This window comes from Hemibagrus wyckioides, linkage group LG24 (assembly GCF_019097595.1).
Source record: "Hemibagrus wyckioides isolate EC202008001 linkage group LG24, SWU_Hwy_1.0, whole genome shotgun sequence".
Taxonomy (NCBI): domain Eukaryota; kingdom Metazoa; phylum Chordata; class Actinopteri; order Siluriformes; family Bagridae; genus Hemibagrus; species Hemibagrus wyckioides.
Window position 1 is genome coordinate 14,337,317 of NC_080733.1, and position 71,493 is coordinate 14,408,809.

General features: G+C 39.9%; 3 protein-coding genes across 4 annotated transcripts; 2 read left to right on the plus strand and 1 right to left on the minus strand.

The window, feature by feature from the left end:
• Window positions 1–3,958: 3,958 nt before the first annotated feature.
• LOC131345323 (olfactory receptor class A-like protein 4) lies at window positions 3,959–6,651 on the plus strand. Its single transcript, XM_058378154.1, has 4 exons — window positions 3,959–4,225; window positions 5,728–5,991; window positions 6,073–6,327; window positions 6,442–6,651. Exons 1-4 carry the CDS (start codon window positions 3,959–3,961, stop codon window positions 6,649–6,651), a joined length of 996 nt encoding a protein of 331 aa, XP_058234137.1.
• A 1,752-nt stretch (window positions 6,652–8,403) lies between these two features.
• Window positions 8,404–31,952, plus strand: recql4 (RecQ helicase-like 4). Of its 2 annotated transcripts, none has more exons than XM_058377239.1 (25): window positions 8,404–8,528; window positions 8,623–8,736; window positions 9,522–9,555; window positions 9,927–10,030; window positions 10,121–10,264; window positions 10,405–11,390; window positions 11,643–11,742; window positions 11,841–11,991; window positions 12,285–12,410; window positions 13,293–13,448; window positions 13,560–13,652; window positions 14,745–14,881; window positions 15,235–15,318; window positions 15,801–15,989; window positions 16,360–16,542; window positions 16,637–16,835; window positions 17,388–17,665; window positions 17,954–18,088; window positions 19,296–19,692; window positions 19,770–19,899; window positions 20,232–20,389; window positions 21,160–21,337; window positions 21,797–21,962; window positions 31,431–31,539; window positions 31,704–31,952. In XM_058377239.1, exons 1-25 carry the CDS (start codon window positions 8,523–8,525, stop codon window positions 31,823–31,825), a joined length of 4,479 nt encoding a protein of 1,492 aa, XP_058233222.1. In that variant the 5' UTR covers window positions 8,404–8,522; the 3' UTR covers window positions 31,826–31,952. The 2 variants fall into 2 exon arrangements, with proteins under 2 accessions (XP_058233222.1, XP_058233223.1); XM_058377240.1 differs by having other exon boundaries at window positions 13,296–13,448.
• A 10,199-nt stretch (window positions 31,953–42,151) lies between these two features.
• slc39a4 (solute carrier family 39 member 4) lies at window positions 42,152–58,217 on the minus strand. The gene is made up of 12 exons (XM_058378357.1): window positions 57,650–58,217; window positions 54,691–54,954; window positions 53,816–54,038; window positions 52,931–53,097; window positions 51,604–51,772; window positions 50,623–50,795; window positions 49,195–49,359; window positions 48,511–48,606; window positions 47,506–47,560; window positions 47,203–47,355; window positions 44,935–45,122; window positions 42,152–43,792 (listed from the first exon to the last, which is right to left on the minus strand). The coding sequence occupies exons 1-12, from the start codon at window positions 57,845–57,847 to the stop codon at window positions 43,664–43,666; spliced, it is 1,980 nt and encodes a 659-aa protein (XP_058234340.1). The 5' UTR covers window positions 57,848–58,217; the 3' UTR covers window positions 42,152–43,663.
• Window positions 58,218–71,493: the final 13,276 nt, after the last annotated feature.

The window sequence follows — 71,493 nt, forward strand, 5'->3', positions numbered from 1 at the left end:
CAAACACCTTACAAATCTCTGTCACGAAAAATCGTTCAATAAATATGCAGGTGGAAGTCTCATGAAACTCAGTGTCCTCAGACAGATCATGCAAGATTTCTAAATGCATTCTCAGGCTAATGATAAGGAAGGTAAGAGTGAAGCCATGAGTCACTGGAACGAGTTGTACGTAGGATGACCTAAATGCAGAAGGAACAGCAGTTATACAATGAATAATAAGCGATGAACTGCAGCACAATCATTTCCACTATGAAAAAACTTAAGCTAGACTTTGTAATTATCATGTGATTGTAGTCGGTTATTACCATATCATTATCACAGGATTCACATGTAGAATCATAGTCGAAATATTAGCCTTTATATCCACTGTATTTGTAGTTATGTTAAATGCATATATCATGATACATTTTGTGTATAGTAGAAACGTCTCTGAGAATCATGATATGATTATTTTACCATATTGGCAACGGCTAGTTACAAGTAGATCTCTTTTAAGTATACGATCTCATTCCTTAAGTTGCTCATTATATTTCCAGTCTAATTAAATGTAGTTTTTCCTGGTTTCACAACCTCATCTTTATCAAACAAACATGGACAACGTGTAAAGGTACAAATGCTAGCCTTGCTAATATCATTTTCTGTACACCTTAGTAGTATGATTCGATTCTGAATTGCATATACACATCCAAAAGGTCTACCACAGCTTGTCTGACCGACCATGGGATTTCCTAAAAGGCACACATCAGTCATCAGTGATCTTTCAGCAGCTTGTTGATAAGCTGTAGTGTTAAATCCTCAAAACTCTTACCTCAAAGCTATTATTACTCCTCACACTGCATCATACTCAATCTGATCTACTAGCACTGCTCCACCTAGTCCCACCATCTCTCTGGGTACAAGGTAGGTCTGGACTCTTTTCTGTTCTGGCACTGAGGTGGTGGAATGAACTTCCCCTAGACTGACCGTCTTCAAACGACGAATGAAGACCTGCCTTTTCCTGAAACACTTAAATTAGCTCTTATTTTCCCTGTCTGTTTTATGTGCTGTTGTGTGTTGTAAAAACTCATAACTCATATGTTTTTAGGCTGATGGTCCCCTAAGTCTGTGACCTGTTGAACCAGGGTTAATGTATTCATTAATAGAGACTTCAAAGCACTGTTATACATCGTTCTGAATGAGAGCATCTGCCAAATACCAGAAATGTAAATGTAAAGTCAAAATACTTTCTAACAGTGGCCCCTGATTCACCCAAGTTTATTATACAAGAATTAATAATAATTTGCATGCCTATATTTTAGATTTTAAAAATAAAGTATAATAAATGTGTGTACCACAGCACTTGCTTCTTCTTGTCCAGAAGATGGAATGAGTCTCCGTTTACAGTTTGTAAGAGTCAGAAGTTGTTGAAAGGCTGTTCCTGATAGTTGCACAGCACTGTGTACAGTTCTAATGTTAATCTCTTAGCTGGCTCTTATTACTCAGACATCAGCGGAAATAAATTAGTTATATTCAATTATTAGGAAATTAAACTTTTCAGCTTACCCATAATATCACAAGATATTTTTTTTATTAAAGAATTAGGAGTACAAAATAGACAACATACAGTATATTACAGAGTCTATTGTGTATCTTAAAAGATTTCACTATTAAAAATTGAGAATATTTAATAAATAAAAACTATGAGTATTTAAAAAAAATAAATGATACAATTAACCTCTTAAAGTAATAATAATATTAATAAAAATAATAATAACAAGAAGAAGAAAAATATTTTAAAAAGTGAAACAAGACAAAAAATACATAATATTAATTATAATAGTAAATTTGTTCATATTTTTGACTTTATTATTTAAAAAAAAACAAAATGTATATGTTTTATTTTCCTTATTCTCCTCAGTCTATGTTCAATACAAATTGATTTAACTTAAAATCCATAAATAATTATTTTTGCCATATATAGCATGAAATGAACATGATAGAATTTATTATAAAGTCTTACCTTCTGTCTTTTACCTGTTTGGTTTTTTAAAGATAAAGGACATGACCTGTATTCTTGCTCTTCTTTATCATCCCATCTGTATAAAAAAACCCCATCAGTCTTTCACCCACTTTAATAGTATTTGTAGCTGAGGCTGTTAACTATTTAGTCTGCTAACAAGGTTTGGTTAATTAATTCCCAGTTTCTCTGTTAATGCTTGCTCAGCACATGGTTCAAAAAAGGATGACGTCTACTGGAAATCCCCATACATCCACATCACCCTCATCTAGAGCAAGAATGATGTTTATTTCAGCCATCAAGATGACATTTCAGAAGCTAATTAGATGTAAGTGCGTGTGGTGGAACCAGTATGACGTCTGAGGAAAAGGAGAAATGCATAGATTTTAGAAATTCAGATCTGACATATCAATGGATCAGCGCATCATATAGATACTAAGACACTAAGAACCAGTTATGTTTGTGTTTAATGATTGCTCAGTGGTCAGTCTCTGGAAATGGATCTTGTTGGTACAGATTCCTGAGAGCTTGGAGTTAGCAAGTTCTCCCTGTGCTAAAATAAGATGAGATTCAGAGTACACAAGAGAAATAAATGAAATATTAATGAAATATGCTACATATAGAAAATGAACAAAAAAGGTGCTTGAGAATTAAACACAATATTCTACATGGTATGATATTGCACATGATATTATAATAATGTACATATTGTAAATATTGTAAATTAGGATAGTGGGATCGTTTGTTTATATTCTTTATATTCTTGTTTGATTTCTTTATTTTATTTGCATTTATTTATTAGCACTTTTAAAAAAGATATGCTTTCTAGGCCCATTTCTAAATTGTCCATATTGTGTGAAGGGGTGTGTGATTGTGCTCTGTAAAAAGGTCTGAGCACCGTCCAGGGTGACCTCCGCCTTGTGCCCCAAGATTCCAGGCTCCCTGTGGTCCTGTGTAGGATAAGTGGGGCAGAAAGTGGACAGCTAGGTGGGCTGTGTTGCATAAATACACAAAATGTAACTCCCATACATCTACATTGTGTCCATGCAGATCTGTCCATTTCTTTCTTTGGTTTCCTGTTAGATTTCTATTAAGGATTTTGTATGTACTGTATGTAAAATTATTAGATTATTGGGATGGTGCTGTTTAATAGTAAATAAAATATATTTAGTTAACTAATGTACTGATCATTGGTGGTAAACAGGTGTAGCAGGCAGCACTGGCTCCAGGGTCCTGGGTTCAATCCTAAGCTCAGGTTAAAGTTTTGCATGTTGTTTTCAGTTACTGAAGATGAATAATGTCTTCTCATTATTCCTATAAATTGTATTCAAAGCCAAAAACAATTAAGCCATGCTTAGAAATGTAGTTACTTCCTTGGCAGAAAAAGCTATTCCATCCTCATAACATAGTCGAGTCAACAACCAATTAAACAGCTTATTTTATTAAGTTTATTCCATAGGTGACGTAAAATCTCCCAAAATCCTCAAGCCTCAGGTGGCTTTCCGGATATAAAGACTCCCTCACTGACGATACGAGTAACAGAGCGTGTTGATTAATTAGCTGTTAACGACCTGTGTTTCAATTAGCCAAATTAATTAATCCCCTGTTACGAAAGATGTGTGCTCAGCTATTGCGACATAAGGTTTCACTATTTTTGGGGAAATCTCTTTCATAGGCAGTACCTTAATTGAAATAGCCTGAGGGAGCTGATTCTGGATTTATTGAGTTCTTTATCTTCTGTCTAGAGGATGGGAGTGGATACAGATTGGGATTGGACATTTTGGCCCTGGAGAGGAGGGGTCTAATGTAAGGAATGAAACAGGAAACATCTGTTGAGGACCATTTGGTAGAACTTTTGGTTAGTTGTAGAAGTATAGAAAGGGATCGCTTTAGGAATAGAAGAATTATCTGTTTGTTTACCAGGTCAGAGGTTATATTAGTTATTTATTCTAAGATTTATTCATGATGATCGCCAATAAAACTGTCACATTGGTTAAAAAAGCACCAACAGGTCAGTTAACAGGTATTTCAATGGCTTTATACTTGATCCTGGTGCTGCTTGGCATTCTGGGAAATGCCATGGTGATCTTGGTGGTAGGAGACAGTATTTTTCGGGAGCGCGGAGGCGGGCGCAACTCTGACATGATCCTGGTCAACATGGCCTTATCTAACCTGATGGTGTCGGTGATGAGGAACACCCTGCTGGTCACCTCAGACTTTGGACTGGAGGTATGAAGGGATATTTTTGTGTGTGTATTATATGTTGTGTGTGTTGGGGGTTAGAAGGAAGAGGATAGGATGTGGGGGTGAGGTTTCCTCAAAGCAACACAAGGTTAAGATCATCTTAACAGTTAAAGAATGTTCATGCTACATTATCAGACCTTAAATGAAACAACAACAGAAGAACATCTGGAAAGCTGACTAGCATTAAAACCAGACTCGAAAGATTACTAGTTGTTTTTGAGAAGAAAGGATACACACAAGATTCATATCAAACCCTAGCAATTGTGTAAAGGATCTAAATGATTCATTATCCTTTCTGACAGTGCAAATATGTGAGAAAATAAATTTTCACTCATGGATGTTATCATTCAATCATGTTATGTGTTTATCCAGACTTTTGTATGGAAAGAATTTTATGTAACTGGTTTACTACAAACTGTAGTAATGTCCAGCAAAAATGCTGTCTTTAGAGAAAAACTATTTCATAGGTTATGGAGGTTATAGATTAATGACAAAACAGATAGATAGATAGATAGATAGATAGATAGATAGATAGATAGATAGATAGATAGATAGATAGATAGATAGATAGATAGATAGATAGATAGATAGATAGATAGATAGATAGATAGACAAAGACGTTAGATGCTGTTAACTTGATCTCACAGTGGAAGATAAAGTAATAGATGCTTAACCCTAATGTTTTCAACATAGTAGAAAAATGTGTTTTCCATACAGAGTATAGTTAGAGCATTTACTGTGTGCTCACAAAAATTGGACCAGTTGTGAACATATCCAGTATGCTGTGGTTGCTCCAAGACCTGATTTGTGTTCATTAACAACAGACAGAAGCATGGTTTGTTCTGCAACCAACACACACGGTTTGTTCTGCAACCAAAAGCATCCTGGTCCAAAACATTTGTCATTCTATATGTAAACTCAGGAGTTTCTTCCCCTGCCAGGGGGATAAATAACCAAAGCAAAGGTGATATCGCATTGCGTCCAACAGGCTGTGTGTTGATTGCCCCATTCTGGCAGAACAAACCATGTTTCTGTCTGTTGTTAATGAACACAAATCAGGTCTTGGGAGCCAATTTCTGTCCCTGGTGTGATCAAGCAGCAAAGAATTTTACCATGACCTCGATCCTGAGACATCACTCCCTGCTCTGACCACACAGTGTGAGAAAAAGAATAATGAACATTAGACAAATGTGTAAGAAGGCTTTGATGTCATAAATTGATATTTCAATGTCATAAATAATAGTGCCACATCAAGAATGTATAAAAATATATTGAGAAATAAAATACATATTTTCACTATATTCATAAATCATAATAGAACTCCTGTAAATGCCTGTACAGGTCATAGGCACAAAAGACATAAACATCTTTTCATTTGATTCTATCCTGGATGGCTAAGATCATTGGCAAATGTTCGATTTGTAGCTACTGTAGCTGCTGGTCTCCGTCTCTCACCATTTATCTTCTCTTTCCATCTCTTACTGAAGGTGTTACCCGGTAAGGACTGGTGTCAGTTCCTGATGGGTGTGTGGGTCTGGCTGCGTTCAGTGAATGTTTGGTCGACGCTGTTTCTCAGCACTTTCCACTTTTACACTTTGAAAAGGATCGGTCCTCCCATCGCCAGTCTAAACTCATCCCGTGGTCCTCCTAAAGCTCTACTGATGTGCTTCGGCCTCATCTGGGGACTCAATCTCCTCTACTCAGTCCCTGCTTTTGTGTACTCCACAAATGGAGGCAAGAACGCCAGTGAGGTGAGAAAAAGAAAATACTCATATACTTTTATAGTCATGATAAGAGGAAGCAATGAATCCTTTGTCTTTGTTCCTCTACAGACATTGATGTTAGTGAGCAGTACAACTCGTCCATTACTGGGCTGCTTGTGGGATTTCCCCTCCACTTACAGTGGGCTTGCTTTTGCCACCACGTCCATGGTGATCCATGAGGTCATCCCTCTTTTCCTCATGAGCAGCACCAACCTGGGCTCTCTCCTCATACTGTACGCACATGGAAACGCACACAACATCGCCAGTAAGGATCAGGATGCTCCCATTTTACGCAGAGTCCCGGCAGAGAGACGTGCAGCCAAGGTCAGACTTTTACTAGATAACTTGGATAACTGTCTGTTAACAGACATCACAGTCTATTGAATTCATCTGCTTGTATTTATGCCTTTATAATATAATGTCCATCTTCTTTTCTAGGTCATTCTAGCCTTGATCATTTTGTTCATCATGTCCTGGGGTGCCAGTGTCATCTCAGTGAACTATTTCAACTACAACCGTGGAGCTTCATCTGCACACATGCTGATTCTCGCACGTTTCTCCAACAGTGCCTTTATCGCCCTCTCCCCCGTCATACTGGCTGTGGGTCACCGCAAACTCCGAGAGGTCATAAAGTCTCTCTTCAAGTAAAGACGGAAAGATTACAAGTCTTTAGTTTATTATCTGATAGCTTCAAAATAATTTCAACATTTTAATGGATCTAATACACATCCATGTATGGCTACTTGTCTGGAAATATTTGGTATATAAAACAATATTAAATATTGAAAACAATTTTATACTGTAAAGTGTTGACTGTTTGTTATATAATGCAATGTTATTTTATTTATCTGAACAGACATGTTTCAAAGAGATACATTTCTGGTTCTGTCAATTTGTAAGTTAAATTGTAAGTAATGTTATTTATTTTATATATTATTTTTTATTTTAATTGCCATGGAACTTACACGCATTATTGATATATGTGCTCATATGTGCTTGTTGAGCATCCCATTCTAGATTTAGTCCCTCTTTGCTGTTATAATAAGCTCCACTCTCTCTTCTGGGAAGGTTTTCCACTAGATGTTGGAGCATGGCTGTTGGGATTTGTGTTCATTCAGCCACAAGAGCATTAGTGAGATCAGACACTGATGGTGTAAGTGTGAGGAGGTCTGGGGTTCAGTCAGTGTTCCAGTTCATCCTAAAGATGTTTAGTGGGGATGAGTTACGAATCTGCACAGGACACTTGAGATCCTCCACACCAACCCTGGCAAACCATGTCTTCATGGAGCTTCGCTTTGTGCACTGGGACATTGTGATGCTGGAACAGGATAGTCAAGAAGTCAAGAAGCTTTTATTGTCATTTCAACCACATACTGTATATCTGACGCAGTAGACAGTGAAATGAAACAACGTTTCTCCAGGACCCTGGTGGTACATAGACAACATACAACAGAAACAACAACACAGAGCTAGGGACAGATAGTTTGTCCTAGCTACATAAAGTGCAACGTGTGTAACCAGGTGCAAAGAAAAGACGAAAAATACAAAAAACAACACAAGACAGTGCAGGACACAAAGCGCAGAAAAACATGCAACAAAATAAAATGTGCAAACTAGAGAAGTTTGGGTTTCTTCGTTCCAGTAAAAGGAAATTGTAAACACTACAGCATACAAGACATTTGTGTACATTTGTGTGCTTTGAACATTGTGGAATTAATTTGGGGAAGAATATGTTGTCTCATTAGCAAGAATTCACAAAATGACCTTCTTATCTTTAACTGTATAACTGAGTAAACCAGTCAGACTCTTTAATTCCACACGGGGTGGGAAAAGTCAGTACTGACACTACTCTCTCTCTGTCCTGGACTGTATAATAAACCACACACTACACACAATACACTCCGGTTTATACAGACCTCTCAATAATCTGAGATTTGCACAGGACTCATAAACATGCAGTTTTTGCACATAAACAGTATTTGCACATCAACTAGGTCTGTAACCTTAAACACTTGTTTTGCACATTATTTATCGTTTTCATCTAATTCTCCATATTTATTCCTTAAATCTCTGTATTTTTCTGCTATATTTTGTTAAATTGTGTAATATTTTGTTATTTGATATATTTTTTGTTATATTTTTGTACGCTAAATTTGGGTATTTTAGTACTTTTTGTTATATTCCTTCCTATTTTATCTATTACCTGTGTTTTGTGGATACTGCTGGAAACTGTGAATTTCCTTTTGGGATGAATAAAGTGTCTATCTATCTATCTATCTATCTATCTATCTATCTATCTATCTATCTATCTATCTATCTATCTATCTATCTATCTATCTATCTATCTATCTAGATTAAGGCTCTTATCTTGTCATGGAAACTTTTATTTTGACAGGGGATATGGAAACGCCTCTTTCCGTGTTTTTGCGGCGTGTGTCATTTGGCGCGATGTGTTTAAAGTTTAGTTTTGAACTATAGCTCTGTGTGTTTATAGTTTGTTAAATCAGCTAAACTAAGACATGCAGGTTTGTTATTAATAGCTAAAGCGTCTTAGGGGAATGATTGACACTGATTAAAAACAACTTATTGCCACGGTACCGGTTTGTTTTATTTCCACAGCGCGAGCTAAACAGAAGCATTGTTTCTAACATGGACCGATACAACGACTTAAAAATTCTCTTAAAGCAGTGGGAACACACGTTTGTTCAAACACACAACAGAAAACCAAACAAGGTAAATTAAACAAAATACAAGTTTATATTGTTTTTGTTCCTGCTTATCTACAACTGTACTATTTTTTTTTCACGGACATTCGTGATGTGTCGTTCAGTAACGAGTCGATTCATTGAACCGACTCCTTTAAGCGAACATTAAGAACCGACTCGCGCGTTCGAGCCCTTTTTTAGTAACAAACCGATTCTTAGAGTCGATTCGTTAATGTGAACAAAGTGAGCCGACTCGCGAATTTTAGCCCGTTTTGTCCATGCAGGCAACATAGTACAAAATCAAACATTTTCCACGGAAATATCAATTTTACATCCGTGCTTAACAACTGTGTGTATGAGGCAGCGTGTTAAAAAAAGAAGAATATTAATAATCTGCTTGAAAGTCGAAAGAGTCGACTCTTGTGATTCATCACCCATAAAGAATCCCTTGCCTAATAGATATTGTATAGATGCTATTATACACACTTCTGCAATGTTGCTTGCTGAAATTGCTTATTTCATTACTGTTACCAACCTGAAGCTATTTCCTCCCAATAACAGCAGGTCAATGGAGTGCTTTATTTCTTGTATACCACAGGGATCATAATTTTTTTTATCTATTTAAGGATGTGAAGCATCCGAGTTAATTCAAATGATTACTTACCTTTTAACAGCTGTAAACAGTTATTATATAGCAGTGCATATAGCTTTGTCTACTTAAAATCCACTGGTTAGATTAAAAAGCAGGTAAAGGATGTATCGGCGCTTACCTAGGAAGCTTTTACTACTCCTAATAATCATTTTTATTTTCAGGATGATATTGCTGCAGCTCCAGAAGACACGAAAAGTAAGGACATTGTCGTCTATGCAATACTCTACATTTTTTTCCCTCACCTTTTGATCATTTGTGTGTTTTTTTTTTTATTACATTCTGCTCCTGTTACCACCCAAAAGTAGCTGCAATCCAGTAGCAGTTGTTTTTTTATTCCTCTTATACCTCCAGCAATATTGATTCCAGTTTTTTTTTTTTTACCTTATTAAAGAATGACCCATGATGCATCTGCCATCTGCCTGTTGTTATAGTACACCACTACTGTATAGTAGTACAGTATAGTTATAGTTACAAAGTGCTACGAATGGAGACTCCTTCCAAAATCTCCTCAAAGGAACCATGTATTTGCTGTTGTTTCCGGTCTAAATCTGTGTTCTGTGTTGCAGAACTTTATAAAGAGTACCGCATGCTCAAAGAGGTAAAGGAGAAGAGCACACGGGAGGGCGAGGAGGGCGTACGAAAGCAGGAAATTCAGTCTCCAGCCTCTGGTGTAAGCCGTTGATTTATTTTGGTTTGTTTGGTGTTTATATGTGACTGAAAGAACTCACTTTTTGAATTTGTTTCTCAAATCCTTCGAAAGGACTGCTGGGGTTCTCATCTTGATCGTAAAAACCTGCCTGCAGCATCACCCAAACTCACTTCTACAGACAAGGAGACTTTCCAAGCCTCTGTTCAGTACTTTGGAATGAAGTTGAAGTCGAATCTCATCAACTCTTTATCAAAGGTGAATATTAGGTTTATTATAGAGCGAACGCTCCATGTGGGGTCTTTGGAACAAGAGCTTCTGACCAGGGGTGGGGATTTTAATGTATTTAAAATGATAACCAGTCCGTCATTTGTTGCTTATTATCACGTGTATTATAGGATCGATCATTTTCTCTGAAGAAATCAGTCACTCCTCGCCGGACTCAAGGAAAGAGCTGGAAAGATGGTGTAACTGCTAGCGTGGCACCCGAGGATGTGATGACTCCTTCCCCAAAACCTGCTAACACAAGTCCAGCGCAGTTCACTTCTCCAGCTCAGACAGGAAGTAATGAGCATGAGGACGAACCCTCAGATCCCTTTCCTTCCTTCACTCCTATTAAAACGTCCTCACTATGCACAAAGACTCCAAATAAGAACGTGGAGAAAACCCAGTTCCTCAGACAGTCCATGACCCAGAGGCTGTCTTGTGTGGACCGGGGCTGGCTGGAGCGCTGTCAGGTCTTCACTGAGCTGAGAGACGAGCACAAACCGGCCACGGGTAATGTAGACCTGCCGGAAAAACCCAGGATTGCTGAAAATAGTGCAAAAAGTGAAAAAATAACTGGTGAAAACGTTGTGTCCAAAGACTCAACATCACCACAGGACGTGTCTCACGTGAGTGCAGAGAAATTTCCGGTACATGTTGATCACACTTCAGGAAACGCTGATTTAGAAACAAAGCCCAGTGTTCCAGAAGGTCAGGAGGGGATTGAGGAATTCAGTCCTTCTTTAGAAACTAGAAAACAAACCAAAAAACCCAGATCAAGAAAAGCTCCAGAGAGCAAAGACCCAGATTACGAGCAAAAGACTGCAAGAAAAAAGGGACGGAAAAGACAGAGAGAAACTGAAGAAGGAGAAGTACAAGAAGGACAAGCTGAAAATGTCCAAAAGAAACGCAGAACCAAGAAAGAGTCCTCCTCTGCTGAGGATAAGCCTGCTAGAAAAGGACGGAAAAAGAAAGGAACAGGGGATGAGGAGGGAGAAAGCACTCCTGAGATTAAAGGACCTCCGAAATCAAAGATGGCTCAGGAGAACCTTCTAGGGGAAGTGGACGAGGAGGACGTGCGAGCGGCGTCATCCATGAAGAGAAACCCGATCAGAAGCAGGTGAGTCTCAGAAGAACGTCTATACCGATACTCTAGAAGTACAATAAAGTTCTTTTATTCTATTGTATAATGTTTTATAATGATCTATTTTATTCTATTCACACTTTTCCATTGCTCTGAATGTTGTGTATTGTAGAAGTGCTGGATTTTTGAGACAAAGTGTGTTATTTTCAGTTTATAAGTCTGTATTGTGAATATATTTGTGATGTATTCCGTGTTATTCAAGCTACGTATTTTTCTTACTTGCTCAAGGGTGACCAAAAACACAGACGGAAACTTTGTGAAAATCAACCTGAAGAAGAAATCTCATGTTAAAGGGTTTGCCCTGAGGGGTGCTGCTCTGCGCAAGCAGGTGTGTAAAACAAAAATAAAACAAAAACACGTATATATTTGTTGCGTGTGAGAAAGTGAATGTAATTGGATTTGTTTTTGTGTGTGTCTTGTATGCAGATGTACATGCAGAAGTTCCAGCTGAAGGGAGAGAGGTTTGGCGGAGGCAGTGGGCGGGGCAGGGGCAGGTTTGGGGGATTTAACCGGCAGGGAGACGTCTGCTATAAATGTGGAGGAACAGGACACTGGGCACGAGACTGTCGTGGAGCAGGTGACAAGTCAAAAGAGTATTCAGGAAACTGGTGGAATGGCTCTTAGCCTGGTGTTGGTTTCAGTGTTACCATCGAAACCAACACCAGCCTGGTGTTGGTTCTGATTTTAATGAAACCTTTTATCAGAAACATAAACTAATTTGTTCTCAAACTATCAAATAACGTCTAATCATGTTTTACTGAAGAAATAGAAGCATTATGAACATTTAAGTACAAATCTACTTCATGAAGATGAGAAAAGACTACCTGTGTTCACTCACAGCTTTTTGTTTGTCTATTTTGTCTGTCTAAGCTCCTGGTGTGGGAGGGGCATCGCAGAAGGACACGGCCCCAGAGGAGGAGGAAGAGGAGCCATTTGAGCTGCCCACCTTGGAGGAAGTAGCCCGAGCCACAGGAACTCTCCGCTCTGAGCCTATTGGTGAGTACGGTAATAGCAAAAAGGATTTGCTGTTTGTGGGTAATAGCATAACAAGGCAAGGGCAAATATAAAGGATGTAGTGTTTCGGTGTTATAGAAATACACTGATCAGCCATAACATTATGATGGCAAGCGTGAGGATTTGAGCGAGTTTGATGAAGGGCCAAATTGTGATGGCTAGACCACTGGATCAGAGCATCTCCAAAACTGCAGCTCTTGTGGGGTGTTCCCGGTCTGCAGTGGTCAGTATCTATCAAAAGCAGTCCAAGGAAGGAACAGTGGTGAACCGGTGACAGGGTCATGGGCGGTCAAGACTCACTGATGCACGTGGGGAGTGAAGGCTGACCCGTGTGATCCGATCCAACAGACGAGCTACTGTTACTCAAACTGCTGAAGACGTTAATGCTGGTTCTGATAGAAAGGGGTCAGAATACACAGTGCATGATGGATCAGGGCTGTCGGGGCACAATATTAGGCAGGTGGTCATAATGTTATGCCTGGTATGTGTATATAAAATCTCCGTGAATCTACGCATATTCAGCATGCTGAAGTATGAAAGCGGTACAGTGCTGCTCTTGTAATTAATGAGATATAAAAAATAAAACAGACTCAAAGGCCTGTCCACTTCATCAGAAAACTTAATGTTAAACTTTATCACTAACACTCCAGACTCCTAGAAATTTTAAATAAATATTTCATAATATTTGACAACTATTGTCAAAGCTGCTTTTGAGAATTTAACAGCACTGATTGGCACAAGCTAAAATAAATAAAAAAATATTTATGTAAATTGGTATTCTCTATTTGGTGTTTTAAGAGTTTGCTGTAATATGACTTCATTAATTATTTTAATTCATTACTAAAGCAATTGCTTTTTCTCCAGCAGTGTCCTCGAGTGTAAGAGACGAGGCAGATGAGAAAGAAGAAGACAGAGGAGAGGAAATCCTGCTAAATGTAATGAGACCGGATTACGAGCGCCCCGCTCCTCCTCCACCCATGGAGCCTCTGTACAGTCCCCGAGAGGACGGGAAAGTGCAGGGTAACCCGTTTATCTCACCGTGATGACAAACGCATTCATATCATCTGTTGTACAGTATGTCTTAAGATGAATGAAGCAGTTGAGTGAATTATATTGTCTCTTCTCTTACAGAGGTTCCTCCTGAGGTGTACCAGGCTCTCACTGACTTTGGGTACAAGTCCTTTAGGCCTGGTCAAGAGATGGCCATCATGAGAATTCTCTCAGGTGTGTGTGTGAGAGAGAGAGAGAAAGAAAGAGAACAATGGCAGTAATCTAGATGATTCAAGATCAAATAGGAAGTTTTTACATTAGAATCTAGCCATGGGGTCACAGTCCAGTGACGTCTGTGCCGGTCCCAAGCCTGGATAAATAGAGAGGGTTGCATCAGGAAGGGCATCCGGTGTAAAACATTGCCAAATTTAATTATGCGAATCGTCAGTACTCTGAATTTCATACCGGATCGGTCGAGGCCGGGTTAACAACGACCGCCATCGGCACCGTTGACCTATAGGGTGCTGGTGGAAATTGGGCTACTGTTGGTCAAAGAAGTAGAGGAGGGAGGAGAGTGTGCAGACAGAGAGAGAAGAGGAAAGGTAAGAGTGTAGGACTGAGAATAGGAACTCTGAATTTTGTTACTATGACAAGGAAAGGTAGAGAGCTGGCTGATATGATGGAGAGAAGGAAGGTGGATATACAGGAGACCAGGTGGAAGGGTAGCAAGGTGTTGGCCTACTGATGGGAAGGTTGTGAGTTCGAATCCCAGCTCCACCAAGCTGCCACTGCTGGCCCCCTGAGCAAGGCCCTTAACCCTCAATTTGTACATTTTCTTAGTGGGTGTCCTGAATGACTGCTCATCTTTGTCATCTAATAGTAATTTATTTCATATCAGTTTGTAAGCAATTAAATGTAAAAATATATAAACGTTTATATTTATATTGTATACAAAAAAAAAATTTTTTTTTTGGTGTTGTTGCTTATCAGCGATACTGCAGTGGACTTGTTATTCGCAGCTGAAGAAATAACTTCAGTTTAATAAAATTGTACTGTGTAGCATTTCTACAAGTTACAGTCACAAATCAGATTTATAGAAATATATAAATTCATGATAAATATCACCAAAATTAAACCTTGAGAAAAAACAGAATCAAAATCCTTGTTTGGGTGACATTGAATAAAATTATTATAAAAAAAAAAAAAAATCTAATTTCCATTCTATAATTTTATACTATAGTGAATTTTTGCTTTAAATGTTTAAAACACTGTTTCTTCTATGCGTCCTCATTTTTCACTGGTTTTGTTTTGCTTGTTATTATTTAGGTTTATCTACTCTTGTGGTTCTGTCGACCGGTATGGGCAAATCTCTGTGCTACCAGCTCCCTGCTTACCTGTATGCACAAAGGTCAAACTGCATAACCCTGGTTGTCTCACCTTTGGTATCACTAATGGATGACCAGGTAATCCTGCGTTTTCTAATATATAAGCTGTACAGTGCACTATAGAGCTGATGTCAGGGAAATGCAGCATGGATTTAATAATCCTGTGTATAAGGAGCATGTCTACAGTTCTGTGCTTATGGCAATGTTGGATGGAAATCATGTACACCAGGCTAGAGCATGTACATAACTGTCATGGAGAAAATATTCCTGGTAGCAGGAATTGGAAAGCAAGCCAAGCAAAAACAAATGACAATATTGATTAATTACTTCAGTTGTCAGTGAGAGGCTGTGAAACAGCAGGGAGTTTTCGAGTACCCATGGTGTCAGTGGATGATCTGTAAATGCAGCTTGTTGATGTAATCTTTTCTCAGCTCTCTGGGATTCCTTCGAAGCTGAAAGCAGCGTGTATCCACTCCAACATGTCTCAGAAACAGAGAGAGACCGCTATTGAAAAGGTAAACGTTATTAACATGAGCTGTAAAGGCTGTGTCTCGGTCAGTCACGAATTAGTATGTGGTGGATGCACTGGTCATTACTGGGATGTGGTAGCTTAGTGGCTGTGAGTTTGAATTTCAGCTCCACCAAGCTAACACTGCTGGGCCCCTGAGCAAGGCCCTTAACCCTCAATTGCTCAGTTGTATGAAATTGAGATAAATTGTAAGTCGCTCTGGATAAGGACGTCTGACAAAATGTGAGAAATGTAAATGATGACTCAATTTCCAGAATTGTTCTAATTTCCTCATCTATCTCTGTAAAAATCCAAATATTTTAAGTTTTATATGTCATGTCAAACATTTCAGATTGAGAGAGAGAGAAAGAGAATAACCGACTCCTTAATCAATGCCCTGACTAATGTACTAAGCATCTGATTGAAACACACAGTATAAAATTATATGCACATTTTTCTGTTAATCTGTGTGTGTGTGTGTGTGTGTAGGTGAAAGCAGGTCAAGTGCATGTTCTACTGCTGTCTCCAGAGGCTCTGGTTGGTGGAGGTCACTCAGGCTCCGGTTGTCTCCCCCCTGCTGATCAGCTTCCTCCTGTAGCTTTTGCCTGCATTGATGAAGCTCACTGTGTGTCTGAGTGGTCACACAACTTCAGGCCATGCTACCTCAGACTGTGTAAGGTGAGGAGTGTTCACTGGGAATGTACATTATACAGTCTGATATTACTCTCCCAACACCTGTACAGGATTTTTACTGAACATAGTCAATGGCTTGAGGAATCCTTTTTTGTTAATATAGTCATGGAATGATTGGTATTAGTATTAATTTACTGGATGCTTGAGTTTCCTCTGTGATCAATAAAGTATCTATCTGTCTGTGTCTCTCTGTTTGTCTGTCTATCTGTCTGTTTGTCTGTCTATCTATATCTATCTGTCTGTCTCTCTATCTGTCTGTCTGTCTATCTATCTTAGGATATCTGTTCAGTTGAAACATGATGGTGGTAATAGTGCAGTCATGTGATTTGATTTATTTTGATTGCCGTGTGTGTAGGTACTGAGGGATCGTCTAGGTGTGCGATGTTTGCTGGGTCTAACAGCCACTGCCACCCTGTCCACTGCGCTGGACATTGCTCATCATCTGGGCATTAGCGATCGGGAGGGCATCGCCGTCCGCTCAGCTGCCGTGCCACACAACCTCCAGCTCTCTGTGTCCATGGACAGAGACAAAGAGCAGGTACACTCCCCCTTACCATTTCACACTGAGATGAACCTGGTGTAAGTATGATCTTTTCAAATGGAATTTAATATTGTGGTTTTTTTTCCACCAGGCTCTGGTGTCCTTGCTTAAGGGAGAACGTTTTGGTGCACTGGAATCCATTATAGTGTACTGCACCAGACGTGAGGAGACCAGCCGCATCGCTGCACTGCTGCGCACCTGCCTGCAGGGGGTGATGCTGAAAGAGTCCTCACGGCCTGTCAGAGAGGACGAGGAGAACAATCCTGTGGGCAAGAAGAAGAAAGCTTTGGGTAGAATCTCAGGCTAATGTTTTTTATTATATGCAGCACAGACCATGACGTCATGATTGAATAAGTTTATTGCAGGAGTGGGACAAGTGCTTGTGATGTGCTTAGTGATTCTGCTGCTATTTTCTGGTTCATGGTGTATTTTTGTTATGCTGACGTGAGTACTGCAGCTTAATTGGAGAAAAAACAAACATAGTGGATGATAGTCAAGTTTCAGTGTTAGCTCCTCTGAGAGCAAGGACTTCCTTTTTTCACTCACCATTTTCCAGTAATGTTCAGTCTCAGAGTAATGAGAAACCCAAATGTGTGGATACAGCCAAAGTTGAAGTCAAATTCCCAGAATGCAGTGCACCTACATGTCTGTGAGATGAAGACTAAATTACTAAAGTGCCGCTGCATCACTCTCTGTAGGTAGAAATGAAGCAAGGACTAAGCGAGAAGAATTTTACTTTAATATATTTGACTTGATAATTATCTTATTTTGTAGCAGTGGGTTTTTTCACACTGTTGCAGTAAGCCATAACCTTAAACTCGGATGTGTTGCCCAAACCTCAGCCAGGAAGAAGATCCGGAAGCCGCTGAAGTGGATCGCCGAAGCGTACCACGCGGGCATGTCCGCCTCGGAGCGCCGGCGCGTGCAGAATAACTTCATGTGTGGCGAGCTGAGGGTGGTGGTGGCCACTGTGGCGTTTGGGATGGGACTGGACAAGTCAGATGTGCGCGGGATCATACACTACAATATGCCCAAGAGCTTCGAGAGCTACGTGCAGGAGATCGGACGAGCCGGGCGAGACGGAGAACCTGCACACTGCCACCTGTTCTTAGATCCAGAAGTAAGCTTTAATAATGAGAGCATATAAAGAGAAGGAATGGGATTAGTGCGTTATTTACATGCTCAGCTATTCGCACTGCATCTTTTGCCAGTTGTAATTCTCAGCAAACTATTAATGCTGAATTAGAGCTAAATTAAAGCCAGTGACCTTAAGTAAAGACTAGAATTCATTTCTGTTTAACTCCTTCCAAAGCAGAGCATTTCTTCTCTCCCAGTGTTATTAAATGTAATCTTGAAGTATGTATGAAGAGGAAATAGCAGGCTGTATCTGATTATGTGATTTGTACAGGGTGGAGATCTGCATGAGTTGCGCAGACACATCTATGCAGACACCGTGGACTACTTCACCGTCAAGAGGCTGGTGCAGAAAGTTTTCCCTCCCTGCAAGTGCAGACGTATACATCAGCACCAGGAATTAGCCCAGGTAACTGATTTATTTAGCCATCTTTGTAATTGTACATAAAAACATCCCATGTGACAAAGTAGAAAAGTTAGGGACGAGGGTGCAGGTGTCCATGTGTCTATCCATCCATTTATCTATTCATCCAGTCATTTAACCAGCCATCCATTTATCCACTAATCCATCAATTCAGTCGTTGTCTATTTAACCATTTATCCGTCCATATCTCCATCCATGAATTTATCAATCTGTCTATCCATCCATTCTTCCGTCCATCCTACCGTCAATCTAACCATTTGTCAGTTCGTCCTTCCATCTAATCTTCTATCCATTTAATTATGTCTATTCATCCATTCATCTATTCATCCAGTCATTTAACCAGCCATCCATTTACCCACTCATCCATCCATTGAGTTGTTGTCTTTTTAACCATTTATCCATCCATCTCTAAATCCATGAATTTATCCATCTCTCTATCTGTTCATCCTGTTGTCCATCTCATCATTTGTCAACACATCCATCTGTCTGTCCATCTAATCATCTATCCTTTTAACCATCTTTCTATCCATCCATTCAACTATTCATCCAGTCTTTTAACCAGCCATCCATTTACTCACTCATCCATCCATTCAGTTGTTGTCTATTTAAACTTTTTAATTTATCCATCTCTCCATTCATGAATATAGCCATTATTTTGCCCATCTAACAATTTTTGTCCATTTATTTGTCCATCCGTCCTTCCATCTATCCAACCTTCTATCCATTTAACCATCTGTCCATCCGACCATCTACCCATTGATCTATGCATCGAATCATCCATTTATCCATAGTCATACATCCAAGCGTACATTTGTCCAGCCGTCCATCTTTAGTAACTGATTTATCCTCTTTAGGGTGTCTGAGGTTTTGATTACCTTTCATAGAATTGGCAGTCATCGAGGCTCAATGTGGGCGGGTGTTATCGGTCAAAATTCTTTTGGGAACAGATGCTGTTGGTCAGGACTTTCAAAGCACACAGGATTGGTCAGAATTTCTTTGAGAGTGGGTCTTGAACAATCTCTTTCTCAACTCTGGTTCTACACGTGTTATATATGCAGACTGAGAATGTTTGATCATCTGGTGCACAAGTATTATATCATTTAGTGATAATGCAGCTTACTGCGATGCACTGAACAGTAGAACCTTCAGGTTAAATAATAGATGAAGCTGATTGCTTCTGTTCCTTCTCCAGGCCATGGAGGTGGATGATGCCGAGCTGATGGAACTGATGGATCACTGTGAAGCTTCTGGAAACGACCAAGACGAGCAGCAAGACACAGCAACACCTACCCACATCCATCAAACAGAACCAGAGCAGACGGGAACCATGCAGCAGAACCCACCTCAGACAGCATGCTCTCAGGAGTGGAACAAACCAACAATGCATGAAACAGAGGGAGAGTCAGAAGAGGAAGAGAAGTCGTCACAGGAGGGACGAAACGATGAGGGTGAGATGAAGAGAGGAAGAGAAGATGGTTCAGAGATCCAAGAGAGCAAAGACGGTGTATGGGGTCAGCGTGTGTGTCACACCCATGAGAGAGCAGTTCCAATGCAGGACACGGTGGAAGAGCTGGACATCACAGAGGAGGGTAAGGATGTGAAGATGTCATGGAACACGTTTTGTTTTTTTAGTCTTCACCACCTCAGATTGTGTTTTTCTGCTCAGGTTTGGAGACTTTGCTGTGTTACCTGGAGCTCCACCCTCAGCGCTGGGTGGAACTGATGCACTCGACGCTCTCAATGTGTCGCCTGGTGTGTTACGGAGGACCTCGAGAACTCCGCAAGCTTACCAAAGTGTATGTACTCTAAGAGTTTTCCACACACTTCAGGACTTTATGTACCAGGCAACAGTAACATTTGACGGTATTATGTTTGAAGACCAGAGGTGCAGTAGTATAGCAGTAGGACAAATTGATGGTGTTGCAAGTAACATTACTTCCTCACATAGTCCTTCTAATGTCCAGTACGTGTATGAGTGTGTGGGTATGGTGTTGTTTTAGCTGTTCATATAAAAATAACCAATCAGAACCATACACCAATATATATGCCTTGCTTCAAATGAATCTGATTGGATCAAGACCTTGACATTGCACTGACATGAATGCTGGCACTTTTCTCACTCCGTCAGATGCGCCCCTGTGGCGGTGGTGCTGGCGAGGAAGCGTCTGGCTGGCGAGAGGGTGGAGGACTGTGACTCTGTGGAGTTTGACGTGGTGGAGCTGGCAGACACTATGGGATGGCAGCTACCACTGGTCAAGAGGGGACTGAGACAGCTGCAGTGGGGTGGTGTGTATAATACATACAGATTTATTTATTTCAGTTGGACTGAAACTACATGCTTAATGTAATTAACTTACTGTTATTAATTAATTAGTAATTAAATTACTGTGCAAACTACACGTCTAAATCATCACACAAACATCAGACACGGTTTTAGCTCAGTTACACTATCGGTATGTGTGTATTAATATGTTGGGCTACTGATCAGATGGTTGTGAGGTTGAATCCCAGACCACCAAGCTGCCACTGCTGGGCCCTTAAGCAAGGCTCTTAACCCTCAACTGCACAGTTCTAAAAATGAAGTCGCTGCCGAACGCTGCTAATTTAAACGTAGTTCAGTAAATAAACAGCTTTATCAAATGCCAAAATTCTCAGGAAGCAAGCCCAGTTTCTGCTGGCTTTCCCGAGTCTATTTATGAGCCTTTTACTCTGTCTTTTTGTCCTTTTTCTCAATAACAGAATAACAGTCAGAAACCATCTGAGATACTGAACACCTCGCAGTGTTTTAGATGAGTGTGTGATGACTTTCGACCTGGAATTTGCACAATGTTAAACTGATAGCGATTATCTTCCGCTACTTTTTAGCTAGTACAGGATTATCGCATTTCAGTCACCAATTGATGGAGCAAATCCATTTCATTTGGACTGTTTTCTTTTACATTAGTCTGCAAATGAATTGTGGCATGTTTTTGCAGTGTAACCTGCATTTTTAGTGCTTTCCTGCTGCTAGTTTTGCTCTATATAACTCTGAGTGTGTGTTTATGTTCTTTTTAAAGGCTCGGGAAGGAGCGGGATCCACGTGGAGTTCTCCGCGCTCTCCTTCTACTTCCGCTCCTACGGAGACCTGACGCCTGAAGAACTGGACGAGGTGTGTGCGTTTCTGCACGGCAGGGTCCAGACGCAGGAGAGGACGCAGCTCTATCAGCTAAAAGCCTCCTTTAAAGCCTTCCGCAGGTCACACAGATACACACAGACACACGGCTTTTGTGGTTATCTTGTTTAACATACCAGGCCTGGCTTTTCAGTGATAAGATGTTGAACTATAATTTGTGTACCTTATGCTAGTTACTACTGTGTGATGCAATTAACTCAAAACATTTAGACTTTTAAAGGGATGCTTTTCGCATTCGGATATTATCTAAGATAAATATAATGCTTGACGTGTGCTTTTACAGGAAATTAATCAATAATGCTGTGATGCAGAGATACTTCAATAGCAATTTCTCAATGTTTTTGTTTTTATACTTTTTTTTTTTTTTCCGCCAGATTGATTGTTTAGAAACTTTAAAATTCCATGATCTTGATCTGCTTATAATTTTGTTAAGAAAAGTTGGTTTTGTTTCCTTATTTGTTCCTATTTATTATTTTGAAGACGTTTAGCCTTTTAAGTAAAGTGTGTGTGTGTGTGCGCAGTGTTGCTTATCGGAACTGTAGTTTCTGCATGGATGAGCTGGATGAAGCCAGGAGTCTGAGGCTGAAGGAGCTTTTGGCTGATTATTTTGAGAAGAGACGAGATCTGAACATGAGCAAGTACGAGGAGGAACAGGATGATGAGGATGAAATCTTCAGCAAATTTAAGGTGTGTGTAAGTTTGTGTGTGAGTGGGTGTGTGTGTGTAAGAGCGTGTGTGTAAGAGCTTGTGTCAGTAGATAAGTGTGTAGGTGTGAGGGTGTAGGTGTAGGGGTGTGTATAGGTCTGTCGGTGAGTGAGTCTATAGGTGAGCATGTGTGTGTAAGAGCGTGTGTGTCAATAGATAAGTGTGTAGGTGTGTGTATAGGTGAGTCTGTAGGCGAGTGTGTGTTTAGGTGTGTCTATAGGTGTGTGTGTCTATAGGTGAGTGTGTAGGTGTGTCTATAGGTGAGTGTGTAGGTGTGTCTATAGGTGAGTGTGTAGGTGTGTCTATAGGTGAGTGTGTAGGTGTGTCTATAGGTGAGTGTGTAGGTGTGTCTATAGGTGAGTGTGTAGGTGTGTCTATAGGTGAGTGTGTGTATAGGTGAGTGTGTAGGTGTGTCTATAGGTGAGTGTGTAGGTGTGTCTATAGGTGAGTGTGTGTATAGGTGAGTGTGTAGGTGTGTGTATAGGTGAGTGTGTAGGTGTGTCTATAGGTGAGTGTGTGTATAGGTGAGTGTGTAGGTGTGTCTATAGGTGAGTGTGTAGGTGTGTCTATAGGTGAGTGTGTGTATAGGTGAGTGTGTAGGTGTGTCTATAGGTGAGTGTTTAGGTGTGTCTATAGGTGAGTGTGTAGGTGTGTGTATAGGTGAGTGTGTCTATAGGTGAGTGTTTAGGTGTGTCTATAGGTGAGTGTGTAGGTGTGTCTGTAGGTGAGTGTGTGTATAGGTGAGTGTGTAGGTGTGTGTATAGGTGAGGTGCTGTGTAGGTGTGTGTATAGGTGAGTGCTGTGTAGGTGTGTGTATAGGTGAGTGCTGTGTAGGGGTGTGTATAGGTGAGTGCTGTGTAGGTGTGTGTATAGGTGAGTGCTGTGTAGGGGTGTGTATAGGTGAGTGCTGTGTAGGGGTGTGTATAGGTGAGTGCTGTGTAGGGGTGTGTATAGGTGAGTGCTGTGTAGGTGTGTGTATAGGTGAGTGCTGTGTAGGTGTGTGTATAGGTGAGTGCTGTGTAGGTGTGTGTATAGGTGAGTGCTGTGTAGGGGTGTGTATAGGTGAGTGCTGTGTAGGGGTGTGTATAGGTGAGTGCTGTGTAGGGGTGTGTATAGGTGAGTGCTGTGTAGGTGTGTGTATAGGTGAGTGCTGTGTAGGTGTGTGTATAGGTGAGTGCTGTGTAGGTGTGTGTATAGGTGAGTGCTGTGTAGGTGTGTGTATAGGTGAGTGCTGTGTATAGGTGAGTGTGTAGGTGTGTGTATAGGTGAGTGTGTAGGTGTGTGTATAGGTGAGTGTGTAGGTGTGTCTATAGGTGAGTGTGTCTATAGGTGAGTGTGTCTATAGGTGAGTGTGTCTATAGGTGAGTGTTTAGGTGTGTCTATAGGTGAGTGTGTAGGTGAGTCTGTAGGTGAGTGTGTGTATAGGTGAGTGTGTAGGTGTGTGTATAGGTGAGTGCTGTGTAGGTGTGTGTGTAGGTGTGTGTATAGGTGAGTGTGTAGGTGTGTGTATAGGTGAGTGTGTAGGTGTGTCTATAGGTGAGTGTGTCTATAGGTGAGTGTGTCTATAGGTGAGTGTGTAGGTGTGTCTGTAGGTGAGTGTGTGTATAGGTGAGTGTGTAGGTGTGTGTATAGGTGAGTGCTGTGTAGGGGTGTGTATAGGTGAGTGCTGTGTAGGGGTGTGTATAGGTGAGTGCTGTGTAGGTGTGTGTATAGGTGAGTGCTGTGTAGGGGTGTGTATAGGTGAGTGCTGTGTAGGTGTGTGTGTAGGTGTGTGTATAGGTGAGTGCTGTGTAGGTGAGTGTGTAGGTGTGTGTATAGGTGAGTGCTGTGTAGGGGTGTGTGTAGGTGAGTGCTGTGTAGGTGAGTGTGTAGATGAGTGCTGTGTAGGGGTGTGTGTAGGTGTGTGTATAGGTGAGTGCTGTGTAGGTGAGTGTGTAGGTGAGTGCTGTGTAGGTGAGTGTGTAGATGAGTGCTGTGTAGGTGTGTGTATAGGTGAGTGCTGTGTAGGTGAGTGTGTAGGGGTGTGTATAGATGAGTGCTGTGTAGGGGTGTGTATAGGTGAGTGCTGTGTAGGGGTGTGTATAGGTGAGTGCTGTGTAGGGGTGTGTATAGGTGAGTGCTGTGTAGGGGTGTGTGTAGGTGTGTGTATAGGTGAGTGCTGTGTAGGTGAGTGTGTAGGTGTGTGTATAGGTGAGTGCTGTGTAGGGGTGTGTGTAGGTGTGTGTATAGGTGAGTGCTGTGTAGGTGAGTGTGTAGGGGTGTGTATAGGTGAGTGCTGTGTAGGTGTGTGTATAGGTGAGTGCTGTGTAGGTGTGTGTGTAGGTGTGTGTATAGATGAGTGCTGTGTAGGTGTGTGTATAGGTGAGTGCTGTGTAGGTGTGTGTGTAGGTGTGTGTATAGGTGAGTGCTGTGTAGGGGTGTGTATAGGTGAGTGCTGTGTAGGGGTGTGTATAGGTGAGTGCTGTGTAGGGGTGTGTATAGGTGAGTGCTGTGTAGGGGTGTGTATAGGTGAGTGCTGTGTAGGGGTGTGTATAGGTGAGTGCTGTGTAGGGGTGTGTATAGGTGAGTGCTGTGTAGGGGTGTGTATAGGTGAGTGCTGTGTAGGGGTGTGTATAGGTGAGTGCTGTGTAGGTGTGTGTGTAGGTGTGTGTATAGGTGAGTGCTGTGTAGGTGTGTGTGTAGGTGTGTGTATAGGTGAGTGCTGTGTAGGTGTGTGTATAGGTGAGTGCTGTGTAGGTGAGTGTATAGGTGAGTGCTGTGTAGGGGTGTGTGTAGATGAGTGCTGTGTAGGGGTGTGTATAGGTGAGTGCTGTGTAGGTGTGTGTATAGGTGAGTGCTGTGTAGGGGTGTGTGTAGGTGAGTGCTGTGTAGGGGTGTGTGTAGGTGAGTGCTGTGTAGGTGTGTGTATAGGTGAGTGCTGTGTAGGGGTGTGTATAGGTGAGTGCTGTGTAGGGGTGTGTATAGGTGAGTGCTGTGTAGGGGTGTGTATAGGTGAGTGCTGTGTAGGGGTGTGTGTAGGTGTGTGTATAGGTGAGTGCTGTGTAGGGGTGTGTGTAGGTGTGTGTATAGGTGAGTGCTGTGTAGGTGAGTGTGTAGGTGTGTGTATAGATGAGTGCTGTGTAGGGGTGTGTGTAGGTGTGTGTATAGGTGAGTGCTGTGTAGGTGAGTGTGTAGGTGTGTGTATAGATGAGTGCTGTGTAGGGGTGTGTATAGGTGAGTGCTGTGTAGGGGTGTGTGTAGGTGTGTATATAGGTGAGTGCTGTGTAGGTGAGTGTGTAGGTGTGTGTATAGGTGAGTGCTGTGTAGGGGTGTGTGTAGGTGTGTGTATAGATGAGTGCTGTGTAGGGGTGTGTATAGGTGAGTGCTGTGTAGGGGTGTGTGTAGGTGTGTGTATAGATGAGTGCTGTGTAGGGGTGTGTATAGGTGAGTGCTGTGTAGGTGTGTGTGTAGGTGTGTGTATAGGTGAGTGCTGTGTAGGTGAGTGTAGGTGTGTGTATAGATGAGTGCTGTGTAGGTGTGTGTATAGGTGAGTGCTGTGTAGGTGTGTGTATAGGTGAGTGTGTAGGTGTGTGTGTAGATGAGTGCTGTGTAGGTGTGTGTGTAGATGAGTGCTGTGTAGGGGTGTGTATAGGTGAGTGCTGTGTAGGTGTGTGTGTAGGTGTGTCTGTAGGTGAGTGCTGTGTAGGTGTGTGTATAGGTGAGTGCTGTGTAGGGGTGTGTATAGGTGAGTGCTGTGTAGGGGTGTGTATAGGTGAGTGCTATGTAGGTGTGTGTGTAGGTGTGTGTATAGGTGAGTGCTGTGTAGGTGAGTGTGTAGGTGTGTGTATAGATGAGTGCTGTGTAGGTGTGTGTATAGGTGAGTGCTGTGTAGGTGTGTGTGTAGGTGTGTGTATAGGTGAGTGCTGTGTAGGGGTGTGTATAGGTGAGTGCTGTGTAGGGGTGTGTGTAGGGGTGTGTATAGGTGAGTGCTGTGTAGGTGTGTGTATAGGTGAGTGCTGTGTAGGTGTGTGTGTAGGTGTGTGTATAGGTGAGTGCTGTGTAGGGGTGTGTATAGGTGAGTGCTGTGTAGGGGTGTGTATAGGTGAGTGCTGTGTAGGGGTGTGTATAGGTGAGTGCTGTGTAGAGGTGTGTATAGGTGAGTGCTGTGTAGGGGTGTGTATAGGTGAGTGCTGTGTAGGTGTGTGTGTAGGTGTGTGTGTAGGTGTGTGTATAGGTGAGTGCTGTGTAGGTGAGTGTGTAGGTGTGTGTATAGGTGAGTGCTGTGTAGGGGTGTGTGTAGGTGAGTGCTGTGTAGGTGTGTGTATAGGTGAGTGCTGTGTAGGTGAGTGTGTAGATGAGTGCTGTGTAGGTGTGTGTATAGATGAGTGCTGTGTAGGTGTGTGTATAGGTGAGTGCTGTGTAGGGGTGTGTGTAGGTGAGTGCTGTGTAGGGGTGTGTGTAGGTGAGTGCTGTGTAGGTGTGTGTATAGGTGAGTGCTGTGTAGGTGTGTGTGTGGGTGAGTGCTGTGTAGGTGTGTGTATAGGTGAGTGCTGTGTAGGTGTGTGTATAGGTGAGTGCTGTGTAGGTGTGTGTGTAGGTGTGTGTATAGGTGAGTGCTGTGTAGGGGTGTGTGTAGGTGTGTGTATAGGTGAGTGCTGTGTAGGTGTGTGTATAGGTGAGTGCTGTGTAGGTGTGTGTATAGGTGAGTGCTGTGTAGGGGTGTGTGTAGGTGTGTGTATAGGTGAGTGCTGTGTAGGTGTGTGTGTAGGTGTGTGTATAGGTGAGTGCTGTGTAGGGGTGTGTGTAGGGGTGTGTGTAGGTGTGTGTATAGATGAGTGCTGTGTAGGGGTGTGTATAGGTGAGTGCTGTGTAGGGGTGTGTGTAGGTGTGTGTATAGATGAGTGCTGTGTAGGGGTGTGTATAGGTGAGTGCTGTGTAGGGGTGTGTATAGGTGAGTGCTGTGTAGGTGTGTGTGTAGGTGTGTGTATAGGTGAGTGCTGTGTAGGTGTGTGTGTAGGTGTGTGTATAGATGAGTGCTGTGTAGGTGTGTGTATAGGTGAGTGCTGTGTAGGGGTGTGTGTAGGTGAGTGCTGTGTAGGTGTGTGTGTAGGTGTGTGTATAGATGAGTGCTGTGTAGGTGTGTGTATAGGTGAGTGCTGTGTAGGGGTGTGTGTAGGTGAGTGCTGTGTAGGTGTGTGTGTAGGTGTGTGTATAGATGAGTGCTGTGTAGGTGAGTGTGTAGATGAGTGCTGTGTAGGTGTGTGTATAGGTGAGTGCTGTGTAGGGGTGTGTGTAGGTGTGTGTATAGGTGAGTGCTGTGTAGGTGAGTGTGTAGGTGTGTGTATAGATGAGTGCTGTGTAGGTGTGTGTATAGGTGAGTGCTGTGTAGATGTGTGTATAGATGAGTGCTGTGTAGGTGTGTGTATAGGTGAGTGCTGTGTAGGGGTGTGTATAGGTGAGTGCTGTGTAGGTGTGTGTATAGGTGAGTGCTGTGTAGGTGAGTGTGTAGGTGTGTGTATAGGTGAGTGCTGTGTAGGTGAGTGTGTAGATGAGTGCTGTGTAGGTGTGTGTATAGGTGAGTGCTGTGTAGGGGTGTGTGTAGGTGTGTGTATAGGTGAGTGCTGTGTAGGTGTGTGTGTAGGTGTGTGTATAGGTGAGTGCTGTGTAGGTGAGTGTGTAGGTGTGTGTATAGATGAGTGCTGTGTAGGGGTGTGTATAGATGAGTGCTGTGTAGGGGTGTGTATAGATGAGTGCTGTGTAGGGGTGTGTATAGGTGAGTGCTGTGTAGGGGTGTGTGTAGGTGTGTGTATAGATGAGTGCTGTGTAGGTGTGTGTATAGGTGAGTGCTGTGTAGGTGTGTGTGTAGGTGTGTGTATAGGTGAGTGCTGTGTAGGGGTGTGTATAGATGAGTGCTGTGTAGGTGTGTGTATAGATGAGTGCTGTGTAGGTGTGTGTATAGGTGAGTGCTGTGTAGGTGTGTGTGTAGGTGTGTGTATAGGTGAGTGCTGTGTAGGTGTGTGTGTAGGTGTGTGTATAGGTGAGTGCTGTGTAGGGGTGTGTATAGGTGAGTGCTGTGTAGGTGTGTGTATAGGTGAGTGCTGTGTAGGTGTGTGTATAGGTGAGTGCTGTGTAGGGGTGTGTATAGGTGAGTGCTGTGTAGGTGTGTGTATAGGTGAGTGCTGTGTAGGGGTGTGTAGGTGAGTGCTGTGTAGGGGTGTGTATAGGTGAGTGCTGTGTAGGGGTGTGTATAGGTGAGTGCTGTGTAGGGGTGTGTATAGGTGAGTGCTGTGTAGGGGTGTGTATAGGTGAGTGCTGTGTAGGGGTGTGTATAGGTGAGTGCTGTGTAGGTGTGTGTATAGGTGAGTGCTGTGTAGGTGTGTGTATAGGTGAGTGCTGTGTAGGTGTGTGTATAGGTGAGTGCTGTGTAGGGGTGTGTATAGGTGAGTGCTGTGTAGGTGTGTGTATAGGCGAGTGCTGTGTAGGGGTGTGTATAGGCGAGTGCTGTGTAGGTGTGTGTGTAGATGAGTGCTGTGTAGGGGTGTGTATAGGCGAGTGCTGTGTAGGGGTGTGTATAGGTGAGTGCTGTGTAGGTGTGTGTGTAGATGAGTGCTGTGTAGGTGTGTGTATAGGTGAGTGCTGTGTAGGTGTGTGTATAGGTGAGTGCTGTGTAGGTGTGTGTATAGGTGAGTGCTGTGTAGATGTGTGTATAGATGAGTGCTGTGTAGGGGTGTGTATAGGTGAGTGCTGTGTAGGTGTGTGTATAGGTGAGTGCTGTGTAGGTGTGTGTATAGATGAGTGCTGTGTAGGTGTGTGTATAGGTGAGTGCTGTGTAGGGGTGTGTATAGGTGAGTGCTGTGTAGGGGTGTGTATAGGTGAGTGCTGTGTAGGTGTGTGTGTAGGGGTGTGTATAGGTGAGTGCTGTGTAGGTGTGTGTGTAGATGAGTGCTGTGTAGGGGTGTGTATAGGTGAGTGCTGTGTAGGTGTGTGTGTAGATGAGTGCTGTGTAGGGGTGTGTATAGGTGAGTGCTGTGTAGGGGTGTGTAGGTGAGTGCTGTGTAGGTGTGTGTAGATGAGTGCTGTGTAGGGGTGTGTATAGGTGAGTGCTGTGTAGGTGTGTGTGTAGGTGAGTGCTGTGTAGGTGTGTGTGTAGGGGTGTGTATAGGTGAGTGCTGTGTAGGTGTGTGTATAGGTGAGTGCTGTGTAGGGGTGTGTATAGATGAGTGCTGTGTAGGGGTGTGTATAGATGAGTGCTGTGTAGGTGTGTGTGTATAGGTGAGTGCTGTGTAGGTGTGTGTATAGGTGAGTGCTGTGTAGGGGTGTGTATAGGCGAGTGCTGTGTAGGTGTGTGTATAGGCGAGTGCTGTGTAGGGGTGTGTATAGGCGAGTGCTGTGTAGGTGTGTGTATAGGCGAGTGCTGTGTAGGTGTGTGTATAGGCGAGTGCTGTGTAGGTGTGTGTATAGGCGAGTGCTGTGTAGGTGTGTGTATAGGCGAGTGCTGTGTAGGTGTGTGTATAGGCGAGTGCTGTGTAGGTGTGTGTATAGGTGAGTGCTGTGTAGGTGTGTGTATAGGTGAGTGCTGTGTAGGTGTGTGTATAGGCGAGTGCTGTGTAGGGGTGTGTATAGGCGAGTGCTGTGTAGGTGTGTGTATAGGTGAGTGCTGTGTAGGTGTGTGTATAGGTGAGTGTGTAGGTGTGTGTGTAGATGAGTGCTGTGTAGGTGTGTGTGTAGATGAGTGCTGTGTAGGGGTGTGTATAGGTGAGTGCTGTGTAGGTGTGTGTATAGGTGAGTGCTGTGTAGGGGTGTGTATAGGTGAGTGCTGTGTAGGTGTGTGTATAGGTGAGTGCTGTGTAGGTGTGTGTATAGGTGAGTGCTGTGTAGGGGTGTGTATAGATGAGTGCTGTGTAGGGGTGTGTATAGATGAGTGCTGTGTAGGTGTGTGTGTATAGGTGAGTGCTGTGTAGGGGTGTGTATAGGTGAGTGCTGTGTAGGGGTGTGTATAGGTGAGTGCTGTGTAGGTGTGTGTATAGATGAGTGCTGTGTAGGTGTGTGTATAGGTGAGTGCTGTGTAGGGGTGTGTATAGGCGAGTGCTGTGTAGGTGTGTGTATAGGTAGGTGTGTGTATAGGTGAGTGCTGTGTAGGGGTGTGTGTAGGTGAGTGCTGTGTAGGTGTGTGTGTAGGTGTGTGTATAGGTGAGTGCTGTGTAGGTGTGTGTATAGGTGAGTGCTGTGTAGGGGTGTGTATAGGTGAGTGCTGTGTAGGTGTGTGTGTATAGGTGAGTGCTGTGTAGGTGTGTGTGTATAGGTGAGTGCTGTGTAGGTGTGTGTATAGGTGAGTGCTGTGTAGGTGTGTGTATAGGTGAGTGCTGTGTAGGTGTGTGTATAGGTGAGTGCTGTGTAGGTGTGTGTATAGGTGAGTGCTGTGTAGGTGTGTGTATAGGTGAGTGCTGTGTAGGTGTGTGTATAGGTGAGTGCTGTGTAGGTGTGTGTATAGGTGAGTGCTGTGTAGGTGTGTGTGTAGGTGAGTGCTGTGTAGGGGTGTGTATAGGTGAGTGCTGTGTAGGTGTGTGTGTAGGTGAGTGCTGTGTAGGTGTGTGTATAGGTGAGTGCTGTGTAGGTGTGTGTATAGGTGAGTGCTGTGTAGGTGTGTGTATAGGTGAGTGCTGTGTAGGTGTGTGTATAGATGAGTGCTGTGTAGGGGTGTGTATAGATGAGTGCTGTGTAGGTGTGTGTATAGGTGAGTGCTGTGTAGGGGTGTGTATAGATGAGTGCTGTGTAGATGTGTGTAGATGAGTGCTGTGTAGGGGTGTGTATAGGTGAGTGCTGTGTAGGGGTGTGTATAGGTGAGTGCTGTGTAGGTGTGTGTATAGGTGAGTGCTGTGTAGGTGTGTGTAGATGAGTGCTGTGTAGGTGTGTGTGTAGGTGAGTGCTGTGTAGATGTGTGTAGATGAGTGCTGTGTAGGTGTGTGTGTAGGTGAGTGCTGTGTAGGTGTGTGTATAGGTGAGTGCTGTGTAGGGGTGTGTATAGGTGAGTGCTGTGTAGATGTGTGTAGATGAGTGCTGTGTAGGTGTGTGTGTAGGTGAGTGCTGTGTAGGTGTGTGTATAGGTGAGTGCTGTGTAGGTGTGTGTATAGGTGAGTGCTGTGTAGGTGTGTGTATAGGTGAGTGCTGTGTAGGTGTGTGTGTAGGTGAGTGCTGTGTAGGTGTGTGTATAGGTGAGTGCTGTGTAGGTGTGTGTATAGGTGAGTGCTGTGTAGGTGTGTGTGTAGGTGAGTGCTGTGTAGGTGTGTGTATAGGTGAGTGCTGTGTAGGTGTGTGTATAGGTGAGTGCTGTGTAGGGGTGTGTATAGATGAGTGCTGTGTAGATGTGTGTATAGGTGAGTGCTGTGTAGGGGTGTGTGTGTGTCCAAGGTTATAGCCATGTTTTTATGAGACATTTATTAGAATGTGCTGATTGTGCTGTTTGTGTGTTAGCTGAAGGACTGGGAGGAGCAGATCCGTGCTGATGTGAGAGGTTTCCTGACCAGTCGCAGTGATGAAAAGTTCTCAGGCCGCGCCGTAGCGAGGATTTTCCACGGGATTGGTGAGTTTCCTTAATTATCTCAGTCTTCCAGACATCTGCTGCAAGTCATCCTTTGTCTGAAATGACATTTTCTCTCCCTGTGTTTAATCAGATGACAAGTTGATTAAAATGAAAAACAATCAATTCTTTTTTCACACGCTCCTTTTTTTTCCTCTCCCCATCAGGAAGCCCGTGTTATCCGGCGCAGACGTACGGCCGAGACCGGCGTTACTGGAGAAAGTATCTCCAATTCGACTTTAATGAGATCATCCGCTTAGCTACTCAGGAGATTATTAGAACAAGGTAACAGAACAGAGACTCCTGGACTGTTATTCACTACTAAATTCACTTATGTGTAAAATTTGTCGTTTTATCTGTACATTATGTCTCTGTGATTTTATACATGATCTAATTTATTCATATTACTGACTGAAGAATAAAATACATTTTTGTACGTATTGAGTATCATCACTCTGCACCGCTCCTAAAGGTTCTTTACTACTAAACTCTACAAGCTGAAACAGAGCAGAAGTGTGACGATGTTTAAAAACGGGGCAAAAAAGGAGGAAAAAGGGTTCTAGTCAGTAAAACAGAAATATGCTGAATATTGTTAAATATTTCAATGTTTATATTTTTAACTGTGGATTATTAAATATATATAATATTGAAGTAAATAATGTAAAAAGTAAAAAATTTAAAAGTAATTATTTAAAAGTAAAAGTAAAATTTAGTAGTATTTTAGATGTAGAAAATGTTTAACTGTGGATTAATAAAAAAAATATATATTGAAGTAAATGTAAAAAGTAAAAACTTTAAAAGTAATTATTAAAAAAAATAATTTTTATTAAAGCTAAAACTTAAGTAATAGTATTTTAGAAGTAAAGGATAAAAAAAAAAGAATTAAAAAAAGATTTTTAAAAGAAAAAATTTATCATTAAAAAAAAAATACATTTTTAGGTACTCTTTAAAATATTTTTTTTTGTTAAATTAAGCTTTAAAATCTGAATTATTGCAAATTATGCAACAGTACAAAACACCACTACTAAATATTATTATTATTATTATTATTATTGTTGTTGTTGTTGTTGTTGTTGCTGGTGTTGCATATTAAAATCTGATCTCAGTGCAAAAGGAAAAACAAAACAAGGTATGCCGATGAAGACCAGTACTCATTCCAGATCCTTTTATATTATGACCCCTATTTCGGGATGTTGTCCGGCTGCCTAATGAAGTAAACTTTCACTTCTTGAAGTCTCTGTTTGTTTGATTTGCTGCTAATCGGTTCATTTTCGCTTCCCTGATGACCACCGACTCAGTTTTAATGTCTTTTTCCTGATTGTTGATCTCATGTTTATTAGGTGTAATGTTCCAATCCAGAGCCTTCATGTGGCACATGCACTAGAGGGCAGTGTTGCTTAAAGCTGCTCGTTTTCCCCGATCTTGTCTAATAAAGCTCAGTAGTAATCCTGCAGGCCGAGGGCTGTTGCATAAAGCGCCTGAAAAGGAAGTCTTTCAAGCAAGCATGAAATGAAAGGTTTATAAAAAATCAATGAACAGAAACAGTAGAAAATCAAACAATTGAATGTTTTATTAGGACCAAGATTCACGGTGTGTCATTTAATAAACTTAATAGAATTGCAATCATAGGCATGTCACAGTGTTATGAGCTGAATAAACAGGTCAAGATGTGGGGTCATGGGGAAATAATCCACATCATTTCAGTAACAGGAACACCTCTTCACATCAGGCTGCAGGGTTTAAACAAGCTGCCTGAATTACAGAAAGTGTTTTCTTTTTTAATATAAGACACGCCGCTGAAGCCCCTCCCCCTCCTCCTGCTATTCAATCACTCATTTTGAGAAATGTTTAGTGATTAATCCTACATGCCTTTAATAATGCCTTCTTGAAGACAACGTATGTGACTCATGACTTTTGGAAAAGGTCATTATTTTTTATTTAAAAATTAAATATTTATAAGAGAAATTTGAGTGGCAAAAAATCTATCTATCTATCTATCTATCTATCTATCTATCTATCTATCTATCTATCTATTCATCCATTCACCCATCCATCCATTCACTCATCTATTCATCCACTCATCCATCCACTCATTTATCCACTCCTCCATCTATTTATCCATCCACTGATCCACCCATCCGTACATCCATTCACTCATCCGTCCACCCATCCACTAATTTACTTATTCATCCACCCATCCACTCATTCACTCATCCGTCCACCCACCCATCCATCCACTCATTCACTCATCCGTCCACCCACCCACTCATTCATCCACCCATCCACTCATCCGTCCACCCATCCACTAATTTACTTATTCATCCACCCATCCATCCACCCATCCACTCATCCGTCCACTCATCCACTAATTTACTTATTCATCCACCCATCCATCCACTCATTCACTCATCCGTCCACCCATCCACTAATTTACTTATTCATCCACCCATCCATCCACCCATCCACTCATTCACTCATCCGTCCACCCACCCATCCATCCACTCATTCACTCATCCGTCCACCCATCCACTCATTCACTCATCCGTCCACCCATTGTCCACCCATCCACTCATCTGTCCACCCATCCACTCATTCACTCATCCGTCCACCCATTGTCCACCCATCCACTCATCTGTCCACCCATCCACTCATTCACTCATCCGTCCACCCATTGTCCACCCATCCACTCATCTGTCCACCCATCCACTCATTCACTCATCCGTCCACCCATTGTCCACCCATCCACTCATCTGTCCACCCATCCACTCATTCACTCATCCGTCCACCCATTGTCCACCCATCCACTCATCTGTCCACCCATCCACTCATTCACTCATCCGTCCACCCAAGCTCCCACATCAGCCGAACTTCAGCCCTTTACTCATCAGCCTTTACTGTTTATCTTTACTCAGACTTTGGAGTTTCTTTACACTCTCACTTATTTACTGGAACACTCAGCCTTTTTTGAAACTTCAGTAATTTCCACGATCTCTTGGGGTTCCTTCACAGCGTTTTACAATTTTATGCTTATCAGTTTCTGCACATGTCTCACACTGACTTTTTCAGGCTTTATTATGAACCACAACTTTTCCCGGCTCATCATCTTCCTTTGGAGAAAATAAGGGCTCATTTTCACACACACACACACACACACACACACTACACACACTACACACACTACACACACACTCTCACTCTCACACACACACACACACTACACACACTACACACACACTCTCACTCTCTCTCTCTCTCTCTCTCTCACACACACACACACACACACACACACAAAGGTGAGTGAAATCCAAACACATGTATGATAAGGAAACTGACATTTGTATGGATTTCCATTATCGTTGTTCACTTGGTTTGTACTTTATGTAAACAGCTTTGCTATCAGTAAGCAGTTGTTGTGTTTTTTTTTTGGGTTTTTTTTTTAATCGAAACTCCTGGATGATACTTAGACCTGAAAGCTAAAACCAGATTGTAGATTAACTCTAAAGTAAGCAGAGTCTGAAGTGGACACTTGATAAAAAAAAAAAAAAAAATTCCAGGATTTAGTGATTTGACTTCCTGGTGTTTCACTGGGTTTAAATGACCGATGCTCCAGTTATGTAGCATTATAAGAATACAAGACTTCCAGATGTGTGTTGTTCTAAGAATATAATCAGTAATGTGTAATGTAGGGTCAGTGTCACTATCATAAGGTGATCTCTGTCAAACAAGAACACAAACTCTTTTGCTCAGGAAAATCTGTATATAGGAGACTTCTGAAATGTCTCATTAAATTTTTATTGAGTATAAAGGTAAAGGGCCTCATATAGCTGCTGCTGTTGTGTGATTTTATTAGTTTAATACTAAAGGAACTACTTAAATATCTCTCTTTATCTACCATGATCCTGCCATGAAGATAGTCTCAGATGCTGGCATGGCATAAAATGAAGAAGAAGCCTTTATTATCACCACACACACATTACAGCACAGTGGAATTCTTTTCTTCGCATATTCCAGTTGAGGAAGTTGGGGTCAGAACACAGGGGCAGCTATGATGCAGCACAGGAGCAGAGAGGGTTAAGGGCCTTGCTCAATTGCCCAACAGTAGCAGCTTGGCCAATGCTTGGGCTCGAACCTTGATCCTCTGATCAACAACCCAGAGCCTTAACCACTTGAGCTACCACTGCCCCCGAAATGGACAATAAATAAACAAACACTGCCCGTAACATTTAATGCTGTAATGTTACTGTTGTGTTATCACTTATGCTACAGCAGCTACACACATCCATCAGCCTCTCTGTCTTCAGTTTCTCTTTCTTGATGTTAATTGGTAAAGGAAAGTGTGTAGCTGTTCAGATGGAAATGAAAACAGGAACTAAACTCGTTTAGCAGACATTGCAAAACATTAAATGTAGCTATATGTGAATAAACTAGAAGATTTGTGAAGTTACTTCCTGTTATCACTTATGCTACAGTAGCTGCAGTCAGTCATCAGTCTCTCCTTATTTCTTTCTTGATGTTAATTTGTTAAGGCAAAATAAAAAAATATATATATATAAATAAAATAAAATATTTATTTATTTATTTATTAAAGTTAAATGTTGGGTTAGTGAAAGTCCTCCATCCTGAAAAAGAAAGCTTAAAGCTTGACTAACACTGGAGACTCCTTCCAAAAATGCTAACAATAAATAAATAAATAAAAAATTTAAATAAAGGCCCGGCATGTGTTAGCAATTTCAAAAGTTTTGTTGTTTTTGTTCTTTTTTTTTTTTTTTTTAACATAATTTAAAAAAAAATGTGTTTGTCAATCAACTGACTGTTACTATAGAAACAATAACGTGAAAACTTGAGTTAGCGTGAATCTGTGATTTGCCTTTTGCCGTAAGCTACGGAGCTGCTGCTATAAAGTTTATTGAATGAAAGCTTAGTGGTGTAAACGTAACAACGTTTGAGAGTTAAGTCGCTCTGTACGAGGCACGCTAACATGATCGTCCGTCGTAACAACAGCCACTTTTCCCAGTGAGGTTTTATTATTCCCCATCAATAAATTGGACAGTAAATGTGTCTGACACACAGGAATCCATGTCGCGTCTCTGTGCGAGTCTCCTGAGGGCAGTCTGGTTGTTTTTATATGACTCGAGGTTGCTAAGTGATCATCAGCCGCTATTACAGCACAGTAAACCCGAGACTTTTGCGGTAGTCAGGGCTGTTTAGAGAATCATATACTGATTTGATCACATTGGACCCAATCCACTTTTCCAAGGACGCACAATGTGATCTGACCTCATCTTGCTGACACACACACAATCTGGGTCTAAGAGGCATTTGCCAACTGAATGGCTGCTTATCTCGCTTTGTTTTCTTCTTTAAATGGACAAGGTTAAGTTTTTTTTTGTATAGAGCAAACTGACTCAAAACAACTAGTTAGGAAAACAAACAGCTCTGGATTTCTGAATTACTGCTGAAAAAAGTGCTGGAAGAAATATAAAGAAATACAAATGCAGAAATATACAGGAGATTTCCTGAGATCCTGAAACAATAAGCTTACATGAAGTCGACTGCTAAATTTAGAATTCAGATTTTATTGACCCTTTACCACATGCAGTGAAACGCTTTTTACGACCATCATACTTCTATCAAAAAAATGAAATAAAAAATTAGAATAGGTTCAGAAAAAAATGTAAATAAAATACAATATTATATATATTTAAATATAATAAAAATGAGAATAAATTAAATAAGATAATGGGAACAGCTGTGCCAAGTTGAGCAGCAAATGAAATAAAGTGGCATTAGCTGTACAGTGTGAAAATAAATAAATAAAACATATACACAGATCAGCCATAACATGCTGCCTAATATTGTGTTGGTCGCCCTTGTGCTGCCAAAACAGCCCTGACCCACTGAGGCATGGACTCCACTAGATCCCTGAAGGTGTGCTGTGGCACCAAGATGCAGCAGATCCTTTAAATCCTGTAAGTTGCGAGGTGGGGCCTCCATGGATCGGACTTGTTTGTCCAGTACACCCCAAGTTGCTCTGGATAAAGGCACCTGCCCAAACACCAGAAATGTCCCTGCAAGTCCAATCTCTAGGTGCTGTCCTTGAGGGTCCTCTAGATGCTGGAAGAAGCTCCTCCTCACTCTAACCCTTTATTTATAGATTAATAGACATTCAGACATCAATCATATACCTTCAGTGTTACTAGACAAGCAAAATGGTTTCTCTTTGCTTTTTTATGTCTGGATGTCCAAATTTTCAGAACGAGGTGCATTGTGGGTATTATTTCTAATCTAGTCTTTAGATTAAGCCACTACATCTTCATGTTACGGGAAATCATTATGATTCGTTTGATCCATGGTTTTCTCTCAGTTTCAGCTTTAACCAGTTTATCAATCCTGTTTTATATAATATGCTTATGTTCTTTTTTTAATGATTTTTTTAGGAATAATTTCAATAATTTTTTCTTGACATTTTTTGCATCTTTTTTTTTTTTTTTTTGCAATATTTAACACACTTTATTTCTTTGAGCTCATGATTTAATATATGTAAGGTCCAATACACTTCACTTTTTTTTTTATTATATCACAAACCACTTTACAAGACCGGTCAGTCTCCTCTGCGCTTAGATATTATAACAACTTACACAAACCGTGTCAGCATCTCTATATTATAAATATCATATCATGTTATATACAGTATGTTTTATTTGTCTAACATGCTCTAGTGTATAATGCAGGAAGTCACTGGACGGTTTGTCCTGCATTTATCCAGATAGTAAGAAGTGCGGGTCAAACCGAGATCAGGAAATGAATCCTGCTGATTTATTGATTTCGGAGATCTTTTGTTCTTATCTGCGCTCTGTGATGAACAGTGGAGATTGACGGAGAGAGCTGGAGCTTTATAGCAGCTGATAAGATTGTCAGAGGTGAACTTTGCGATCCAACAGGTCCGCACTGCTCGGTGATAATAGTGGAGCTTTATTACTTAATGCTTTCCAACGAGGTAATAACAAGATAATGTTATGTAAAGGATTGTTGCATAAAGAATTTTTAGATGAGGTAAAAGAAGATATGAGCTTTGTTTTCAGTGTTTGGAATCTAGTTGATTTCCCAGATCCAGGTTTCAGTAAGGATTATGATTACAGAGTTTCAGAGTAAAGAAAGGAGTCGGTCAGTTCTCAGACAAAAATGCATGGAAAGTCCTTCCTTGTCTGTTGATCTTGAAGTCTAAAGATTTGAGTTGAGCCACACCAAGCACATAGTAACACTTCCTAGAATCCGGTGCCTTGCCAAATCAGGTCAACCTCGCGGATTGGTGTGCTGCTTAATGAATTTATGGCCCTGTGCGAACAGCTAGACCCGAGCACTTTGCATTATCATCACTTTGACGTATACCGCTGAGCCGAAGGGCGCGTGTGGTCAGGGTGACCTCGCGTGACGTACAGCAGACCAGACAAGCAACTTCAGTACTGTAGAGACTCACTCGAGTCTTACTGAGACGGGCCATGATACTCCTTACTCAGTCTCTAGATCATTTATTATTGTGTGATCACAGAAATGAATGACTCCATGATATTTGGAGGAACTTGCAATATTTTAGAATTACAGCAGATGTGCTGTGTGATGTCATCAAAACACACATTACAATGCACATCGAATATGATTAATGCTCCCATTGAAGTTTAACATCTTAGTAAGGCATTACGGTGTTTGGGCCATAACCAGCTTCACCTGCTGAACAGCTTCTGTCTGGAACTGTACTGGAGCAAGGAACACTGCTTTCCTCCCAAACAATTTAGATGAAGGTGGTGAAGAGCAAAAAGCTCCAAGATCTTCCATGTTCAGGATTTCACAGCATTGTAGGGTAAATTAATACATTCACACACTGACTAGTCGATAGATAGACAAAGTTGACACGAGGCTAAGAGCATGTGATTTGTCTGTCTCTATCTATCTATCTATCTATCTATCTATCTATCTATCTATCTATCTATCTATCTATCTATCTATCTATCTATCTATCTTGACTAGTTGTAGAGACAAAGTGGACACGAGGCTAAGAGCATGTGATTTGTGTCTATCTGTCTGTCTATCTGTCTGTCTGTCTGTCTGTCTGTCTTGACTAGTCGTAGAGACAAAGTGGACACAAGGCTAAGAGCATGTGATTTGTCTATCTATCTATCTATCTATCTATCTATCTATCTATCTATCTATCTATCTATCTATCTATCTATCTATCTATCTATCTATCTATCTATCTATCTATCTATCTATATTAACTTATTTATAATTTAAATGTATGTTTGGATTTGGGCCACCAGGCCTTGAGTTTGAAATGTCATTTTAAACCATTTTCTACCAATTCCTTTATCTAGAAAGCTTATTTCTGTTTATGGCTAAAAGAAATCATTGGGTTGAGGCTTATAGCAAGGTTCTATAGTAAAAAAAAAAAGGGGGGGGGGGCTTGACAATTATCAGGTCCAGGAAAAACTTGGGGTAATTAATATTTCAGTTTTTATCAAGGTTCAGACTTCGGATCATCCAGAGCTGTATGTCACCAGTACACCAGTGTGTGAGTGATGGTGTGGATGTGGTACATGTTAAATTCTGAGCTAAAATGGACCCAAGTTTCATCAACATGACAGTGAAAACTGGGAGTGTGTCAACCATTATGGCCCAGGGGTGGCGTTTAAATAAAGACAAAGCGCAAGCCAAGGACTGATCCCTGAGGAACCCCCCAGAGTAAAAGTAGCAGTGACAGATTGGTGCTGTGGCCAGAGATGACACAGTGATGTTTGTTAGTGAGATAAGATCTGAAACAGGCTCGAGCCGGGTCTGGGAATTCCAGGAGCAGGTTAGAAACCAGCACAGTGATCAAAAAGGAAAAAAAAAATATTCAGAGCTCCAGGCTTTGCACAGAGAAGGAAATTATGTAAGACGTCTAGAAGAGTGGAGTCAGTGCTGTGCAGTGTGCGGATTTAAAAGGTTCAGAAAGGTTATTGTTGTCTTGAAAGGTTGTAACTATAAAGCTGGCACATTTTTCAAGGTTTTCGTTAAAAACGGTAGATTAGAAAATCAATAGTTTCCGTAAAGCAGGGTCAAGACTAGGTTTCTGAAGGAGGAAAAGGAAACAGCAGCAGTTTTAAAGCAAAATTGACCTTTAAACCTTCTGAGGTTGGCTTTGATTAGACTGATCATGGTTTATCTATACAGAATCATATAACAGGCAAAATTCTTCCACAGAAAATTGTTCCACGGAAGTGTAGTGAGTTGATCACACCTTTGAGTTGCTTAAAGTATGTGTTGATTAGCAGAATTATGGGTGGAACCAATAAATATGTAAATAAAATAAAAATAAATAAATAAAATGGAATTGAATTATATTATATTAAATTATTAAATTAAAATTAATTTAATTAAAATAGATGAAATTAAATTAAAATAAAAAAATTAACAAGTAAATAAATAAATTAATGAATTAATTAATGTCACGCTTCATATGCTTTTCCCTCCTTAGTCCTGCATGAGAGTGAGCATACATTTTGGACTCAACATTACTCTTGGACTCAGCATATATATATATATATATATACACACTATATTGCCAAAAGTATTCGCTCACCTGCCTTGACTCGCATATGAACTTAAGTGACATCCCATTCCTAATCCATAGGGTTCAATATGACGTCGGTCCACCCTTTGCAGCTATAACAGCTTCAACTCTTCTGGGAAGGCTGTCCACAAGGTTTAGGAGTGTGTTTATGGGAATTTTTGACCATTCTTCCAGAAGCACATTTGTGAGGTCACACACTGATGTTGGACGAGAAGGCCTGGCTCTCAGTCTCCGCTCTAATTCATCCCAAAGGTGTTCGATCGGGTTGAGGCCAGTCAAGTTCATCCACACCAGACTCTGTCATCCATGTCTTTATGGACCTTGCTTTGTGCACTGGTGCACAGTCATGTTGGAAGAGGTTGGAATTCCATGTTGGAATATATATATATATATATATATATATATATATATATATATATATATATATATATATATATATATATATATATATAATGTTCTCACTCCTGGGACATACTTTTCAAATTCTCTTCCATCTCCTCTCCTCCAGTGGTGGTGTGGGAGGTGAAGACTCCTCTCCAATCTTCTGCAAGCTAACATCTCCATGATATGATATGAGTGTTGTCTTAAAGAGTAAGAGTCAATGCAAACGAAGCAGTCTGAAACAAGTGACCTGTTTAAACTGATGTGATGACAGCTGGCAGCTAGGCCGAGAGACGATCCTTACGGGATCGAGAAGGTAGAAAGATTTTCATTTCAGGATAAAGAGCTCAGGTGAAGAAAAAAAAATCATTTAAAAATGCCCATTTTTAAGGCATTTAGGAAAAGCACTGTCTTCATCTTCAGCAATATTTAAGCAACCTGTTAATTAACTATTCGCCATTTCTGAGATACAAAGTCGCCAGATAGAAATATAAACTTATATCTCAGGTAAAAACTAGACCTAGCTTCACTGAGTTTTTAACTCAAAACACCACCAATGTGAGAAAGAACGGTTCACACAGTACGCAAAAAAAAAACAAGAAACAACAATAAAAAGTTAAAATCCATTTATATTTATTAGCAGTTGTCTCAAAAAGCATGTTTTTTTTTATATATACACGAACAAAATACAAAAACTTGTCACCTTGTTTAATGTTTTGTAATATAGCTGCTAAGATTACTATCAATTATAGTAGTCATATCGTAGGAATGTAGGAATATCATTAGTATACCTATGAAGAAAAATATAAAAATGCAATCTACAAACTTCAGAAACTACAATCCACATCTACCTTTTACTTTAATCTTACTGGCCATTTTATCAGGAAAACCAACAATATACAGTTACTGGAATGAGAGCATCAGCATTGCTGTCACAGTACATGTGCTAATTATTGAGTGGATCTGATTAACTGGCCAGTGATGTTGAAACAAGGTAGGTGCACCTAATAAACAGGCTACCCAGTGCATACGAAAACACTTGATATGGTTGTTACTAAAAGAAAAATTGGGACATGGAATGACTACATTCCAGTAAATGAACCAATTAGTACAGATATAAAAGCCAACCTTTTTGTTTTATTTGGCAAAGAGGTTTTGCATTCTGTCCATTCTCCCTCTCCAAACAAACACACTTATTACGAGTATATACCATTAATGTACACTACTGTATCTGGCCAACACCTGACCATTACACCCACATGTGGTTCTTCCTCAAACGGTGTTCCACAAACTTGTCTAGAATATCTTTGTATGCTGTAGCATTACAGTTTCCCTTCACTGGAACTAAGGAGCGAGCTTCACGAAGACAAGGTCTGAGAAGGTGTCCAGAGTGTCCAGCACAGAGCTCTGAATCTGACACCTTTGGGATGAACTGGAACACCAACTGAACCCTAGACCTCCTCACTCTTACAACATCAGTGTCTGATCTCACTAATGCTCTTGTAACTGAATAATCACAGTTGCGTGGAATCTAGATGAGTGTAGGTTACTACACCAGGAAAGAGATGTTCACCAAGTACATACAGCTGTGATGGTCAGATGTCCACATACTTTTGGCCATATAATGTAGGGATGCACCAAATGGTGGCCAACATAAATATTACATATTTCAGCCAAAAATGGCTGAATGTTTTGGAACAAAAACGGCTCTGTGAAAGAAAAAGGCTTACAGTATATAATAATTTTAAAGGCAAGTGTGTAAAGGCACTGTTTTTAAAAATTTCCTTTAGTCTCCTGAGCTCAGACGTGCTTTACAATAAAAATTGCTGTGGTCATGTAGAACTATTTCACAGTGATTTGTATTAGAACTCTTCCTATATTGAAAAATTCTATTCATTTACTCCTCTTCGGGTTGCCAGGTCTCAATTAAATCCCGAACGGCTTATGTCTGTTACTCTATAATTGTCATTCAAATTCGTATCACCAGTCGAATTCCATTGGCGTGACACAGTTTACGTCTGTTTTCAGACCAGTGCAGTTTTCTCAAAATCTGGACTAAAAGCAAGACATAAATTAACCTGACTATCAGGGGTCAAAAATAATAATAATAATAATTAAAAAAAAAAAAAAAAAGGTTCTCTAGATGTTTATCTTGTCCTCGTAAAAAGAGAGCAGCAGTAGGATGCCCCAGCCAGAAAGCAACCCCAGATTCTGCAGCAGAAATGTCAGCCATGGCTTCTTGCTGTCCGCATGAATCATGGTGGGAAGCTGCAGATGAGAGGAAACGGAGATGCAGCAGTGCTTTAGTGAGTGGTTTACCTTAGTAACCATCTTTCATACGGTTATACATTAATAGAATGACTGGTATTATACTGACAGGATGATGGATTATTGGAAGATTGTACTTACTCCGCTTGCTTATGTAAGATGCTCTATTTTTATCACCGTGAATATGGTGCATTATGTTTGAGGCCCCACATATCATACATCATATCATATATATTTGGGTCAAAGAAAAAAAAAGGGAGTTTTAAAATAGAGAGGAAAATGTCATAGGGTTTTTCTTTTCTTTTCTTTTTTCCTTTGTAAAACATGCCACAGAAATGAGTGCAACATTTGGTGTGGTATAGTAGTATAAAAGTAGTATATTTGCCAATCATGGCTTTTTTTTTTATCATGTCCTATGTAATGTTTAAAACTAATAAGAGTAAATTATATCATTAAATATTTAAGTGTTAGGTTTTTAGAAATTTGAAAGAATACATTCAGTGAAATAAATATATTAGATAAAATATTTATTTTTATATATATATTTACATTTATATTTAAAATAAATCATTAAATATACTGTAACGTATGTCCTATATACATAAAACCTCATATTTTTTTATCCTTTATATTTTCTGGCAGCACCTTTATTTTTTATATAAAGATTTATTTAATAGATATAAAAATATATTACAGTCTACAGCACAAGTTAGCACTGACATGTTTGAGTTAAATCCATCCATCCATCCATCCATTTTATTCCTAATTAGGGTCACGGGGATCTGCTGGAGCCTATCCCAGCACACATTGGGGGAAAGGCAGGGGTACACCCTGGAGAGGTCACCAGTCCACACATAGAGACAGACCACCACATACACTCACTCCTATGGGCAATTCAGAATTACCAATCAACCTAATATACATGTTTTTGGATTGTGGACCGGAGTAAACCCACAGAGGCATGGGGAGAACATGCAAACTCCACACAGAAAGGCTTCTACCTTTTCGAACCCAGGATTCGAACCCAGGACCTTCTTTGCTGTGCTAACCACTAAGTCAATGTGCTGTCCTTGAATAAATAAAGTGCAATCGACTCCCAAATCAAGGGCGTTTAATGTAGATGCACCGTATGCCGTACGTACCATATCCGCGAGCCCTACGTAGAGGAAGAGGCCCGCTGTAACAGCTCCTATCCACTCTTTAGCTGCAGAGTCGGTGGAGATCGAGAGAGCGATGTAGAGACCGATAAAGGAGGTCAGAGCGCTGCCCACGTTTAACAGCAGAGCTTTCTTCACCGACACGCCGCAGTGCAGCAGCACAGCAAAATCACCTGCACACACGCCAGCAAAAACACTTCCACGTTAAGACCAACGGAACATTCCGATTCATTTTTTTTATTTTTAGTTTTATTATTAGCAGGTAAAATAGATTGGTGTTCAGCTCACGCAGAGGAGGTGTATTTTTACTCTTTACAATTTCATTTAGACCTTCCGAGTACTTAAAAAGTAGTTAATGAGATCACAACTATTTTTTTTTTTTTTTGCCCTGCTGTTAATTTAGTACATCCTCAGCATTTTTGCTTCATTTAACATCCAAATGAATCTGTGGCAACATTTTAATGGACAACACCACTTTGTGCTCGTGTGTTAAAGTTACTTTCTATGATTTATATGATATATATAAACAGAAAACCTTGATTAGTTTTCTATAACAGCAGCTCTGCCAGTTTATATATTACAGCACTCGTTCTAATACTCTATTCTGTATTCAGAAAATCGCACAGTAGATTTGAACAAATTAACTGGTGATATGGTGAAACTTTTTGTTCAGGAGTCTCCAGTGTCAGTACTTTGTAAGAGAGGTAATGTTTAATGACTTCAGGACAGAATACACTCTGATTACTTGGTTATTTAACAAGTTTTCTCATCTTAGTAACTCCAAGAGTGAGAAAATATTGTGTCTAGAGAATGAATGAGTGATTACAGCTAAACCTTTTGAGGTGTGATGCTACTGGAAAAGTACTATTGCTCTAGGTTGGTAACAGTAACTATCTTCTTCTTCTTCTTTCGGCTTTTCCTATCAGGTGTCTCCACAGCGAATCATTTCTCTCCACCTATCCCTATCTTCTGCATCCTCAACACCTCATTTATTCCATCCATATACCTCCTCTTTGGCCTTTTCTTTCTTTCCTTCCTGGCAGCTCCATGTCCAACATTCTCCTACCAATATACTCACTCTCCCATGTCCAAACCATCTCAATCTGGCCTCCCTATCTTCGTCCCCCAAACATCCAACATGAGCCGTCCCTCTGATGTACTCATCGCTAATCCTGTCCAACTGTGTCACTCCCAAAGAGAACCTCAACATCTTCACGGTAACAGTAACTACGAACCCGGTTAATTCATTTCCCTTAACAGCTTGCCGCTTATTCTTTACTTAACGGAATCTGAGCTCATAAAAATCCAGTTTTGATCAGTATTATGAATAAAAAGTCAGAAGGAATGGCGCACTAACCCCATCAGCGTCACGGCTAAGTATACTTTTCAATCAAGTTCTATTTGGACGCAAGCGTACACTTCCACTTAACTCGTAACGCTCTGTACTTTCTCTCCACCTGTTTATTCCTCGTGGCAGCTCATCTTCTAAGGTTTGGCTAAATATGAGAAGCAGTAGGACGCGCACTAGCATCATTTTTAAATGAGAGACATCCTGTGATACACAGTGTGCGCTGCGTTTTGAAAAGCAATTTGGAAAAAGAAATGAGGAAAAGATTGAATCACAGTGTATCGGGCACAGCGTGATATATTTAGATTTGCATGGAAAAGAGTAACTGACCTTCTAATTAAACTCTCAGTCATGGCGTGTTGTGGTCACCCGCAGTGTACATTACACAGTCAATAATGTTTGTTTATCGAGCACAGATGTTATGTACTGTATCTGTGCTGATGACATTAATACGGTGCCGTCGTAAAGCAATGAAATTTCGAAGATGTAGGAGCCTTAACTCCTTCACAGGTGCCAATTTTTATATCATATGCCGTGTTACAATTTGGAAAAATCCAATTAAATTCAGTGTAGTTTTGATTTATATAGCGCTTCTTTTAAATAATGGACATTGTCACAAAGCAGGAAACCGCAAGGTCTGGGATACTATAAAGAATCTAAATTAGAATCGAATACATTTACACAGCAGACTGCTGAAGGAATATTTTTACAGTGTAGTAATAATAAGAAATTTCTCCAAACAGCAGTGTAACACTGCATTGCATCATCATGGTCATTATTATCACCCTGACACCATGCCCAACATTTCCTTTCAGCTCATCATGCTGTTCAACATAAGCCCAAATATGGGACTCACTGCTTTAACCCCTGCATATAATTATTTGTACTGGGAGTGCTGCTCTCACCTAGCTCATGCGGGAGTTCATGGCAGAGCACAGCCAGAGACGTAGCCAATCCCGAGCGCCAGGAGACTGAAAAGGCGGCACCGATGGCCAGACCGTCTGCAAAGTTATGAATGCTGTCGCCGATTGTAATCATATACGGAAGCATGCGCTGCTCTGTATGGGAGAAGAAGGAAAAAAAAAGTGAGGCATGTGCTATATCTATACAGCCCCACCCGTTACTACTGTATAACCATTGACATAGAATTATGTGTGAGGTCATCAGAGCCCAGCGTGACTCGGCATGACGCAGCAGTGGAGCTTCACCTCGTGTCCGAGGGGTTTCTTCTGCTTCTGGGAAAGACTTTTTTTCTTCGTCTACCTGCAACAGACAAGAAAAGCCACATGTCTTACTAAGACAAGACTGTTATTCACTCAGCAGGATCACTGCCAGAGGAAAAGGTCCCGAACCTGAGGAGCGTAATTATTGAAGAAAAGGACACTCTGTGAGTGAGTCACGGCACAATGAGCTAAAGCATTCAGTCTCCTTTGGGACAATAATGGATTAACACACACACACACACACATTTATATAGTGAAGCTTTCTGTAAGGTGATCCATGTAACTTTTATGGAAAGAGTCCTCCAGCACTTACCTCCAAAAGTGAAAAAAAAAGAAAATGACATTTACAAACTAAAATGAAGTTAATTAGCATATTAAAATAGAATTGCTTCATTTAATCTGAAAATGCATTCAGCATCTAGAAATAGATGTATATCTTGTCATCTTTGGCTAGAATTCAGCCACAGCATTCAGCCAATAGGTTTTGACTCTCTTTTAACACACTCTCTCTCTCTCTCTCTCTGTATATCTGTCTCTCACCAACACACTGTCTTTTTACTGTACAGTCCGGTTAGGGAAGCTGCAGGTGGTGGTCCATGTGCTATTCCAATACACTGGATCCATCTATTTTATGGTTTCTCAATTATATTGCAGTTTAAAATCGTGTATCTGGAGACAGATCAGTCAGTAAGTCATTAAAAATAACAGCTATGCTGTCAGCTAATAAAATGTAAAATTACTTTTATTTCAGTGCAGGTTATTACTATATTATTATCCCTCTTTCAGTGGGACTACTTTAATTATACATTTATATTTTATTTTATACTTCTGATTAGTGAACATTTTCAGCACTCCCTTTTGCGTCCTCTGTCCTTTGGGATTCCGCGAATTCCACTTCGTCCCCTTCTCTCATTTCCTCTCGTTCCGGGCCAAACCTTTTCCCCGTCTCATATTTCCTCTTAATGAAGCCGTGCGGAGTGAACGCCTTACCAGATCTGCTTGGGATGTGGAGAGTTTGCTCTTTTTCTCTCTCTGGTACATCTGCAGGACTTTGCCATGGTCACAGTGGTGTGGCTCGTCGTCCTCCTTGAAGGAAGAAGGCAGAAACACAGGGAAAGGATTGTGATTTTATTATGACGGCGGCAGGCAGCCAGATCGCTCTGCTTCAACCAGGATATCAGGTCATGCTCCACATCTTAGGATTTAACTGCGTGGATGAATTGCCACTTAATAAACTTCCCGAAAGGACGGCTTTACACGAGCAATATTCACACGTTGCAAAAGTGGCCTAAATCTGATTTATGCCAGGGTTCGAACACACTGAATCAATTTCAATTCCAATTTGGGTGGCTTCCATATGCAGAAGTGAAATCCAATACATAAATAACCTTGCTCTGTACAGTCAGATCAGCTACTTGTTCGTTATAATTTCTCACCACACATCAGGAACTTTTTGAAGCAATAGACAGCTCGGCAGCACGTATTTCACCTCCTCACCCTTGTATGATTTATTCCGTCACCTTCGACTGCACCCTCGACGTCAGCACTTCCTAATGTTGCCTCTGGTTTGTTTTGCTATTTTCTGAACCTGTTCCGCATTTCAAATAATTCCTCTCAGCCATTTTTGTGTAATATATGCAATGCTTTTAATAGATCCCGCAATTAGCAACTTACTGCATGGTGATGAGAGTGCTTGTCTTTGTGAGTGAGGATTGAGAACATGGCTTCCATCAGGTAGAAGTAATAGATCCCTCCCAAAAGCACCAGCAGTTTAAAGATGTATGTAGAGTCATGTCCGGGTTCGCTTGCTCCATCGCTGTGCACATGTATCCCCAAGAACTACACACACATACACACACAGACAAAAACATCACATCAAATCATAACCCTGACGATGCAATTACCTCTAACCAAAACTCTGTATTTTCCCCTGTTTCCCCCAAAAGCCCTGAAAAGCAATTTCAGCCTTCCGTTCAATTAGACGCTGCTCCTTTCTCCTGCCATAATCCTGTTATTTCTCACTCATGCTGTTGACACTGTGTGACAGGTTGCCTGTTATGTTCTTATGACAAGCATCAGGACGGATGAAGTTGCGGAGGCGTTATTGCCGGGAGAGGCAGCCTCGAGGGAAATAAGAGGTAGGAAATCTCATACGGGCCCAGTGAGCGATTCTCCTGCAGTAAAATGGACGAGAGTGATCAGGCTGAGCTCCGAGGTGGGAAGCAGTTCAGCAGCAGTCGTGTGGAGCTGCGATGCTTTTTTGTCTCGCCCACAAGAAAAGCATTAGCGTTAAGATGGAGCAGGTAGTTGAGTGGGACGGAGCTAGCTGGTGCTTTAGAGCTTAAGCTCTAATGAGGCGGTCATTGCAGGCTTATTTAATCGGGGTACAGATTTAAACCCGGCACATCCAACATGTTGTTCCCTCTGTCTTACTCAATTTTCTCCCATTTGCGTGATCATTTCTGCATGCCGCAGGAGAAAATTGTAAAAACGTGCGATCTGTGAGATTTGTATACGATTTCTGGATCCGTTTATTGTTCTTTATAGCCATGCAAACTGTCACAATTATGCATATTAATAATGCAACATGGCTGCAGCAAATCACTACTTAACGTAGTTGCATATAAATTGCATATTCATCGCGACACGCTAATTCGCTGATTTGAGTGACGCACGATCCTGCGAGTGAATCAGGTTGTTATCGAGGATGAACATACATAAATATGCAAAAATATAAATATAACAATACTATAATGCCCTGCAACACAGTAGCACTTTTCAACATTTCAATATCCATAAAGAATTATGATTCGGAAAAGAGGAACAAAATAAAGTATCAATACTTGACTGTAAAAGCTACATTGGTCTCATTCGTTTCATCTAAGCCGGTTATCTACATTTGAACACCGTTCCTCGACGTACTTTATTCACAGTTTTAACCCAGGGAAGATTCTAGAAAAGCGAAACCCAAATGCTAATCTCTAAATGTAATAAAATGTGTCTGGTGTCTCAGCTCCACGTATCCGTACAGTTACTGAATGTCAGATAAATGTCACACACACTAAAACTGCACAAATCAATAATTTCCTCTGGCTCTCTCACCGTGGGAAGGAGGTGGAGCAGCGCGTCACCCGTCAGCGAGCCCACGGCGAGACTGATGCAGAACTGAATGCACAGTTGGAACATGCCGCTGCAGGTCGTACACAGCAGCACCACGATCCCGAACATGGCCGTCAGACAGATCAGCATGTTGGCCAGGGTGGCATACACGAATCCTGCAGAGAGCAAGCGTTTCATCTCTACACATTTCAGATGAAATTACTGACGGAAACACGGTCGACCAAAATAGCCTCTTAAGGTTTGTATTGTTTATAAAAATACATCAACCCATGACTTTATCTCTGCTTCTCTTAAATCTATTTCTAAATAATCAGCAGATTCAGTTACAAAAGTGAAATTCAAGAAGCTCTCCAGTTCCCCTAATATAACACAGATCATCGTTTAATGTCACATGGCTGCTGAACAGGAAACAAACAAGAATAAATCTCTAACAAGAAGGTGTTAAATAACTCGAGGTTCTGATTCTGAATGCTAGCTCAAGTTATGCTAACTGTCAGCTTGGTTATAGACTTTAGCGAAAATTCTAGGCAAATGTCAAGAAATCGGTATCTTTCCCTTTGGAAATTTGCTTGTGATCAACTGTTAAGATTATACTCTGAGAGAACTGCAGCCTCTGGGACATAAAAACCTGAGGAAAAATCAATTCAAATTAAACCACATCGCAAAGCAGATATTTCTAGATGCAAGACTCTGTACAGATGCAACACTAAGGTGTGTCAGGAGGACACTGCAAGGAGCAACACTGAATATATAAAGGGATATTGTGCAATTCTTCAATAAATAAAAACATGTTTCATTGGGAAATGTTTGTAGTATAAGAGGAAGATGGGATGGAAAATAGTTCAAGCACAGTTGATCTGAAATACAACACATTCATCAGCAAATATGAGTCGAATTTATGGATTAGCCTAATAAATTTAATCATGTCTCTCTGCTTTAGTGTTTACAGGAGTAGAGACTTACGCTCCGTGGTGCTGAGGGAGTCGGACACCACCGTGGGTTTGGTCTCAGTACAGGCTTTACTAAGGAGCTGCTGGATCAGAGCCGGGCTCAGCCGAGTGAACTGATCTCTGTTCAGTCCCGAGCTGTTCATCTGGTAGATCTTCAGCAAATCCTCGGCATGGAAACAGCCCTGAAGGCGAAGCAAAAAAATATTCAATTTTTTTAATACATGTAAATTTCCAAAAGCACATATGTTCAAAATAAAGTAAATAAATGAACACATATACTGTAGTTATAATCATAACATAGATTATAAAGTGCTACAGTGAAAGATTAAACCTAGTAATAATCATGAAATCACGTTCATAAAACGACAAATCTGTGAAAATTAAAAATTTTATGAAACACAATAAAAAGGAAGACTGGTAAATTACAAAAGCCCAGATTTAAAAACATCCAAAGAGCTAATGTTCGGAGATACACGGCGTTTAGAAGTGGCGCAAGAGGGAAAAGTGCACCGAACAAGAGTTTCTACATGATTATAAATATTCAGGATTAAATATTAAAAAGTAAATAAGCATATAAATCTGATATTAAAGTAAATGAGAAAAATATTAGTGGAAAACGGATGACCGTGTTCTACATGATGCGATTCCATAAGACGATAATCACACGGCGCGAGATTACTGCTCTGTAAACATGATGCCACTGAGTGCTGTTTACACACGCTGCAAATAACAGATTCCCAAAATTAGATGCGACATTATGCAGATTTTTAAGTACTCATCATAGACTGGTTGGAAGATTGTGTGTGTGTGTGTCTTCGTTTTAACGCGCTTAAACTGTGATTACTGAAGACAGATGAAATTGAGTCCTCAGATGAATCGCTATCATCTCGCAACACGTGTCTCAATATCCGTCCGCGCCGATCAGCCGCCGTCACGCCGTGTCAGAACCTGGAGCGTAATACCGTGCTCTGCCAGATGACTGGCCCCCGCATCACCAATAAATTACGTTCTCTTTGCCCTCAACAAAATGCACTTCATTTATATTTCTGTCATGTACATAAATTTCCCATGTGACCACAAGTAGCCAATGGCACGCGTTCTGAAAGCACTTTATCATCGCCCACTTACACTCGATCTGTACGCAGCTGGACGGCTGCTCTTATAATAGCTACGTTTAGAATTTGGAGCAGCCAAATTAAAGCAGCTTGATCATCATGGCACATTTTGCCAAGGCTTCAGCTGGCCGTGTAATGACCGACGCTGACGTGCCAAGACTAAGAGGCGACGTCGATGGAGCCGAACGACCCTGGACGTAATTACTCCAGTGGCTCAGTAATTACCGTGTCCCAGCTGTTGTTGGAGGCCCGAGGCTCATCGCGACTCTGCCCGAGGCCCTCTTCATCATGTTGGATGAGTCTCATGTCTTCATTATGGGCCTCGTGGCTGTGGTCATGCTCAACGTCATTAGCTTCTCCCAGGTTCAGATCTTTCATCAACCTGTCGAGGTCTGTACAGAAATATTGTTTATAAAAAAAAAAAACCCATGAGCTCATTACACAGTGTATATTACATTTTTGGGGATGGACTGAAAGTTCAGAGAAATTCCAATTTTGGGGACTAACGTTATTTGAGTTCAGCTGAAAAGTTTCCAGATCACCCGAAGGCTTTTGCATTACATGTCTGAAACACCTCTGGAAATCCTGGTCAATGTGCAGACCACAGTATAATCATTTCTCCATAGATTTCTCCATCATATTAAATATGAAATTATATTGTTACATTAATAAATATAAAATATCAATAATATATATTTTTAAAATCCTATTTTTTAAAAACAGAAAAAGCTAAATAAATAAGTGCAATTTATGCATTTATACTGTACATATGAATAATTATTAAATATAAATAATATTAAATAATATATTATATAATTCCATATTAATATTACATTATTTTATTATGTTAAACTATATTATTTATGTGTAATAATAATATTAGGTTTGTTAATAATATTATTTTATTATATGTATTATTACTGTCTGGTTTTATAGTTAAGCATTAATAAATAGAATTTGCAACAGTACAAAAAGGTTTTTTTCCCCGATTTCTTTAATCACAACTAATGAAAGACAGAATGAAGTTACTATGATGACAACAGAGACAGACTATGATCTGCATCATTCATGATAATGACACGCTGCTTTGTTGTTATTCAGCGGTCATACCTTGTAGAGTGATGTGGTCAGGGCCAAAGTGGGTGAATATGTAATCCAGGAAGAAGTCCTGTGGAGGAAGGCTGTGAGAGGTGATGCAGTCTCCCAGTAAGACGTGGTAGAGTATGACACCGAGCATAGTATGGAGGTCAGTGTGAGGGTCAGCGTGATGATGGTCTCCATCAGACAGAGTCACTTCACTCTCTTTCAGGATGTCAGCCAGAGTGAGGCAGTGCTGCAGACGTGAGACACATTTTTTTAGGTGTCAATCATTTATCACAATACATTTGGGGGACATTAAACATCGAGGGGGACAAATCAGACTTTTATTAAGTCCCAGTGGTCTGCTAAGTCTGATGTCTGACTAGCATCTTTATTTTCTGATATGTTTTGATAGTGCTGGACTTTACCTTTGTTAGTCTTTCCACATATCTGTGACAAGATCTCCCGTCATCCTTTCACGCTAATTAATCCGTGTAGTAAAAGCAGCTCTGTGAAGCAGATCACGCTGCAGCTGATGTGTGTAGTGCAGCAGGTTGTGAGATTCAGAAGTGTGTGCTATAAATGGGACACATTACCTGGCAGCACATTAAATTCAGGAGTTGAGTTTATTGTCTTTTTCTGGTTATTGAACCTCTAGCTAGCCTCTCTGAATTTGGCTCTAACACTGCACAGGAAATGACCTCACCACCTAAGGAAGCTCCTCCAAAGAGTGCACAAATAATTAAGGATTTGAGTTCATAGTTAGTATATTTTTCTGACACTGAAACTATTTCTACCCAAGCAGCTTTGTCTGTTTTGTTTATTTATGTTCGAAGTGGGCTCAGTGTTTCAATCCAGGTTATAACAACCGTATTCAGCTTTGTTATTTTACCTCCTTTATTTACCTCATTGTGATGTTCAGGTAGATAATGATGTTCGATGTCATGTAAGAGCTCCTCCAGTCTGTGCTCACTGTGGCCCAACAGCATGTGGATAAAGTGCCCCGTCTCCTGCCCCCAGCGTCCCTCTGTGATGGCTGTGCAGGTGTTTGAGGGGGAGCTGAGCAGCAGAGAGCATCCAGCAGCCAACCTGAAGAAGCCCTCCACCTGCACACCACTGGAGCTGGAGTAGTTACTCACCAGCTGCCCTACACTCTCCTCTGACAAGCACTGCACACACACACACACACACAAAGACAAAATGACTAAATTACCCATGAGTTCAGTGACAGTCTGTATTGTAATGTTGTGTTCCTTTTTAAAAGCCTGGTGAGCAAACAATGACCTGCACAGATGGTGATCTGTTCTGCTGCAATTTCAGTGGTCAGATTTAAATGGGTCAGATTTAAGAAAGCGTATACGCTCAAAAACATAAAGTACTTCACTGTGCTATTTAATGATAACCAGAGAGGAATCCCTCAAGTGTGGGTGTTTGGATAAAAATAAATAAATAAATAAATAAATAAATAAATAAATAAATAAATTAATTAATTAATTAATTAATTAATTAATTAATTAATTAATTAATTAATTAATTAATTAATTAATAAATAAATAAATAAATAAATAAATAAATAAATAAAATAAAATAAAATAACAATTTAAATAAATATATTTTTTAGAGAAAAGTTACACAATGTTATAACAATGTTATAACTTATATGGAATTGTGTATTGAGCAAGAAGTTATGTTTAATTACATTTTAGCAGTATTTCTGACAAATTTTTGTAAATTTAAATTTTCCTCAAGTTTCAACCTTAAACCTCTGGTGTTTTAGATATCCAGGTATATCTTTTAACATAGAACAATAGAACAGAAAGTATAACTTTGAACATTTTATTCATTTTCATTTTAAAGGAGCATTTTTAATAGTCTACAGTTACTTTCCCAAATGAAAGTTCTTAAGCTTTACAAATGTCTGAACACAATGTAGGATTTCTGAAGGGATTAAAGGTAAAAAAAAAAGGCCATCCATGATTTTTGTGGTAATATATAAAAAACTAAAATAAAAATTAAGGATTAGAAAAGAACAGTTAATTATATTATTTATTTATTCTATGATGAGGAAATGTTAGCTGATGAGGCTTTGCTCTAAACGTCTGTTCTCTAAAATATTATTATTATCCATACCATTTTTTTTTTTAATATCCCTGACTTTTCCCTAAAATTATGATTAATGGGACACTTGTAACTGAATTTAACTTCAGTAAATAGACAAAAAATACCAGAACAAAAACTCACACCACAGAAAAAAAGTATATAAAATTAATGTTGAGAAAAACGGTAATAAAAAGGTAAGAATTTAACAAATAAAAGAAAAATAATTTGTGATATTAAAATTGGTTGTAATAAAAATATAGTTCAATTATATCTACCTTTCTGTATCATATTAATGTTAACAAAAACTTTTTATCCACTATAATAATAATAATAATAATAATAATAATAATGCTTAGTGAGGATCACTTTAACCTTTTTTAAGATCTTTTTTCCAGAAAACTTTGATATAAGCTCATAAACCTCAAACAAACTCAAATAATCAGACTAAAGAAAAGAAAAAGACAAATTTACAGAAAAACATTATTTCGAAAAGTTTTACATGGTCCATTATAATAAAGCCACACATCTGATTCACAAACAGATTTGATTGTGCAAACTTTTTAAATATTTTTTTAAAAATAAATTAACATTTAATTTCTCCTCAAAAATACACTTTAATATTCACCACCAGTCTTAAAACTCAGTGAAAAAGCTTTATATAGGACACTTTGTATAGGAAAAAAAATCAATAAAAAAAACAGATTCAATAGTTTTAGTCTCAAAACTAAACTTTTTAAGAAATGTACGGATTTGACAATTGAACGATATTTGATTTTTTAGAAATGCTTGCAATTAAATTTTAACCTTTGATTTCAGACTGAATTGTTAAACCTACTTCAGTTTAACTTTGAAAATAAAAAAATCTACTTCTATTTGACTTTTAGCTTTTACGCAATAAATCTCAAACACTAATAATAATCCCGAACTTTTAGCCAATTTTTAGTCCTAAAAACATTTCTTGTTATTTCAGCATTCAGAGTCTCAATGTGCGGAACTTAACTTTTGATATTTTTGTCAATTTACTTTTAATCTGCTCTAATTTTTTTTTTTCTTTTAATTTGCCTTCAACCTTATTTCTATTGTAGTTTTTAAAAGCATTTGAGTTTGTTAATACATTTTCCTTCTGTTTTAGTCCATTAGCCTATATAATATCTTGTTGCTTTGTCGTTATCGGTATGAATTAGGTAGATTTAGATAGATAGATAGATAGATAGATAGATAGATAGATAGATAGATAGATAGATAGATAGATAGATAGAGATTTCAGCAAAAGCAAAATAAAAATGAATAAATAAATAAACAAATAAACAAATAGATAGATAGATAGATAGATAGATAGATAGATAGATAGATAGATAGATAAATTAATAAATAAATTGTTAAATAAAGAAATAAACAGACAAATAAATAAATAAATAAAATAAATACAGAAGTTACCAGACTTTAGTGTAAAACTTTTAACAAGTTCTGAGTGGACTCTCACCCCGTTCCACTATCTTTATAGGCTACAGGCTTATTTTTATTCACTTTAAAAACACTAAAAGTTATTTTTATGTATTTCTTTTCATTTATTTTAGATACAGAGTGTACCTGTGTGTGTGTGTGTGTGTGTGTGTGTCTGTGTGAATGAAACACTCAGTGTGGTAAATGTGTAAAACCTCCTGGATGAGGTGAAGTGTAGCACACGGTACCTCACCGGGTGTGTGTTTGGACCTCGACCCCTTAAAAGTGCGCTGAAGCATGAAGCGAAAAACGAGCCGTTACCTTTCCACACGACACGCCGGAACACTGCACACGTTTCTCCAGAAGGTTGAAAAAGGAGTGAAGCGCGGTATCACTCAGGTACTCATCCCCGGGAGACAGCAAGCGAACCACCTTCATGTACACGTCCTCCGGAGCGGCTCGAGAAACCCCGAGCAAAGAGAGACACACTAACAACAACCTAACCCCTGCGCTTGGCATGACTGCTCACTTTCTTGTTGTTGTTGTTTTCTTATGTTTTTCTCCAGAGTCAGGTTTTAGAGGAAGGGGGCAGGTGGCTGGAGGTGACTTGAGGCACTATCCGCTGTGTTGAGTTTGGACTCGTGCATTTACAGGTGAAGGCTTCTCAGGTACAGGCTTCCCGTGCGCCTTCAACTCACACCTGATTGGTCCCCTGATGCCTTGCGCTCCACTACGTCTTATACAAGAGGGCACTCATTTTCTCGGTCAAACTGACCTCACAAACCCACATGAACTCTCTACTGTGTCAGAGAATAGATAAAAGTGGATCTACAATAAAGTTTTGATGTTTAAAATATCTATATTTGCAACACTCACACCTAACTCAACATGACCCCCCCCGCCCCTCTTTACCACACACACACACACACACACACACACACGACACCATTAAAGGAATACTTCCGCTTTTTAAGCATAATATCTATTTTCTCTATTTATAATATATTGGTGATTTCACTGGACACGTATATCAGAAACAACCAAAAATAAATAAATAAAAAATGTTGGTCAGAAATGAACATACATTAGAAGTCTAAGGGCACATGTTGGGGCACTTGAAGTAAACATCCATTCAAAATACATGACTATAATCAGGACCTTCCATCCGTATGAACATATGGGTATATATGTGTCCGAATACATAAAGTGGAAAGAAAAATAAGCACAAAATGGACACAAAAACTTTTTGGACAGGCTCCCACGAGGACACCAGCACACTGATGGTATGTCATAAACTGCTATGTCAGACCCCTGGAGACTGAAATCAAAAGCATGCATATTGAAAAAGAAGAAAAATATGCGAAAACAAGCAAAAACGTCAAGCACAAGGAGTCATGTGTGCACCGTGACAATGTGGTGGTGCTACAAAGCGTTCACCGAGATTTATTTTTTATTTTATTTTCTAGATGTAAACATGGTGGAAGTCTTGTCTATAGTAAAGCTACAGATGTCAAAACTACAGATTAAATATTCTGGAGTATTTCTTTAACCGTCCATGACACTTTATGAAGGAAGTCACAGTAGCACTGCTTAGCGCCTCATAGCTTTCGAATGCAACTTTATAAACAGAGACGATTACCTAGAGGGCCTGGAAAAATTTTCCGTCAAATATCTTTTTGACTGAATTTCAGAAGAAAGGAATGAGCCAAAACGAGTGACGAATATCTCTGATCTGCCGGGCTCTGCTGCTGATCCGAGTTCGGCTTCATCCTTTCACAACCACGAGCTTTATTTGATTACAGAAACAACAGCAAAAGTGGCCTCATATCAGCATAAAAGAGCAATCTCCTCTGCTTCCCCTCCCTTCACCCCATAGAGAGAAGGCTGAATCAGCTGTTACAGGGCAATAACAGCAGAGTTTTGCTATAAGTGTAACCGTCAGCTGTTTTTGACAAGTCATAACACCTTCATATTATAGGCTCCTACCAGACACAGGTGATTACATGACCTAAGGCCTGGTGTGCAGGCTCAGTTTGAGTGGCTACTGTATCATTTGCTGCATGTATCTGAAGAGATACAGTTGGAATTTCATTGCATCCTCATGAGTGAAGATGAAATGTATAATTCTACCAACTCCATCAGATGGGGTTTAAATGGTAAATTAATCAGATATTACCCATTTGGTACCCTAAACCTTATAAATAAATTTCTACAACATTTGGTAAGTTAATCCTTCATCATTTTGGCAATCCTATATTAAATAAACAAGTACAAACCAGACTTGGTGTCTATGCTAAGTTAAACCTATTGTGTATAATTTGTTATGAAACTTAGCCTCTAATAACAGATGGAATAAATTTTGCTGTTCACATTGACCTCACAAGCCTATAGGATCTCTCAACTGTCTCAAAGAATGAATAATAGTGTATTTAAAATAAAGTTTTGTTTTAAAAAAATCTGTATGTGAGTCTAACTAGTACACTCATACATAGCTCTTCACCACACACACACACACACACACCATTAAAGAAATACTTACACTTTTTAAGCATAATATCTATTTTCTCAGGGTAATATCTCATTTCTGTACTTGTAGTATATCAATGATTTCACTGGACATGTTTCCCAGTCTAGAGAAACCAGAACAAACCAGAATTGGTGTATATACTAAGTTAAACCTATTGTATATAACCCAATTGGTTACCTTAGCCTTCCATGTTTATATTTAACTATAATGCCAAGAACATGGATCTTAGCCTACAGTGGGTACAGGCTCAATGATTGTACAGGTGAAGACTGGAAAAATCTTGCCTGGTCTGGTTTCCAGTATAACGCTGACCAGTTTAAATGAACCTGCACCTTCTGTCGACTCAGATTCCTGTTCTTGCCTGATGAGTCTTCAGCTTTTGTAGCCTCTCTACCTCAGTGCTGTGTATTTTAAGATGCTTTTCCTCTCAACACTGCTGTATAGAGTGATTATCTCAGTCTATTTAAGTTATTCCAGTCTTCCATCTGGGATGTGATAGCTTAGTGGTTAAAGCATTGGGCTACTGCTTAGAGGGTTGTGAGTTTGACTCTAAGGTCCACCAAGCTGCCACTGCTGGGCCCCTGAGCAAGGCCCTTAACGCTCAGTTGTTTAAAATGTGATAAATTGTAAGTCGTTCTGGATAAAGGTGTCTGAAACACCAGAAATGTAAATGTTCCAGTCAGCTTGAACAAAGCATGACTCTTCTCTGATCTCCTTCATCCAGAACTGCTCCTCAGTGGATGTTTTTTGTTTTTCGCACCATCCTGTGCAAAACCTAAAGACTGGTGCGAGTGAAAAATGTCTGAAATAATCAAACCAGATTATCAGCCATGTCAAGGCACTGAGATGTTTTTCCAATTTGTTTTCCCCATTCTGATTGTGAGGTGAACCCAAATTACCCAAAGCTCTTGTACCCTGTATCTTCAGGATATTAGAAACCCTTCTGCTGATACATGATTGGCTGATTGGAACTGAATTGGAAATGAATGAATGTTGGGGGTATTGCAAAATATTTATATATACTCAAAAATGTGCTTTGTGATCACACTGTGCTTTGAGACACAACTACCTGAAATCTGTTAGAACCAATTTCCCGGCTTTGTTTTAACTTCTGTCATAAATAGGACAAATTTGCTTTCTCTAATCACACTTTTTTTTCTCAATTTTCTCTACTTCCTCTTTCCCTCACGTTTGTCCTTTCTACTCTGGATGAGTTAACATCCTCCAGATATTGATTTTACTCTTCACTAGACACACAGTTTTATCTATTCCTCCATCCGTATCATTGTGAAATGCTTTGTAATCAAATCAACACAAGTTTTTTTTCCTTTCACTCTCGAACACCTTTCCTCAGAGAAAATGTCCTCAAGATAAAAGTCTAGTCTGTATTCACAAGGCTAGGGGTGTGAACAAGGAATAACTGAACTATAAAGACCTGCACCTGCCTTTACTTCCTGGTGCGAGGCGTTCACACCGGCGTGTTATCCACTCTGCTCTGTCCTGCTGAGGAACTCGAGAGTGGTTATTACAGCAGTTATTACTCCACATTAACCGCTTTTTAAACTCTGTGACATAGGGTTATTGCACTAAGCTTTAAAGCCTGTGATATTGTGCCTTTATGATTATTTCAAATTTACATTTAAAGGGACAATAAAAAACGAGTGGAGGTGTGTGTTTGTGATGTGTGCACAAGAGGGAGCTCTCAGCTCTCATAACTCCTGAGCAATCATCAGTCAGCTTTATGAGCTCTGTCTTCTTGCAAAAAAAAAGACATCTTTAAATGAATCTGTATTATTTTTTAATTAAGTCTTGCCTCGTGTCGCATTGTAAAATGTTTTGATATGCAAAATAATCTAATAAAGGATTCATGCAGGTTACTTTAAAATGATTATTATTTGGCCAGGGGCAGAGTTAGTCTGGACTCGTGCCGGTCAACAACGGATGTCAAGCTGTGAATGCTGCTCAGGGTCTTGTAGGCTTTTGTTTATAAAGCGGAAACAGGGCTTTATATTCTTTAATACATAATATATATATATATATATATAATTATGATCCTTGTTTTGCAGAGTAGTAATAAACTCACTCAGGCAAACAAACCAAGTGGGTGATATAAATATAGTAAGAATGACTATGAATATTTATAGTGAGGAGCTGATGTGAAACTGCTATAATTTATACTTTTATAAGTGTATAGTCATTACTGTATTTCCTTTGTCTTACATCTGTTGCACGTGCTTTTTTCTCTCTTATTGTTCCCATTTCAATTAGTTTGTATTCTCCCTCATTGTGGGCTGTTTATGTTTTATGAGACATACAGTAATGAAAATTAAAAAAAAGAGTAAATCCAGCAACATTTACAGCTTATTTGCATTCTCGTATTTTTATACTTGAGTCTCCATGCTAAACGCTGTTTCCTGCTCATTAAAGATTAGTAAAGTGATTATAATAAAACTTGTCTCAATGCAATATATATATATATATATATACGGTTAATACCCCTAAAAATGCTCCTGATTGCCCCTGATTTAGAACATAGTCTAAAAAGATTTTAATCTACTGGTAGTTTTTGTTTAGTAAGAGTCTAGGAAAGTATAATAAAGAAGCATAAATGCTGCAGGAAGACGTCCAGATGCAGTTATGCTCCAGTTATTAGATGTATGTATGTATGTGGTTAGGAATTCTGTCTGGGTGTATTTCTCCTGATAAGTTGAATGTGTTTTGAGTTTTGAGGCCAGACTTTCAGGTCCAGGTTTCAGAAATCTTCTATTCATCAATCAAATTTGCTATTTAATCAATTAGCTTCAAATATTTAGACAGCTGTGGTTATTCAACATAGTTACTCAAGAGGTCTAATATTTACAGTGTATTGGGCAATACTGTGTCTACAGTGTTATTTGTGTTTCTTTTCTTTTGTGTGTGTGTGTGTTATGTAATAGAGCTTCAGGGTTGCAACAGATGATTTCAGAGAAATCTGACAATAAGTGTAACTCTGTAGACTCTACATTTAGAGAAACTGTAGATATGAAGAAAATTTGTAAATTCCCCATTGGGATGAATAAAGTATCTATCTATCTATCTATCTATCTATCTATCTATCTATCTATCTATCTATCTATCTATCTATCTATCTATCTATCTATCTATCTATCTATCTATCTATCTATCTATCTATCTATCTATCTATCTATCTATCTATCGAGGGTTGAGTAATTCAGACCAGGCAGGAGGCAAAGAGGAAGGCCAAAGAGGAGGTATATGGATGGAATAAATGAGGATATGGAGCTAGTGGGTGCAAGTGTTGAGGATGCAAGAGATAGGGATGAGGAGAGAGATGATTCGCTGTGGAGACCCCTGAAAGAAGAAGAAGAAGAAGAAGCAGATAGCAGTTTTCCAATGCAGGAAAGTCTTCAGGATGGAGGATTTTGTTGCTTCTGATTCCTTGCTCAACATGAGTAGCTGTCAGAAAGGGAAGGGAAAGAGTGTTTATAGCTACAGTACTATAATGTATTCTTCAAATATAAGCTTCTTCTTCTTCTACTTTTAAACTTAGCTATAAACAGATGTGGCATTGTTTCTATAGTAACAACTTACACAAGTCATCGATGATACAAGTGAGGTTTTCTATGAGAAGGTGTCTATTTAGGAGTCTCCAGCGGTCTTTATAGCAGTTTTCCAACACAGGAAAGTCTTCAGGATGGAGGATTTTGTTGCTTCTAGTTTCTTGCTAAACATGAGAGGGAAGGGAAAGAGTGTTTATAGCTTCTATAATGTATTCTTCTAATAAAGGCTTCGTTTAAACTTAACTATAAACAGATATATATATATATATATATATATATATATATATATATATATATATATATATATATATATATATATATATATATAAATAAATAAGTAAATAAATAAATAAATAAAGTTAGTGTTAGTGCTGTGGTTGAAGAGGAATAATAGACTTGGAAACATGGAAAATAGTGGAAAACTTTAGTGAGGTAACAATCTTTATCTTCGCTGATTACTTTTCTATCAAGTGTTTTATTCTAGATTTTATGCTAGCTTTCTTTGCTTGGTACTTTTAAGAAGTTTTAAGACGAAACACCACTGCACTTGACTATAGATATTCATGGAAGCTTTATTATGACATATAACTGACCACTATGACCAGCCGAGAGTGGATGAGAGTGCTTTAACGCTAGCTTGTAACGTTTCCCTATTGACAGAGCACTATGTCACTGGTCAATAACATAAACATCGCAGCCGGAGACACAGCAACGATAAGATATAAACAGCCGTTCATCACGTCACTTTATTACAAGGAAAAAAAAATCCCTCATCCATTACACGCTAAACGTGGTCAGTAGTCGGCTCCTTTTTTCTCAAAGCATCTCCACCGTGGACAAAGTGCTCTGCTGGTAGCCAGTGACGTAACGGAGAGGAGAAATTGAGCTGGTACGGCATTGATCTTGGCTTGAGCACTACTTTTGCTGAGGCCAGTGAAAAAAAAAAGAAGGCCTAAAGAGTGTACAGAACGTCTGACTGAGCTGATTAGTTCCTGTAGATGTCTGTGGTCCTTTCATCCAGTAAGAGGACATGGCTGCTATTGTTATGCTAAAGATTATTGTAGACTTACTGTCTTTTCTTTCTTTCTTTCTTTCTTTCTTTCTTTCTTTCTTTCTTTCTTTCTTTCTTTCTTTCTTTCTTTCTTTCTTTCTTTCTTTCTTTCTTTCTCTTTCTTTCTTTCTTTCTTTCTTCTCAGAGATATTCAGAAATGCAGACCGGAATGCAGATTATGAGCAGAAGGCTTTTAGAGTAATATGATATAGTGCTTTTTTGTTGTTGTTGATATGCCAATTTACTCACAAACATATTTGTTATTTTAATCTTATGTAATATTACCTTTTTTTCGTGAGCGTAATATTATTCGAAATAAGTAATCTAGTGTTTTCAACAGATGACAAGGACAAAGCATACTGGTGGATTGTCTACCAGCTGGGCTTTTTTCCCCTAATTTTTTTTTTTTGTGAAGAACAACAGTATTTTGCATTATTAGAAACATAAATCCGTTTGTAGTCCCTGCACCGAAATGTCACTTTTTCATTAAATAAAAATCCTCCGGAACTAGAAAACTCTTATCTAATTTAAAATTCGGAGTCGGAGTTTATTTTTACGTGCTGCTCATTTGATTTCGCTTTGTGTAAATGTAAGATTTATTGTGTGTCTCCCCCTCCAGTTCGTGTGTGTGTGAGGCCGCCGGCAGCCGTGTGTTCATCTCTCGCTCCTCCAGTTAATGATCCTCCCATTAAGAGACCTTTAGGACCCTGCAGTGGATAGGGACACGTCCCACATGGTGACAGCAGCCTTTGTGTCTGGGTAGACAAGAGACTGACTGAAGATATTAACGCCATCCTCAGACGAGACCTACCCTCCTCCCCCACCCACGCACACACACACACACACACACACATACATGGACAGACCCAAATGCATTCATATAAGAAGGGCCTGGAGAATATACACAGACACACACATATATACACACACAGACATGCAATGCAAATATGTCCCTGTGTGCTATTTCACAAAGTGTCCTCACTATCTTACACTCATATACACACACACACACAGACCCCGTTTGACAGCAATCACAAATGAAGCGTTAAATTAAGAAACAGATAGTGCTGTTCCCCAGAGAGAGGGGCGTCCCTACACAAAGGGAGAACCCGGCTGAGACCACACCATCATTAGCCTCAGAGAGACACCCTCCGCCTTGCCACTTCAACAGCCAATTAAACGCCAGTCTCTCTCTCTCTCTCTCTCTCTCTCTCTCTCACTCTCTCTCTGTCTCTGCCTGTCTCTCCGTCTGGCTGCCTGTCTTTCAGAAAGGACTAAAACCCCCCAAAACTCCTCCCAAAACCTCAACAGTGTGTACAGTACCCAGAGATTCTTCATACACTAATACATGCTCTAGAAGTCTCTAACAGTAACAGTTACAGTAACAGTTACAGTATCCGAGATTTATTTTGTAATAAAATTGCAGGTTAATTTTTCTTTACTTTCAACTTCTTCCATCCTTCAATGTTGGTGTCTTTTCAATTCAGTTACCGGTTTCCTATAAAAGAGGTGGAGCTTCCTGAATTCTAATAAAAGAGGTGGAGCTTCCTGAATTCTAATAAAAGAGGTGGAGCTTCCTGAATTCTAATAAAAGAGGTGGAGCTTCCTGAATTCTAGCAAAAGACATGAAGCTTTCTGAATTCTAGCAAAAGACATGAAGCTTTCTGAATTCTAATAAAAAAGGTGGAGCTTCCTGATTTGTAATAAAAGAGGTGGAGGTTCCTGAATTCTAGTAAAAAGCTGGAGCTTCCTGAATTCTAATAAAAGAGGCGGAGCTTCCTGATTTCTAATAAAAGCGCTGGAGCTTCTTGATTTCTAGTAAATGAGGTGGAGCTTCTTGAATTCTAGTAAAAGAGGTGGAGGTTCTTGAATTCTAGTAAAAAGCTGGAGCTTCCTGAATTCTAATAAAATATGTGGAACTTTCTGAATACTAACAAACGAGGTGGAGCTTTCTGAATTCTAACAAACGAGGTGGAGCTTTCTGAATTCTAACAAACGAGGTGGAGCTTCTTGAATTCTAATAAAAGAGGTGGAGCTTTCTGAATTCTAACAAACGAGGTGGAGCTTCTTGAATTCTAATAAAAGAGGTGGAGCTTCTTGAATTCTAATAAAAGAGGTGGAGCTTTCTGAATTCTAACAAACGAGGTGGAGCTTCTTGAATTCTAATAAAAGAGGTGGAGCTTCTTGAATTCTAATAAAAGAGGTGGAGCTTCTTGAATTCTAATAAAAGAGGTGGTACTTCTTGAATTATAACAAAAGATGGGTAGCTTCCTTAATTCTAACAAAAGAGGTGGAGCTCCCTCAATTCTAATAAAAGAGGTGGAGCTTCCTGAATTCTAGCATAAGAGGTGGGGCTTCCTGAATTCTAATAAAAGAGATAGAGATTCCTGAATTGTAGCCAAAGAAGTTAAGCTTTCTGAATTCTAAGAAAAGAGGTGGAGCTTCCTGCATTGATAGACCAGTAGAGAGTTCTCATTGTTCTGATTGGTTGGTTATTGCTGATTCACATTGTTTGCTTGCTTTCTTATTTTTTTACTGCCCAGTGCACCACACAAAACGGGGGAGTTTCTCGTCTGAGACGACATTTTATTGGCGCTGAGTAGAACTACAATGAATATTCCAAAACCACTGAAATTCAGGAATAATAATGAAATGAACTGACTGTAACATAACCATGTTCTGTAGATGTGAATGAGTGCAGTTCTTTATTCCAGATATACAGTTTAATATACAGAGGAAGAGATCGTCTCAGAGAGAGAGAGAGAGAGAGAGAGAGAGAGAGAGAGAGAGACTCTGTCAGGGAGGAGCTGGTGAAGGGAAAGTTCCTGAGGCAGGGCATTAATCTTGCTCTGTTAGCATTAGCATTAGTCTCAGAGTCACCGCAGTACCCACAGTGTCTCCTTCTCCAGCCAGCAGATTCATCATCTCTACAGCTGATTAGGACAACAATACTAGTTGTGCTATAAAATGTATCATCACACACTTAGCCTTCATAAATCTTCCCTTAAGCAGACAGCACATCCTGGAGAATTCGGGCGCTAGCCGGAACGCCTTTCCTCGCAAGCAGAGTACGGCCCGAGAGTCCACCTTACGTTTATTATGTGTTTATTATATAAATGGTTATTTTATAGACGTAAACAGGAATCAGGAATCAGTAGGCTTTATTTTAGTTTCTGCTTTGCTAAGCAAGCATGAAATATTCCAATCCAAATACTGCAGCAAGCTTCACGAAGACTGGCAGCTCTTAGACATGAAAGTGGAACAAATGAAATGGATGTGAGGATGTAATGTGACAGACATGGAGTCTCATGTCTCACACACGCTCACAGCCTGAAATTTTATTATTAGGGTTTCAGTCGAAGTTGCCGTTTACGTCAAAGTGAGAACCGTCTCGGGGATGAAATGGGAGCGATGAAGAAATTGGATTGGCCAGGATGGACATTGAGCTGCTCAACTACAGGCACCCTACTTATTCACCTCTGTCAAACACACACACACACACACACACACACACACACACACACACTTCCCTTTCTCTGCTTAAACAGCTAATAATTGTGGCTGGATTAGGGCCTTCTCTTTATCACAGAGCTGTCAACGTCAGGAGATTATTTCTGCTCCTCATCATTTCCATGCCTTTAAATCAGGGTTATTATAGTTAAAGTCAGGGTCAGTGATTTTTAAGTCAGAATATTCAAATGAAATATCTGCTCCGAGGAGAATTTCCAGTCACTGTGCTGCCCCGGGCTGAGAGAGAGAGAGAGAGAGAGAGAGAGAGAAAGAATAAATAATATAGACCATCAACATCCAGCCAATCAGAACAAAGAGATGTATCTTACCTGTTAATCAAAAATAGCAGCATTATATGATATGACTCATTACAGAGGAACTATGATGTTATAGGAAAATAGATGGGATTGGAGTTGATTATTTTCCCATAACAACATGTTTCTACCAAAACCAGTTGTGCTACTGGTTGAAGATGCAAATTCCTTTGTTATATGCTACATTCAATGGGGTCATGTAACATATACGATACATTTACAGAAAGTTTCCTGTGAAATTCTTTGTTTTAAAGTCAAAACAGTTTGGTAGCTTTAATGTTTGTTAACGACTCCTAAAGGCTGGGATTTGGTTCAGTTCAGTTCAGTTAAATTAAGTTAATTTAAGGAGGTTAAGCAATGAGCACAATTACAGATCAAGGTTTGTCAAATGGTTCGAACCTGATGAATATACTGACACTGTAGCCTGTTTTGTCTCATTTATTTCTGTTAAAACTTCTAAATAAATGAACCGCTAAGCTATGCTAGCATGCTGACTAGCTAAAATCATAGCCCTCACTTACTAAAGCTAGCGTTTGCTAGTATTTGCAAATATTTCTTGTTACTGTTGTGCTAACATAAAGTCATAAAGTCAAGTTTTAAGCACAAATGAAACATTTGCAATAAAGTGAAAATCTCACTGACAAAATGTTAGCATGACTCGGCGTTTAGACTGAATTCATTGCTATAAAACAGCCAGGACGAGCGAATTTATCCAATTTTGTCTTTTATTAAAGGGTCAATCTAATATTGCAGTCGGGCACATCCCTGTGGTGACATTGTGTGTGTGTGTGTGTGTGAGCAAGCAAAAGGAGTTCCCTGCTCTGTAACTGCATGAGTTCCCTTACAGGCATGGGACTCTGGACATCTGTACACTCCTGCCAAGTGTGATTAACCCAGAATTCCTAATCCTCTCCCCTCCATCCTCACGTTCTCCTGTCCAGTGACCTGTTTTCTCTCATTCTTTACTTATCCTCCGTCTTCCATACCTCTCTCTCTCTGCATCCTCACCTGCTTGCGTCACAAAAACTAAACAGTGAGGAAAAATAAATCATTTGGAGTCTACATGATCTGTGTGTATTTTTTAGATCTCCCTCTGAGCGGTCCTGCCCTCGTGTACAGTTTGCTCTCAGCCCTTTCCTTTTTTCCTGAGATAATGTTACTGTTACTAAAATAACGTGTGACGGTTAATCTGTTTAGCTGCTCATAAAGTGTTTTTCTCACAGAAACCCCCCCCCAGAAATGTAGGGGCCTTGTCTCCGAGCAGTGGCTGGGCTGATTGAAGCTGGAACCCCCTGCTGCGCTTTCACACGAAGCCATCGCTGCCTCTAGAAATAAATAAATAAATAAATAAATAAATATAAAAACTGCTAATCTCAATAGGCTGCTTCTCAACCTGCTGCATAACAGTGCACACAGAAAACCGGGAGGGTGGAGAGGAGGAAAAGTTTCTCTGTCTCTGTCTCGCTCTCTCTCTCTGGTGATGTGTTCTACTTCCTTTTGTTTCTGGAGAGCGTTCAACTGAAGCCTGGGAAAGATCGGAGAGGACGATTCATTATTTCATTAACTGCAGCTCCGAATGACGTGACAAAGGAGAAGAAAAACTGAACAGTTGTTTTTTTTACAGTATGGACAATGGGATTAAATGGAAAGAAAGACGTCTGCGTCAGTTTTTTATGTCTAATAGATCTTTTCTTGTCCTTATTTACCTTTACTTGAACTCTCGCTACATCAGGAAGTGAATGAAACATGTGGGAGTATGCTGTAATAGGACAAAAATGAACAACAAGGCGGTATAACATGACTATATTTGGCAGAATCCCTTATCTAGAGTGACTTACATTTATCTCATTTATACAACTGAGCAATTGGGGGTTAAGGGCCCAGCAGGGGCAACGGACCTGGGATTCAAACACACAACCTTCCAATCAGTAGTCCCTTAACCACTGAGCTTCCACATCCCCATGAGAGTATATAGCCATGGTTTATTCCTCTTACAATTTTAATTAGTTTAAGAATGCCATGTTGTGCTTTCTATCCAATTAAAGTCGAACCTACCTACACGGATTTCGCCTCAATAATTAAAATTTTGCATCAGCATACGAAGCATTTTCGGCATACGAACAAACCTGAACCGAACTGAATGCCGGCTAAGTAGCGCTACGTCTGGGAGCCGTTTAAAACTTGTTAGCGTCAGTGGAAAGTCAACTGAAGCGAGTTTACAAATTTTGCGAATTTTATTTTCAGTCACTGAAAGCTGTTTTAAAAAACTCAACCCATGATACCAATGTTGCCTTCAGCATGCGTTCAAAAGCTAGTTGATTTTTGGGGCGTTTTTTTGTTCACAGGTTGGTGGCATGGGCGGTCTGGTCTATTTTAAGCCCAAGCTTGGTGGCATGACTTCCTGTGAGGAGCCTTGACATGGAATGCTTGGCTTGGGTCAGTTCTTTGTAAACAGCCATACAGTTTACATATGCTTCATATTGGTCATACTTTTGGAGTGGCTGGAACGAATTATCTGCATGCACATTATTTCTTATGGGAAAATTTATATCGAAATTTTCGCCTTCAGAACGAATTCAATTCCTATGCCGGGGTTCCAGTCTACAGTAAAAGTGCTTTTCATGCTACTGAGAAATCACACAGTGAAAAATCCTGAAGAACACTGACTGTAACAAAGTGCTGACACTGGATACTCCTTCCATAAATGTTGAATAAACTCTCATGTAAGGTATGATTGAAAAGATAACATTAAGCATAAAAGATAACATTCAAGCTGTCGTTTAGAATTGGTCAGAAGCTCGAACTCAACAAAATTCAAATCAGAGGTTTTAATGAATGCACTGCCCACACCTGACTGTCCCATATGTACGGTATACAGTATGTATTATAGTGTAGTTGTTTCTTTTTCTTTTGACCAATCTCCAGAGGATTAATTCAAACAAGTTTTCTGTCAAACGGTTCAAATGAAATCAGCACAGATTTCCTGAACCATCAGCAGTTTCACCAAACTTCACTAGTTTACTACTTCAATATATTGCAAATTATATTATAACTGTTATATCATAGCTGTTAGCAATATAATCCATAAATGCGTTTTTTTTTCCAATAAAAAATTCAGTGTCTGATGAAAAGTAAAGTCTGACAAAAACATTTAAAAAAATTTCTACTGATATTCTAGAATGAACGAATAGAGATGAAATGGA

Coding starts and splice junctions, on each gene's coding strand:
- LOC131345323 (XM_058378154.1), top strand. CDS start 3,959: ATGATGATCGCCAATAAAACTGTCACATTGGTTAAAAAAGCACCAACA. Junction 4,226..5,727: donor CCTCAGACTTTGGACTGGAG/GTATGAAGGGAT, acceptor CTCTTACTGAAG/GTGTTACCCGGTAAGGACTG. Junction 5,992..6,072: donor GAGGCAAGAACGCCAGTGAG/GTGAGAAAAAGA, acceptor GTTCCTCTACAG/ACATTGATGTTAGTGAGCAG.
- recql4 (XM_058377239.1), top strand. Junction 14,882..15,234: donor TATCACTAATGGATGACCAG/GTAATCCTGCGT, acceptor ATCTTTTCTCAG/CTCTCTGGGATTCCTTCGAA. Junction 19,693..19,769: donor GCTGGACATCACAGAGGAGG/GTAAGGATGTGA, acceptor TTTTCTGCTCAG/GTTTGGAGACTTTGCTGTGT.
- slc39a4 (XM_058378357.1), bottom strand. CDS start 57,847: ATGCCAAGCGCAGGGGTTAGGTTGTTGTTAGTGTGTCTCTCTTTGCTC. Junction 53,098..53,815: donor TGACCACATCACTCTACAAG/GTATGACCGCTG, acceptor ATTTCTGTACAG/ACCTCGACAGGTTGATGAAA. Junction 43,793..44,934: donor ACGTAGGGCTCGCGGATATG/GTACGTACGGCA, acceptor TCTCATCTGCAG/CTTCCCACCATGATTCATGC.